General features: G+C 39.0%; 1 non-coding gene across 1 annotated transcript; it reads left to right on the forward strand.

Annotated features, from left to right (window-relative positions):
• The first annotated feature begins 33888 nt into the window (after positions 1 to 33888).
• Positions 33889 to 33995, forward strand: LOC138814786 (U6 spliceosomal RNA). Its single transcript, XR_011368092.1, has one exon. It is a non-coding gene; the product is annotated as a U6 spliceosomal RNA (small nuclear RNA).
• Positions 33996 to 72089: the final 38094 nt, after the last annotated feature.

Genomic DNA, 72089 nt, shown 5'->3' on the forward strand with positions numbered 1-72089 from the left:
CAGGCCTTGAGTTCAATCCAAGAACTGGCAAAGAAATAACTAGGTAGGTAGTTAGGTAGGTAGATAGATGATAGATAGATAGATAGATAGATAGATAGATAGATAGATAGATAGATGGATGGATGGATGGATGGATGGATGGATAGGTAGATAGATAGATAGATCGATAGATAGATAGATAGATAGATAGATAGATAGATAGATAGATAGATAGATAGATAGATAGATAGATAGATAGATAGATAGATAGATAGATAGATAGATAGATAGATAGATAGATAGATAGAAAGACAGATAGACAGATAGACAGATAGATAGAAAGATGATAGATGAATCGGGTCTTGGATGTCAGATGGAATGAAAGGAAGATTTCCCAAGCATTAGGCCTTCTGCAGTGTGCCTGGACACCAGCATGGCCTTCACACAACTACAGAGCAGGAAGACTGTCTCTTTCCCACTTCTCAGTCAGCCAAGGGCCCTAGAGTCAAGATGCTAGGAGGTGCAGGTGCTAGGAGACAGAAAAGAAAGGGCCCTTCCTCACCTTTGACTGGGGATTTGCATTAATTATGTGGATGAAATGAAGGAAGGAGAATGGACAGGTAGAAGGGCCTTCAAATCTGACAGATGTAGACTCAAAAACCCACTCCCTAAGACCAAAAAGCAAGGTTTTTCTACTCTGTTCTTCCCCTCTCCCCCACTAAATTGGCTCTCTATTGTTAACCTAAGGATAGCCTGAGGCTCCCTTTCACCTGCGGGAGGAAGGTTAATTAGTCATTGTTTGAAGAGGCTGAGAAAAGCCTGACCCTTATGTAACTCTGACAAATGTTTCAGGTTTCCCTTCATTGCTGGCCATGCCTGGAATGAAGTGGTTCTGCAGCTCACATTCCTGTTGAGTGTGCACCTTCTGCCTCCTAATCCTGCAGGCCCTGGTAACTCTAGCCTGAATTTCTTTTCCTCAAGGACAGTGAGCTTTGCCTTCACTCATGGTGCAAAAGAGTTGCCTGGATGGTGAGATCAAATCCCAGCACTGATGGAAATACTGGTACCATTTCCAAGATAGTGACTTGTTAGAATACCATACAGTGGAGTTACAATTAAATGGGCAAGATAACGAGTACATTTCTTTTTTTTAATTTTTATTTATTTTTTATTGTGAAAATACTGTACAGAGGGGTTACAATTTCATGGGCAAGATAATGAGTACATTTCTTATCAAGCATTGTAGGCTCTTCCTTTGTTTCCCCTTCCCATCACTTCCCATCCTCCCCTCCCCCTCAACCAAAGATGTAAAGTTCGTTTTCGACATGACAACTTGTACATCTCATTGTTGCAACGGGTCCACCTGTATCCTTATGGAGGGGAAGGGGGAAAACAAGTCCTTTCAATTAAAATAACGAGTACATTTCTTATCAAACATTGATGCCTCCTCGTTGTTTCCCCTTCCCCTCCCTTCCTATACTCCTCCCCTCCCACCACCCTATCCTTCCCCGACCCCCAACCAATGTTCTGAAGTCCGTTTTTCGACATAACAACTTGTACATCTCATTGTTGCAATGGGTCTACCTGTACCCCTAGTTAAACCATTTGTTTTTTTTTCCCTTCCCCTCCACAAATTATACCAACATGAAAAACAAAGTATGGGTTATACTTTGGGGAAGGGACATACAAACAACATAGAAATCATCTTATAAATATGTTAGAAACAATTGCATGAAAGGAAAAAAACAAAAAAAAACATTTGAATACTTATCTTGGGGTTCATTCCCCTAACATCAACTTATCTGACCTTTTCTGCTTGACTCAGACATATACTAGTTATTGCAAATAAGGAAAACCATGGGACCTATGTTTCTTTGGGCCTGGCTTACTTCACTTAATATAATTTTTAAATGGAAGCAGTTATGTTTATTCAGTGACATACTGAACATTAAAAAAAGCAGAGTAGAATTATGTACATCTATTCAGACATCTTTCTCTTACGCCCAAAATGCTTCTCTGAGCACTACATTTTTCATTTTTGTTGTAAAAATCTTGTACAGAGGGCTTACAGTTAAATGACTATGGTCTTCATATCTCAGCATACTGAGACACTAATATTCCAGTTGTGAGCCACTGGCATCTGGCATATTGTTTTTGACAGTCCTGGGGCTTGACGTTAGGGCCTGGGTACTCTCTCTGAACTTCTTCTTCTCAAGGCTAGCACTCTACCACTTGAGCCACTCTGGCTTATTCTGAGTTGTGGCACTGAGGATTCAAACCCTGGCATTCATGCATGCTGAGCCAGCTCTCTACCTCTAAGCCACATTTCTAGCCCACCCTTACAATTTTGTCCCTCAACTTGCCTCTCCCCAAGAAAAGGTTTCTGAGTATAAATCATCTAAAGAAATTTCTATACAAAGGTGCAAAAGGTAAAGAAGACAAAGCTCATACTTGGGAGAGACTCTAAACATGTGAAGACTGTGACATTCAATCATCTATAGACTGGTCTGGCACTCTTTACCAATATATATTTATTTGTATACCACCCTCTGCCTATCCATGTATCACTGTTTTGGCCAAACCTGGGGCTGGTTCTCAGCACCTGGGAAAAGACTGACAGCTTCATTGATTAGAGGCTGCTGTGCTCACACTCATCCATTCATGAATTGGGCTTGCAAAACCCTGAGTTCACATACCAGCACTGCCAAAAATTTAATCTTTGAGTAAGAAGCCAAGTGTGACCCATGTTTTCTTTTTCTGGGAGAGTCCTGGGTGTCAGGCATGATGCAGAACGTAACTACAAATCAGACTGCTGTGATATAGAATGTACACAATGTAATAAATGGTAGAGGGGTCATCAGAGTCAATAAAATAAATGGTAAATAAATGAATAAAAGAGGAAATAAAATGAATAACCACACCCAACATAATATGGACTATCTGTATGGAAGTATAAATCCTATCTTTAAAATGGATATAAGGAGTATGTTTTCCAGGCCTGAGGCTTGAAATCAGGCCTAGGCAACAGGCCTGACTTTCTTGTCTTCAAGCATGGTCAGATTCCCATCCTTCATGGTGCTGCATATTTACCCAGACCTTGAGTTCAAATCCCAGGCCTGGAAGAAAAAATGGCATGAATTGCAAACCAAGGAGCTAAATATTTTTTTTTTAATTGCGGGCTATTGGAGAAGCTATAGTCCCAACCGGCAACATAGGCCTACAGTTCCAATACCAGTCATATCTCTTCTGGATGGTGAGAGATCCTAAGAGATTCGTTCCCATCCACAGGAATAACGATGGAATTTTATCAATGTCACAGTTGAGTGAGATTCTCATGAATGATACTTGTAAACAATTAGACATCATGACTTTAGTTGGTTGATTGCTTTTATTTAATGTCTTATGAAGCATTAAAAGAATATCATTTCTCACAGGGACACAATAATTTCAGGACACTGATTTACTTAATAGTTTATTAAAGATGAAAATAATAACAATTACATGGAATTTGTAGGAATATTGTCTATATAATTGAACAATGGATAGACATCTCTGGCATGCTATAAAGATATATAATTATAAGCATACTACAATCTGCGTGTCAATCTGTTCTTATTTTGTCAACCCCTCGTGTTCGATCTCAGATCTTGGGAACTGCCTATCAACTCAATTTGCCCAGGATGGCATGCTGACAAATGCCCTTTCATGAATTTGGCCCTGTATGCCATGAATTCAGATGCTAGCATGCCCAAATAATGAATCATGGAGTAAGAAAATGATAGTGACACGTTTTCCTTTTCTGTGAAAGTCCTGGGTGTCAAGTATGAGTGGAATACATATGTAGACTTATATACTACGTAATCAATGTAATCAATGTTCTATGTGCTATATTAGACAAATAAACAGTCAATAAATGTTGGATCTTCGTCAGCCCCACGAAAGAGGGATGGGGTCTGAGGAAAGGTAAGTGGGCCGCTCGCCCATTTCCCAGCTTCCCTTAGCCTGGGAGACATTCAAAAACAGCGGGGAGTCAAATCAAGAAAGAACTCATTTATGAGTACATTTCTTATCAAGCATTGTTACCTCCTCCCGTTTGTTTCCCCTTATGATACCTTCCACCTCACCCTCCCAACCCTCCCCCCAACCCCCAGCCAAAGTTGTAAATTTAGATTTTCTACATAATATCATGTACATCTCGTTTCAATGGGTCCACCTGTATCCCTATTTAAACAATTTGTTTTTCCCTTCCTCTCCACAAATTTTACCAACATCAAATACAGTGAAAACAGGGTTGAGATTTTTTTTAATATTGTAGAAGGAGCATCTATACAATGCTGGGAATTGGAATTACACAAAATATACAACATGGCTAGGCACTGGTGGTTCAAGGATAAAATTGTAGCTAGTTAGGCTGAGATCAGAAGATCACAGTTCAAATCCAGCCTGAGTAGTAAAGTTCATTAGATTCTTATCTCTAATTAACAACCAGGGCAAATGGAGTTCCAGTGCAGGTTGTTTTTCGAGCACTGGCCTAGAACACAAAAGCACACCATCCAGGCCCTGAGTTTAAGCCCTGGTATCAACAGAAACTAAAACATAATATACAACATAGAGTTAGATATTTTATAATGAAGCACAATTTAATATACTGTACATTGTTAGAAAGACTAAACTTCTGTGTTAGCTTTATAACCTACCATAATAAGTGATATTGTTTATTTATTAAACAGAAAGGCTTACTCAGATTTACAAGTTTGAAGGTTTCAGTGGATGTGCAGTTGGTTTTATGTGACAAGACAATGTCAAGGTGGGGAGTATGTCAAAGAGAAAAGTTTTTGACCTAGCATAATTAAAATATAAAAGAAGAAAGTAGATGACAGTCTATGTTCTCATAGGTTTCACGCCAAAGAACTTATTCTCTAGAACTAATCAGGTATTCTCCACAATGCAGGAGGAAATATAAAGCCATTTTTCATTAACACATAGGCCTTTCTGGGGCATTCTAAATTCAAATGGCAACATCTTCACCAATGAAAATGACTTGTCCAGGGGTGGAAGCAACTAGATAATTCTGTACATTATAATCACATCTCATCAGACTAAATATTTTATAGAATTCCTATTAAAATATTTTCTTGCAGACGGAGGGGGTCTTTATACTACAAATGTATTTGTCTGTCTGTTAGTATGTGTGTTTGATTAAACTAAAATAACAATATAGCAGATAAAAGTATTAGTATGGCCTTTCGTTTTTCTTCTCATACCATGAAAGTCTGCCACAATTCCCAGTCAATTCCTATCCAAGATTCAACTATTAATGGTGTCCCAAAAGCTTTGCATGCCAACCCAACTATATCCACTTCATTTAAGATAGCCATGGTATAGGAAAATTTAAGTCTTCCAATTACGTTGTCACCAAGGGAACAACATACAATATTCTTTTTAAAATACCTAGATTGTAGAACACTTTAGCAAGAAAATTGAAAGGATATGCTTTATAGGATATAATTTAGATTTTTAGTCACCTAAATGGATGTTCTATATCCACAACTCAGAGCACTATTAAACTACACAATTGCAAAACTCAACTATTACTATCTTCCATGAAGACAGTCCTTGCTGGAAACAAACCATAGGTGGTAAACAAATTAACATATGCTGCTGTCTTAAAGCATGGAAGTAACAGAGCAATTAATGCCGGTGAACAGCTGGTACTAAGGAGTATGTAAAGTGATTACTTTGTACCCTAAGTGGAAAAATCCACAGATGTTTTGGGTTGTGCTTCATCGTTGGCATTTGTGAGATACATTTTGGAAAGCACAATGAATGAACGCATGCTGTTTTGTAAAATTTTGCTGGCTGACACACCAGGGGAGAAAAACTTATTGAAATATTTCAAATGAGAAGTCAGACAATAGGATGAGTAAGATGTGGTATGCAGGTTTAAATACAGTCTGAAGCAAACCAAAAATGGGAAATTTTTCCTTAACCAATGCTTTCTTGGTATATTGTGCTACACACTATAATGATGACATGATCATGTCTTTGGAAAAGTAAGGGAAAAACACTGTCACCTATTGAATTTCTCTGTAAAGTGAATCATAAATAACAAGGATGAAAAAATTTAAATGGGTTCATATTATCCAGAAGTGTTTTAATTTTGATTAAAATTTAAAACAAACTGCTAGAATAATAGTCTATCAAAATTTACAGAGTAACTTTCTGGCATATATTTTCTTTTGTTCCTCTTTGGGGGGGATATGTAAATATTTTTTTTCCAAAAGGCAAGTTGGTCTTAACCATTAACCACAAATTTTTATGCTGTCATAGTATCAGAGAAGTTTTTTTGATTAATTTAAGACAATAGTAGGCTCATTTAATAACAACACAAAATATAATAAAAAGCAATGACATTTTTGCTAAACAATCAGTCATAAAAATTTATGAAATAATAAAGTAAAACTCCATATCAATTTTTTTTTTGGTCGTGGGGCTGGTATTGGGCACAGTCCCTCAGCTATTCAGCTCAAGGCTACCACTGTACCACTTGAGCCACAGTGCCATTTCTGCTTTTTAGGTGGTTTATTAGAGATAAGAGTTTCACAGAATTTTCTGCCCAGGCTGGCTTTCAACCGCTATCCTCAGATCTGATTAGCAAGGATTATATGCATGAGCCACCAAAGTCCAGATTCAAGACAATTTTTAGAAAGCAAGCTTATTGAAACATCTGGATTTTTCCAATAACAATCTTATTTTTTTCAGCATTAGTTTATAACTATAAGTTATTTATAGATGTAACTGGGATTTTTAATTGATTCAAATATAATTTTTACTGTTACTCAGTATCTCACAGAAATACACTATCATTGTCTTTGCACAAAGTCAATTATTACATACTATCTTACACACTATTTTTTATTATTATTACATTGTATATTGCATATAGTGTGGAGTGAAAATAGTTTGGGCCATTTGACATAAATTACTAGGTGCTATTTTCACATTATAAATTCACATCTGTGGTTTTAAACTAAGGAAAAAAGATTTTAGAGTTAAAAACTAATATGAATGTGTAGTGTGTCGCATTCCAAAAATTCTGAGTTCATACAGAAAAAATTATTTTCTTTTCACTAAAGATATTGAAGTAATACCATTGGAAATGGTGAGGCAAAAGAAGGCAGAATTCAACTCACATCAAACAATGTCTCTATTATTTTGCTACCCCCTCCACTAAGACCTGTCCATTCCCAGCTGTCACAAAAATTCAAAGGTCTCTCAGAGAATTCTATTTGGAAAAGTTCTAAATCACTGATTTTTTGTACTTTCTGTTATATGAAACAAAATATAGACACAAAACAATTGAAATAACATATACAAATATTTTGAAGTCACCACAGCTGTAAAACCAACCAAGAAATTGGAACTCCCCCAGAATAAAAACATATTGTGCCCAGTTTTTTGTTTTTAGTACAAAAACCTAAAATACATGTTAATTTGAGTAGAGCTAACTGTCTCTCAGAAATAAGGTTATGTTATTTTGTAATTAAATTCATGTGTATGAACCTAATATAGTAAATCCCTTGAAGGGATCAACTTGTTTAAAACAAATGTGACTGTATATGAAGTTAGATCTGCACATATTTAAAAGAAAAAATTCTACAATATTAAATCACAAAAATCATGACATACTTAAAAAATTCAGAAATGCAATGAGAAGTCCAACAGTATCTATGTTGAGAACTAAATACCACTGATTTAACAAGAACAAAATATGCAAATAATAGCATCTGAGCAGTGTACATGAGTGTACATAATTTAATACTACTCTAAATTATACTGTTTGTAGAAGAATGAATGTGAAGAATGAATGTGGGTTAGCTAAAGGAAAACAACAGCACATTATGTAAGTGATATTAAAAATCTTATGAAAAGAGAAAACAGTATCTTCTGGAAACTATTTTAATAAGTGGTGGTCAAAATCTTTCTAGTACGGAAAAAATTGCATACCTATTTAGTTAGATACAAAAAAAGAACTAAGCTACTCGAGGTGATTTGAAACTTTGGCAAAATAGAAGGATACAACTATAACATTATTAGGGCTGTTGACTCTGGAATGCAATTTATTTCCTCTTTGATCTGACAAATGAATATATGAAAGAAAATAACTTCTCCACCTAAATATCAAGACCTAACCAAACATAAAATCACAAAAGTCATTTTGCAAGCCATATTGCAAATGGGTTAAAGAAAGATCAGACATACTGATTCTGTATTTACTATATTCTTGGTTTTTTTTTGGGGGGGGGTCACTCCTGGGTCCTGAACTCTAGGCCTGGGCCAGAGTGCCACTTCCGGCTTTTTCTTTTTGCTCATGTGGTGCTGAGGAATTGAACCCAGAACCTAAGGCATGCAAGGCAAGCGCTCTACCACTGAGCCACCTTCCCAGCCCCCTCTGTATTTATTTAAAAGTTGATTTTTTCATAAATTATTTCTTTTATCTTGCAACATAGACATAGGTTTTAAATCCTTTTTTTAATTTTTATTTATTTATAAGTGTGAAAATACTGTACAGAGGGGTTACAATTACATGGGCTACATAATGAATGCATTTCTTATAAAGCATTGTAACCTCCTCCTTTGTTTCCCCTTCCCATCCTTTCCCATACTCCCCGGAACCCCCACCCAATACTCCAGACCACCCCCCACCAAAGTTGTAAAGTTCGTTTTTGACATAACAACTTGTACTTCTCATTGTTGCAACGGGTCCACCTGTATCCTTATTTAAATGACTTATTTTTCCCCTTCCCCTCCACAAATTATACAGACATCAAATACAGTGAAAGCAAGGGTTATACTGTGGGGAAGGGACATACAAAGCAACAAAGAAATAATCTAATAAATGCGTTAGAAACAATTTCATGAAAGAAAAAAAAACCTTTGAATACATATCTTAGGGTTCATTTTCCTAAAACCACCTCATCTGAAATTTTCTGCTTGACTCATACATATACTACATATTGCAAATAAGGGAAACCATGGAACCTAAGATTTTGGGGCTTGGCTTACTTCACTTAATATAATTTTTTCCAAGTTTTTCCATTTCCTAAAAAATGGGGCAATGTCATTCTTTCTGATGGAGGCATAGAATTCCATTGTGTATATATACAACATATTCTTGATCCATTCATCTACTGAGGGGAATCTGGGATAGCTCCATATCTTAGCTATAGTAAATAATGCTTTAATAAACATAGATGTCCTGGTAGCTTTAGTGTAGTCTTGTTTGTAAACATTTGGGTAAATGCCCAAAAGTGGGATTGCTGGGTCATAGGGGAGCTCTATGTGGAGTCTTTTGAGGAACCTCCATACTGTTTCCAAAGTGGTTGAACAAGTTTACACTCCCACCACAAATGCAGTAAGGTTCCCTTCTGTCCACATCCCCTACAGCATCTGTTGTTTTGAGCGTTCTTGATTAGAGTATCTTAAGGTTGTTTGGATTTGCATTTCTTTTATGGCTAGGGAGGTTGAGCATTTCTTCATGTGTGTACTGGCCATCCTTCTTTCTTCTTCAGAGAAGTTTCTCTAAAAGTTTTTAGCTCACTTATTTATTGGGCAGTTGTTTCTTTGAGGATTTGTTGTTGGGGGATTTAATATTTTGAGTTCCAAGAATATTTTAGATATGAGACCCTTGTCCATTTTATGGCTAGTTAAGATCTTCTCCCATTCCGTGGGCTTTCTATTGATCTTGCTAGCTATGTCCTTTGCCATGCAGAAGCTCTGCAAATTCATGCAATCACATTTGTCCAAACTTTCTTTGATTTGTAGTGTTTCTGGGTCTCAATTAAGAAAATTTCGGCCTGAGCCAAGGAGACATAGGGTTTCTCCTATTCCAACCTCTAATGTTTTCAGAATGTCTGCTCTGACTCAGAGGTCTTCGATCCATTGGGAGTTGTTTCTGGTGCAGGGTGATATATAAGAATCTAGCTTTACTTTTCTACAAGTAGTTAACCAATTTTGCCAGCACCATTTACTGAAGAGTCTGTCTTTCTTCCATTGTAGTTTTTTAGCTACCTTATTGAAGATTAGATGACTATAGGATTGTAGATTCATTTATGGGTTTTTCAATTCTAGTCCATTGGTCCTGAGGTCTGTTCTTGTGCTGGTACAAAGCTGCTTTGATTACTAAGGCAGTATAGTAAAGTTTGAAATTTGGTATTAATATTCCTCCTGCAGTGTCCTTCGTTTGAGGAGCATTTTTGATATTTGAGGTCTTTTATTTTTCCATATGAAATTTTGGATTGCCTCTTCTATTTCCTTGAAGATTGAGATTGGAATTTTGATGGGTATCGCATTGAATTTGTAGATAGCCTTGGGAAGTATTGCCATTTTCACAATGTTGATCTTTCCAATCCAGGAGCATGGGAGTTTTTTCCATTTTCTAATTTCTGTTTTGATATTCTTTTTCAAGTTTTTAAAGTTTTCATCATAAAGGTCCTTCACATCTTTGGTTAAGTTAATTCCTAGGTATTTTATTTTTTGTGGAGCTTTCCTAATTTCAGCCACAATTTTTTCATTATTGGCATACAGAAAAGCCATTGATTTTGAGGGGTTAATTTTATACCCTGCTACTTTGCCAAAGATTTGAATCAGCTTGACTAATTTGGGAGTGGAGTTTGTGGGATTCTTTAAATACAAGATCATGTCATCTGCAAAGAGGGAGGGTTTTATTTCTTCTTTCCCTATTTGGATCCTCTTTCTGTTTGCATCTTGTCTTATTACTGTAGCTAGGCATTCTAATATTAGATTGAAGCGAAGTGGAAAGAGAAGACATCCTTGTCTTGTTCCTGAGTTAAGAGGAAATGGCTTTAGTTTTTCACCATTAAGTATAATGCTGGCTGTAGGTTTGACATATACAGCCTTTATTGTATTGAGGAATATTCCCTGGATTTCTAATTTTTCCAAAACCTTCATCATAAAGGGGTGTTGGATCATGTCAAATGCTTTTTCTGCATCTATTAAGATGACCATGTGGTTCTTATCCTTGCTCCTGTGGATATGATGAATTATATTAATTGATTTGCGTATATTAAACTAGGTTTTCATCCCTGAAATGAATCCTGTTTGATCATGGTGTATGATTTTTTTGGACGATGTTTTGAAGTCAATTGGCCAAAATTTTGTTGAGAAGTTTTGCATCAATGTTCATCAAAGAAATGCGTCTATAGTACTCTTTCTTGGATGAGTCACTGCCTGGTTTTAGGATGAGGGTTATGATGGCTTCACAGAATGTACCCTGTAGTGAACTTTCTTTTTCAATTTCATTGACAAGTTTGAGTATTGGTGGCAGCTAAGCTTTGAGGGTCTTGTAGAATTCTACTGTAAAACCATCTGGTCCTGGACTTTTCTTCGATGGGAGGTGTCTTAATCCTGTTTCTATTTCAATGTTTGATATGGGCCTGTTAAGATGGTTTAACTCATCTTGGTTTAGTTTTGGCATTTCAATATTTTCTAGGAAAAGGTCCATTTCTGCCAAGTTCTCAAACTTATTAGCATAAAGTTTGAGAAGTATTCCTATATAATGTTCTGAATCTTGGTTGTTTCTGTGGTGATGTTTCCATTCTCATCTCTGAGTTTATTTATTTGGGTGTGATCTCTTCTTTTTCTGATAAGATTTGCTAAGGGCCTGTCAATTTTGTTAATTTTTTAGAAGAACCAACTCTTTGTTTGTTGATTCTTTCTAAATTTTTTTTTTTTGGATTCTAATTCATTTAATTCTGATTTAATGTTAATAATTTCTTTCTGTCTACTGGATTGGGGTTTATCTTGCTGGTCTTTTTCAAGGAGGTTTAGATATATCATTAAATTGTTGGTTTCAGTTATCTCCAATTTGTTGATGTAGGAACTCAGAGCTATATATTTGCCCCTACGTATTGCCTTTTCTGGTTCCCAGAGGAGCTGGTAATTTGTATGCTAATTTTGTTGAATAGCATGAACATTGTAATTTCCTTTCTAATTTATTCCATTACCCACTTGTGATTCAGCAGTGTGTTGTTCAGCCTCCATGTGTTACCAGACTTTCTTTGGTGGCTTGTGGTGTTGAGTTCTAATTTTATTCCCTTGTGGCCAGAGAGAATGCAAAGTATAAGTTCATTGTGTCTGAATTTGGACAAGTTTGCTTTGTGGACCAGTTTAGAAAATGTTCCATGTGCTCCTGAGAAAAAAGTGTATTCTGATGTTGCTGGGTGAAATATTCGGTAGATGTCTTTTAAAACTAGTTGATCTATGTAGTTGTTTAGAACTGCAGTTTTCCTTTTGAGATTTTGCCCTGTTGATCTATATATTGGGGAGTGGTGTGTTAAAATCCCCAACACTAAATGTCTTTGGATCTATGTGGGATTTGAGCGAAAGTAGTGCTTCTTGGATAAAATTGGGTGCTCCGTATTTTGGCAAATAGATATTTATAATTGTACTATCCTCCTGAAAGAGAAATACCTTAATTATTATGTAGCGACCTTTATCTCTTCTCATAAATTTTAATTTGAAGTCTATTTTATCAGATATTAGGATTGCCACTCCAGCCTGTTCAGGGGGCCATTTTCTTGGTAGATTTTGTCCCAGCCTTTAACATTCAAAATGTGTTTGTTTTTACAGGCAAGATGTTACTCCTGAAGGCAGCAGATAGAAGGATCTTGCTTTTTAATCCAACTAGAAAGTCTGTGTCGCTTAATTGGAGAATTAAGTCCGTTAATGATTAGAGATAGGACTGAGAGGTATTTGGGATTGCTTGCAATGTTATCCACCTTCTTTAGGGCTGCAGCTACTGGGTTCTTCCTATGTTTCTTGGATTCTCAGACTGAGTGCGATTTCTTGGCCTTTATTGTGGTCTTGTTGGTTTTCTATGTGTAAGACATCTTTAAGAATCTTTTGTAGGGCTGGTTTGGTGGAAATGAACTGTTTCAATTTTTATTTGCTATGGAAGGTTTTTATTTGGCCTTCAGTTATGAAGGAGAGTTTAGCTGGGTACAGTATTCTTGGTTGATAGTTGTTTGTCTTTAGGTCATGGCATACATCATTCCAGGCTCTTCTTGCTTTGGTTGTCTCTTCTGAGAAATCTGAGGTGATTCTAATTGGTTTCCTTTTATAGGCGATTAATCTTTTCTCCTTGACAGCTTTAAGGATCTTTTCCTTGATCTGAATTGATCCTGTGTGGATGATAATGTGACGGTGGGATGTCCTATTCTGGTCTGGTCTGTTTGGAGTTCTAAAAGCTTCTTGTATCTGAATAGGCCTATCTTTTTGCATGTTTGGGAAGTTCTCTGCTAGGATCCTGTTAAACAAATACCACCATTATCCTTAGATTAGGCCTTCTGATGGTGTCTTCCAAGTGTTGGATAGATCTATCATATTTCTTGGAATTCTCCTGGATGGTTGTATGTTCTTTCTCTATAATATCTAGGCTGTTTTCAATCCCCGAGATTCTGCCTTCTGCATGGTCAATCCTGCTGTCAAGACTTTCTATTTTGTTTTTTATCTTTTTTTCCTTCTAATCGTTCAGCTTTGATGGCTTCAAATTCTTTGCTGAAGCTTTAGTTTAGATATTGTATGAACTTCTTTACTTCCTTAATTTGGTATGCACTGTTTATTCTCAAATCACTTAAATGATTGCTTATGGTTTCCTTGGACTCCCGTTCCTATTGTTGAGTTCCATTCAGCATTCTCTTTGTGGTTTCTCTGACTTCCTTCAGCTCTTGGTTAATGGATTCCTTTAATGCCTTTAGTGATCTTTGTGTATTCTCATCCTGCTCTCTCAGTTCCTATATTAATCTTTGCTTAGCTTCCTCACATTCACACCATTCCTGTAGTTCTCTTTGAGTGTTCTCAGCATGCTCATGCCATTCCTGCCTTTCTCTTTGAGTATTCTCTAGCTGCTCATGCAAATCCTGTATCAGTTTTTGAGTAGCTTCCACACACTCATGATATTCCTGTATTAACCTTTGGTTTGCCTCCTCTCTCTCCTATCACGCTCATACAGAGTCCTTTGTATATTTTTAATCTTTTCATTTATCATGTTTTCCAGCCGTGTTTTTAGAGGTATTTGGGAACTCTCTTCTGGATTATTCAGTATCTGTTCTGTCCCCTAATTATCATGAGTGGGAATGGAGATACCCGGACTTGCCATTTTTCTTTTGTTTTTCTGGCTTACTCTGCCCATTTGGGATGAAAATATCACCAGTTTTGTGCTAGAACACTTTCTTAAGGCAAACATCAACCAACGTCCATATTATCACAATCAATCGTCTGCAGATACAATCTAGTTCAACAAATACACCTGATCAACATAAAACAATTATATATTAATGGGCTATGAACCACAAAGAAGAATTTGGCAAACCAGAAATTGTTAGGTTTAGGGAGAGATGTGGGTAAAAATAGGGATAGAGAGATGTTGGAAGGCACAAGCAGAGTTAACGAAGTCCTAATCTCAAAGCAGAAAATATGTTGGCTAGGATTCAAGTAGCGAGAAAGAGAAAAAGAAGAAAGAGAAAGGTGGAAAAAAGAGGCCAGAAAAAATAGAAAAGTAAAAATTAAAAAGTTTTATGCAGCAGTGAAAAATAAATGTACAGAGAAGAACGTGGATATAATGAGAGAAGGAGAGGGATATAAAGGAGATGTGAAAAACTTAAAAATAAAAATACTTAAAATATTATATAGGTATAAAGACGTAATACTGCCACTAAGGAATTTAAGTCTAAGAAGTTTTTAATTGATTAATAAATTTCTGGATTAAGTGTGTACACTATGGGGGATAAGGTTTAATAATCAACTACAGGTATATCTCCGGATGTGCAGAACAACAATTAAGTTACACAAAGAAGAACGAAAGAGAAGAAAAGGTGAAAAAATAAGAAAGAAAGAAAAAAAGATCAGAAGTTCAGTAGAGTTAAACAAAAAACTAAAAAAGGAAAAATGCACACAACTATACCCTTAAAATGAAAATTATAAGAGGAAAAAAAAGTTATTAGAAAACAATTTTTTTTCAAAAAAGGGTAAAAATTAAAAATTGAAAAAAATTTTACAAATTTTTTTTTTTATAAAAGGTACAAAAAAAGAAGAAAATAGTTCTTTGATTTTTTTGGAGGAGTGAGAAAAATCCTGTAGCTCTCTTGTGTCCATAACTAGCCTCTTGTTGGATTCTCTGGTCTTGTTGTGGTGTTTGATTTTCCTGTGGCTTGGTTTGTTTCTTAAGTCAGTTTGTTTTAACAGGCAGAAAAGTGCTCTGCTTTACCAAGGATTTTGTGATCCTCTTCCCAGGTTAGTTCAATGGGAGGGAGATCTGCTTTGAGGATCACAAAAGAGGGAGATGTCTTTTTCCTCAAGTGTGTAGATGCTGTGATGAGACTAGGTTCTGAGTAGAGTTGAGACCTTTCAGCAAACAGTAGCTTTTCCCGGGGGCTAGCTTGTGAGAAATTCACAGAGCCCAGTCTGGAACCAATGTCAGTGTTTATGTTTACTGAATTTCAATTGATTGTCAAGGCTGCTAAAGGGAGGGGCAAACTCTGGCTCTGATTACCCAGTGAAGAAAGCTATTTCTGGGCCTGGCACCTGAGCTGTGTGACTTTTCCCTGAGTGGAGCTGAGTCTGGCAGGGCAGATCAGGTTCTTGTGACCTGCTAAATGACTCTAGTTTTCTTCCAAGCCCTGAGTTGGAGCTAGCAGCTCCACTGAGCTTTGTCAGTATCCAAGATGGAGATCTCCAGTAGTGGGGGGGGGGAGGGGTGGCCTTACCTCCTCTGCTCCCTGAGAAGGAATGAAGAAGTTAGGCTTAGCCGGGCGCTGGTGGCTCACGCCTGTAATCCTAGCTACTCAGGAGGCTGAGATCTGAGGATCACGGTTCAAAGCCAGCCCGGGCAGGAGAGACTGTGAGACTCCTATCTCCAATAAACCACCAGAAAACCGGAAGTGGCGCTGTAGCTCAAGTGGTAGAGCACTTGCCTTGAGCTGAAGAGCTGAGGGACAGCACCCAGGCCCAGAGTTCAAGCCCCACGACCGACAAAAAAAAAAAAAAAAAAAAAAAAGAAGTTAGGCTTCTACTCACCCCGGGTCTTGGTTCCTGGGTCGTCACTGGTCTGCAAACTGCAGGATGAAGATGTCTTCTCTTTGTCGGTTCTTGCTGGTGTTGAGTCGAATCCACTCGCCTGTTGCCTCTGTCCCCTTTGTTCTGGATGCTCTATGTTGCCGACGCAGTGGCAGCTGCTGGCAAGTGTTCAGCTCTGTCTCCTTGCCTGGATTTTCCCTCTGTGGCCTAACTCTCTGTCCTGTGATGACAAACTTTGTGTGATTCTCTGGCTTAGGACTGTTCACTGGAACTCTAAAACTGCTTTCTATGCAAGAGCTTGTTTAGCCTCCAGTTTCTCCTCTGCAATCTTCCGGTTTTTAATCCTTTTGAAATTACTGTCTGCATAACGTTCTATGAGATGAACTTTTCTTTACCTTATCATAGGAATAAACTTACTCTAATTCCAACTTGGACTGTAGGTAGTTTATTCCCTCCCCTAGAAAACCATCTGTCCAGTCTTTTTATATGTCAACAAATGCTCATTTACTTGCAAAAGTCTGCCAGTGAGTCAAACCTAACTCACCCAAGTGAGGTGAATTCCTCTCCCATGCTTCCCTTACATTAAAAATGGTAAACATGTTCATGTTTAGCCATGAACATACTTTTTAATGGAAAGTGAGGCTCTTATTTTCCATAATTTGAATTAAGCAGAGGAATCAGGTTAAGAAGTGAAAGAGCCTTTGAAAGAGACTTGACCTTGAAAATTTTCCTGGGTATAAATTTTTGGAGAAATATCCCCATTCAAAGAGGTAGGACACATTTTTTATATTGTCCTGGTACTTGGGTTTGAATTCCTGGCCTTGAGTTATATCTGGGATTTAATTCTCAATGTTTGGACTATACCACCTGATCCCCACATTTACTTCTTCCTTTTACCACAAATGGAGAAAAGAATCTCTTAGGTTTGTCTAGTTGGAATACCTTTGAATTGCAATTGTCAAATTGGAACCTACCTAATAGGTAGTTGTAAGCCACTGGTGCTCTGCTAGAACTCACTTCTTAAAAATAAATCATCATAAAAAAGAGGAAAAAAAAATTTTCAATTATTTGTGTGTTGTCTGATTAACCAAATCACTTGCTACTGGAAGATAGAAATCATGAAGTTAAAGATGAATATGGAGGATGGAAACACAAAGAAAGAAGAAGGAAAGGAGGGTAAATGAGGGGAGGGAAGGGAGGATGTGAGAGGACGGGGGTGCTGAGTAGAATTGTCTATAGGGTGTTATTGGACAATCAGTGCCTTTGCATTTATGTAGCCAAAACTTTATACTTTTGGTAGTAATAAGTTGAAATATAAAATACCACTTTACAGGTAATAACCTGTTAGTGTGCTTCCTTCTGCACCAAGGGTGACACCGTGAAGTACTGTTACAAAGAAGGCAAGAATAAGCAGTTTAAATGACTCTGAGAAACTATAATCTACATGTCAGGAATGCTTCCTTGTATGGTAAAGTCAAGCATCACTCTTGTTCCCTAATCTAGTCTTCCTCTCAACAAGAATAGCACAAATGGAAGAGGAAAGATATATCTGAGTAATGATCATCTCTCTGTGTTCCCTTTTCCCTTGGCCTCTCAAACAATAAATTCAAAGGAGACTTAACCTGAACTAGTGGGGGAAATGGGAGGAAAAAGTTCAGTCTAGCTTTATGTGAAAGTTTTAAAATGATTGTGGTAGTGTTTCAAATACTGAAGTAAAATGTTTGTAATTAGTAATAAAAAGTAACTCTAAATGTATTGAAAATTTAGAAGACTAAAAGGCTCATTCCATACTGGAATGTACATAATTAAACTGACTCATGTTTCTATCATCAGAAATTGAAGACTGCTCCTAAACTTACAATACTAGGTAAATTACCCTCGATATTCACTTAAAGTGTTTGAATATGATGCAGAAAACATTAGTCTTGTAACTGTAACCCCTCTGTACAATAAAAAAAATGGATAAATAAAAAAAATAGATTGCTGAAGTGATAAGTGATAGAAATACATGATGGATAGCATAATGCTGAGAGAATGGAAATTATTTTCCTTCCATCTTCTGTGTGTAGAGAAGAAAAAAGCTTTAATTGATGACCCTGGGGGACCAATTCTGAATTTACGACAGAAGGTCAATAGTAATGGAGACCTATCTCAGCGATTCAGAGATTTGAAAAGTGTAGAAATAGACTTGTTTATGTAGGTCAAACATGGAAGAGAGAATGTTGAAAACCCAAAGCCAAATGCCAAAATGGCAGATAAATTGAACAAAATACCATGAAGTTGAAATAAGTCTTAAAAGGGAGAGCTGGGCTTACGGGGAGTAGGGCAGAACAATGAGAAGGGAAATGGTGGACTAATACACTCATAACACTCAATGTGCATATGTGAGAATTTAAGTCGGAAACTTGAAGGGATAGGTGGGGTTGGGGTAAGAGAAGGATGAAATGTGGAAAGTTTGACAATAATCCAGATGTATTGTACATTGAAATGCACATACACTTTATTCAACTGAAATGCACATACACGTTATTCAACACTGACATTATGAAGCGAAACTCCTTTGCACAACTTGCTAAAGATGAAAACCATTTTGAAGTTTTATTATTAAGTGACCAGAAGCATAAACCTTTAGAGATAATAAGAGGATAGCATTGACATATTGTTGAGGCTTGTGCTCCTTTCAATATACAAAAATTGATGTGTTAAATCTGCTGCAAATGTAAATTTTATTTTGCCAATTTGTTTTGCAAATTGCTTAAAATATAAAGTAGCAAATTCCACTATCCCGACATTTCCAATAAAAAAAATTCGTATAGGCTTTTAGGTTTCTCAGTTGTTTCTAAATAACTTAATGTAATGTATTGGGGCCAATTTCTTTCTACATTTAAGTTTAAATTTTAAAACCCTAAATTCTTTTAAAATGCTCTCACTTGGACATATGTATGGATAGATAACTGATGTGGGCAGAATCAAAATTACTCAGAAGGTTGTAAATGGATGCTTACCTAATTTCTCTCTTCTGGATCATAGAATACAGACTGTCCTTGTTAGAAAAATGGAGGAGAATGGAAAAGGAAGAGCCCGGACTTGATCATCAACAGGTGAGGACCGTTTATTGATGAACAGCTAGGGGCACAGCCCTTCCAGCAGGTTTGGAGGTTTTGTGAGGGAGCTGGGACAGGATCTGGGTTTTTATAGGAGGTCTAAGCAAGGAGGTAGAGGCTAATGAAAAGCCCCAAGGTCAAGGAATGTGGGGGCCTTTCAGTTGGGGTAACAATGGGATGTTTACAGCTGGGATTAGGTGGATTGCCCTGCCTACACTACAAAGGAGTTCACATATACCTGGGATTTTGCCTGGAGTATGTATGGACCTGTGACAGTAGGTTGGGAGTCACTGCTTCATATTCCATCTTTAGATACATAAAATGATAGGGCCAAGGGAGGAGATGCAAGTTCTTCTTATAGAATCTTTGGATACATAAAAAGAATTGGGCTGAGAGAGGAGTATCATGGAGTTATGAGAACAAAGCAGATTCCATCATTTTGAACTCTGGAGTATAAAAGGTGGAGGGGCATAGTGGTCTTTTCTGGCTACTTCCAGCTGGCATGGGGGTGTCAAGGAGTTACTGGGGCTGCAGTCTTCAGGTCCAGATCTGTGCTGTGTCCAGGGCCCTGTACGCAAAGCTTCTGGTTGCCTGCAGTAATAAGATGGCCTTGACTTGGTCCCAGGTCTTTTTTTTTTTTTTTTGGTCGTGGGGCTTGAACTCTGGGCCTGGGCGCTGTCCCTCAGCTCTTCAGCTCAAGGCGAGCGCTCTACCACTTGAGCTACAGCGCCACTTCCTGCTTTTTTCTTTTTGCTTATGTGGTGCTGAGGAATCAAAACCAGGGCCTCATGCATGCAAGGCAAGCCCTCTTCATCGGGAACCCTAGAGTGGACACTTAGACATTGTCCATGAGTTGGTAGCTCAAGGCAGATATTCACGCATTTACTGTGAATGTCTGGACACTCCTGCACAGTGCTTATATGTGAAACATATTGCAACAGTACAAACACACACACATCATCATCATCATCAGATTTCTTCTTAAGTATTTTTTGTGTATGGTCTTAAGAAGAAATTTACATTACTACTTGAATTTCTGACAGAACAATATAATCACTATACATCTTGCGTCTATACTCTCAATATTAAATTGCTATCTAAGTATGTGCAATAGATAAGTATAGGAAAAAGTAGGAGCCACACTGATGGCTCATGTCTTTATTCATAGCTAATCAGAAAGACGAAATCTGATGATTGTGGTTTGAAACCAGAGCAAGAAAAAAAGTCCATTAGATTCTGGTTTGAAAATAACCAGCAAAAGCTAGAAATGGAGCTGTGGTAGAAGCAATAAATTGCTAGCGTTGAGAAACTAAAACAAAAAAATAACAAATTCTGGGAAAGAGCTAGGCCCTGAGTTCAAGCTCTAGTATTAGTATTTAACTAATGAAGGAATGAATTAGTTAAAGAATTACCTAAAATAAAATTAAATGGTCACATGTGGAGGGGCAGATAAAATGAAACTACCATGGTGAATGGATTATGTATTATTTTGTAATAAGGCAAATTATCATTTGTCCTAATCACTAATATTTTATTTGAACTTTTTTGTACAATAAACCCTGAATTTGGCATGTGTGTATATGTGTGTGTACATGTGCACAAATGTGTGTTTGTGTGTGTGTGTGTGTGTGTGTGTGTGTGTGTGCTGTTGCAATGTTGCTTGCCAATATGAACAGTGTGAGGCTGAAAAGAACTGTGTTGCAATGTTTTTTTATTTATCAGTTTTCTGTCCTGTCATTTCAGTGGAACCACCCTTCTGTACATTTTATTTGTTAATAACATCATCATAATCAAAGCATTTACATCATAAGTTAGATAAAAGAGATCATTTTCAGTTCTTAATATATGTTAGGTAAAAAGATACACATATAATTAGGTAGTAAGTTATTGCTGTAAGATGACTGTCAGTACAAAATATGTATTTGACTTCTTAAATTGGTTATATTTTTAAGAAATATTCATGGAGTGATTTTGACCGACTTGACCAAATAGGTATTACTGTCTGGTTATTTCTGTGAAACTCAAGGTGGATAAACTCTTTCCGGATTTTTGTTGAAAATAACTTCCTTTGTAAGATCGTATCTATTCACACTAAGATAATAATCCCCATATTTTTAAGGTTTGAATATCGCATCATATTGACTGAAAATCAGTATTGTGGCTATGCTTGTTAGATATATATTAAAAAAAAAACATGTGTCTTCTCCAGATTGTGTATGCATTTGAAGTTGTTTTGTACATACAAAGGTTTCTTCATTAATAGTTCTTTTGTGGGAGTAACGATCACAACTTTAACAAATAAGGCTTTTTGAATATCTTTTCCAATATAAATAACATCCCAGAGCGAGTCTTGCAATATCTGAAAACCATTTAAATATTTTAGTAATATTTTAGTTCATTGACTATACAGCTAAAGACATTTCTGAAATAAATATTGTTAAGATCTGAAAATGTAAGTGGGTATATAGGCTTTTTTATGAATCATTTTATGAAAAGCCAGTTTTTATGAAACTAAAACAAATAGAATAAAAGAATATAAGTGAATTGGGTAACCTAATTATTAGTATAATTTTGTTTTCTATTAGCACAGTCCTTTGAATGTAGATGATGCAGTTAAATTATTTTTGTGTCACTGTGCTTAAATTATTTTTAGAATCTTTGTAGTTATAAAGTGAGTTTGTAGTATAAATGTCTTTTAATATGATTAGGATTAATCTTGTGTTTTGTGTTCTATTCCCATGAAATTAAGTTATTTTCAAGTGTTAATAGTTTATAATTGAATCTTCAGTATCATAAGAAATTTGGATGAGACGGGCACTGGTGGCTCACGCCTGTAATCCTAGCTACTCAGGAGGCTGAAATCTGAGGATCGTGGTTCAAAGCCAGCCCAGGCAGGAGAGACCTTGAGACTCCTATCTCCAATAAACCAGCAGAAAACCGGAAGTGGCGCTGTAGCTCAAGTGGTAGAGCCCTCGCCTTGAGCTGAAGAGCTGAGGGACAGTGCCCAGGCCCAGAGTTCAAGCCCCATGACCGACCAAAAAAAAAAAAAAAGAAAGAAAGAAATTTTCAAAAAAATTGGTAGTATTGATGTCTTTATTTGGCGAGAAGGGGTTCAGTAGTGGGGCCTGAACTCTGGGCGCTGTCCCTCAGCTCTTCAGCTCAAGGCTAGCACTCTTCCACTTGAGCCACAGCGTCACTTCCAGCTTTTTTCTTTATACTTGTGTGGTGCTAAGGAATCGAACCCAGGGCTTCATGGATCCAAGGCAAGCACTCTACCACTAAGCCACCTTCCCAGCCCTTCATGTCTTTTTAAACCAATAGTATTCACAAGTTGGAGAGTTTTTAATTCATACTTAGGTCTTGGTGTCTATGATTTTTTATACTCTCATTCCTAACATTATTGATAGGTCTAAGTGCATTTTTGAGTATAGGAAAGGCAGGAGTCCAGTGTACTGTGGTGGAAGTGGCATGGTCCAGGCAAGATCTGGGCTAAACTGCATCTCTCAGATGAATGATCAAATCTGTTTAGTTGCTTACAAAATTATACACAGACTGCTTAAAGTCGACTTTAGATGAAAATAGAGAATGACATGCTAGTTTTAATGTTAAATCACAGCCAAAAATTACATACTAACATTACTCATAAGCTGTCTTTTAAGGCATACTCATACCATCTCCTACATACTCTAACTTTCTGAGGACAGAAACAGATACGTGGAACAAACAATTTAAGTCAATTCTTACCTCGTTACTGGTGACAAAGTCAATGTTTAAAAAAGCAAGCTTATTGAAACTTCTAGCTTTTTCCAGTAAACAATCTTATTTTTTCAGGATTAGTTTAGAACTGTGAGTTATTTTTAGATGTAACTGAATTTTTTAATAGAATCAAATATAATTCTTACTATTATGAAGTATTTCACAAAAATCCACTGTAATGGACTTTCCCCAAGGTCAATTATTACATACTATCCCACACACTATTATTATTACATTGTACATTGCATATAGTGTGAAGTGAAAGTAGTTTGGACCATTTCATAGAAATTCTAGATGCTCTTTTAGCATTATAAATTCACATCTGCGGTTTTAAACTAAGGAAAAAATATTTTAGAGTTAAAATCAAATATGAATATGTAGTGTGTCTCAATTAAACCAAAAATTCTGAGTTCATACAGACAAAATTATTTTCTTTCCACTAAAGAATTTGAAGTAATGCCATTGGAAATAGTGAGGCAAGAAGTGGCAGACTTCAAATCACGTCAAAAAAGTCTCTGTTATTCTGCTAACCCCTCCACTAAGAAGACCTCCCTGTTCCCAGTTGCCACAAAACTTCAAGCTTCTCTCTAAGAATTCAATTTGGAAAAATCCTAAATCACTGATTCTTTTTGCATTTTCTGTTATATGAAACAAAATATAGACACAAAACAATTGAAATAAAATGCACACATATGTTGAAGTCATCACAGTTGGAAAAACAACCAACAAATTGAAACTTGCCCAGAAACAAAAATATGTTGTACCGTTTATTTTTTAAACTACAAAACTTTCAAATTCTTGTTAATTTGAGTAGAGCTATAAGGATATCTGTCTCTCAAAAATAAGGTTGTGTTAATTTGTAATTAAATTTATCTGTATAAACCTAATATAGCAAATCCCTTGAATGGATCAAATTGTTTAAAACGAATCTAACTGTATATGAAGTAAGATCTGCACATATTTAAATTAAAAATGTTACAGTATCAAATCAAAAAGATCATGATATACTTAAAAATTCAAAAATGAATTTAGTAAATCCAAAATATTCATAATGAGAACTAAATAATACGGACTTAACAACAACAAAATATGCAAAGAATAGAATCTGAGAAGTGCACATGAGTGTACATAATTCATAAGTACTCTAAATTACACTGCTTATAGAAGACTGAATGTGGGTTATCTAAAGGAAAACATCAGCACATTATATAAATGAATTTAAAAATCTCATGAAAAAAGAGAATAGAAGAAGTTTCTGGAAAATATTATTTAAATAAAGAGTGGTCAAAATCTAGTACTGACAAAATTGCATACCTATTTATTTAGATACAAAAAAGACCCAACCTACTCGAGGTGATTTGAAATTTTGGCAAAGTAGTAGAATACAACTGTATTATAGATGCTGACTCTGGCATGGAATTCATTTCCTTTGATCTGACAAATAAATAAATCAAAGAACATAAGTTCTCCAAATAAATATCAAGATCTAACTAAACATATAACCATAAAAGTCATCATGTAAGCCATATTGCAACTGGGATAAAAGAAAAATAAGTCATACTGATTCCGTATTTATTGTAAATGTTTATTTTTTCATAAATTAATTCCTTTATCTTGCATTTTAAAAACATTGTGTTAAACAATGTATATATTTATAACTAATTTTGGATGACTCCTTAAATTTGGTTGTGAGCATAATATCTTACTTCAATTCCTCACCCATGAAATGATGTAGTTTATAAAACATGTGAATAACCACTGTTTATAATACACAAAATCTCATAAGCATGATTTCAGGAAGCATAGGTTAACATTTGGATATCGTGGTCTCATGACTTATGAGGCCTCTCTGCATGAGTATAGTTGTACCTAGATTCCTCAGCCTAAATTTAGTCACTGTTAATAAATATTTATATCTTTATCTGTCACCCATCAGAGATTAAAACTGTGTATAAATTCCAAGGAAAAGCATAAGGTAAGAATTTAGATTTTCTGGATATAAAATAAACAAAAATGCAGCATAGAGTAACTCATTGGTCTAAAGTCACCCTATTTCTATAAAACATGTTAAGCATTTTCTTACATGAAATGACTTCACACTGACACGTATAATTACAAGAAGAAAAACGATCAATATTCACAGTGGCACAAAAATCCCGTAGGTGCCTACAAGACTGCACTTTTCTCTAGACACTGCATGTGATGTGAGCGGTTTGCAACCCAAGTGACTGTAGAAGATATTGGACACTGAAAAAAACTGACAATTGCATAAACCCAGTCCTCTATGACAGATTTAGCAAGACCTATCTTGGAGATTCTTGTTAAGGACATGATGAAAATTTTATAGTTTGGTTGTGATTACACATGTCACTCAGCCATTACCTATATTTAACATAGTTCTTTTTGCTCTAACATATTTTCTTGGCTCAGAAAACTGTTTTTTGTTTGTGAAAACTTGGCTGTTCAAAACATAGACATGGGTTTTTAATCCTTTTGAAATTACTGTCTGCATAGTGTTCTGTGAGATGAGCTTCTCTTTACCATATCATAGGAATAAACTTACTCTGATTCAAACTTGGACAGCAGCTAGCTCATTCTCTCTCCTAGAAAACCATTTATATAGACGTCCTTACATGTATACCGTCCCTAATTTACTTGCAAAAGTATGTCAGTGAGTCAAACCTAACTCAACCAAGTGAGGTGAATTTCGCTCTCATGCTTCCTTTATATTAAAACTTGTAAGAATTGTTTTTTTTAATTGTATTTTATTTTATTTGGGAACATACTGTACAGAGGGGCTACAATTACATGGGCAGGATAATGCATACTTTTCTTACCAAGCATTGCAGCCTCCTCCTTTGTTTACCCTTCACATCCCTTCCCCGCCTCCCCCCTCCCCCCACCCAATTTTACCCCCCTCCCCCCCCCACACCGACATTGTAAAGCTGGTTTTGACATGACATTTTGTACTTCTCATTGTTGCAACAGGTCCACCTGAATCCTTAAACGAAGCAGTGGGCATACTTTCTAATGTGAAGTGTGACTCCTATTTTCGATAATGTGAGTCAAGCAGTTGAATCAGTTTAATATGTGAAAGAGACTTTCAAATAGTCTTGGACCTTGAAAATTGTCCTGCGTATGAATTTTTGGAGAAATATTCCTTTTCAAGGACAAAGGATTCATTTTTTTTAATATTGTGCTGATACTGGGCTTTGAACTCCTGGCCTTGAGTTCTATCTGGGCTTGAGTTCTCAATGTTTGCTCTACACCACCTGGGCCACAACTTCACTTCTTCCTTTTACCACAAGTTGAGAAAAGAATCTCTTAGGTTTGTCTACTTGGAAGAGCTTTGAATTGCAATTGTCAAATTTGAACCTACCCAGTATCTAGGTGTAAGCCACTGGTGCTCTGCTAGAACTCACTTTTTTTTCAGGTTAGGGGTAGGTTTATTCAGTAGACCTGCTGGGACCAGGCAAGATTGGAACTCCACCTGGCTGGGAAAGACCTGGGAATGAGAAAGAGTTGCGAAAGAAAGAGGAAATAGCTAGAAAAGAGCAGAGAGAGCAGAAAGAGAGAGAGCGAGCAGAGAGAGCTAGAAAAGAGAAGTGAGAGAGCTAGGTAGCAGAGAGAGCTAGAATCGAGCAGTGAGAGAGAGCAGAGAGAGAGCAGAGAGAGCTAGAATAATGCAGTGAGAGAGCAGAGAGTGCTAGTAAAGAATAGAGTGAGTGCTAGGTAGCAGAGAGATCTAGAATAGAACAGAGAGACCTAGAACTCACTTCTTAAGAATAAATAATCACAAAAAGAGGAGAAAGAAATATTTGTTCAAGTATTTATGTGTCGTGTGATAAACCAAATCACTTGCTAATGGAAAAGAAAAAGAGAGAAGACAGAGATGAATATGGAGGAGAGAGACACAAAGAAAGAAGAAGGGAAGGCTGGGTAAATGAGGGGAGGGGAATGGAAGGGAGGATACGAGAGGAGGGGGTAGCTGACTGGAATTGTCTATTCCTCACTAAGTTATTGTTGAACAATCAGTACCTTTGCATTTATGTAGACAAAGCTTTCTATATTTGGTAGCAGTAAGCTGAGATATAAAATAACAATTTACAGGTAACAACCTGTTAGTGTGCTTCCTCCTGCACCAAGGTAGCCATAGTTAGGTTACTGTTACAGAGAAGGCAAGAGTAAGCAGTTTAAGTGATTCTGAGAAACAATAATTGACATGCCAGGAATGCTTCCTTGTATGGTGAAGTCAAGCATCACTCTGCTCCAGTCTTTTTCTGAGCAAGAATAGAAGAAACAGAAAAGGAAGGAGATACATGAGTAATGATCATCTCTCTGTTTATCCTCTTCCCTTGGCTTCTCAAACAATAAAGCCAAAGTAGACAATCTGAACTAGTGGGGAAAATGGGGGGAAAGTACAGTCTAACTTATTGTGAAACTTTTAAAATAATTGGAGCAGCATTTCAAATCCTGAAATAATACTTTTAAAATTATTAATAAAAAGTAACTCGAAATTTATTAAAAATTTATGACTACAGGCTCAATAAATAGTGTTATCTGCATAGTTAAAACTCACTCCTACTTCTATCATCAAAAATTGAAGATCGTCCAATACTAGGTAAATTACCCTTGATATTCACTTAAATTTTTGAATATAATGCAGAAAATATTACTTTAAATTTAGACTGCTAAAGTAATAAGTGATGGAAATTCATGATGGAAAAATAATGCAAAGAGCATGGAAATTATTTCCCTTCCATCTTAAGAGTGTAGAGAAAAAAAGAGCATTATTGGATGGCCCTGAAGGTCAAATTCTAAATTTAGGAGAGAAGGTGAATAGTAAAGGAGACTTATCTTGGCCATTCAGACAGAAGAAATGTGGAGAGAAATATACACATTTAGGTAAGTCTAACATGGAACAGTGGATATGGCAAACCCATAGCCAAATGTCAAAGGTAGAGATATTTAACAAAATACCATGAAGTTCAAACAAGTCTTAAAAGGGGATCTGGGCTTGAAAGGAGTAGGGCAGAATAATGGAGAGGGAAATGGTGGACTAATACAGTCAATGTACATATAGCACTCAATGCACATATGTGAGAATATAAGTAGGATATTTGAAGGGATAGGTGGGGTTGGGGTAAGGGAAGGAAGAAAAATGGAAAGTTTGACAATGATCCAGATGCACTACACATTGAAATGCACATACACTTTATTCAACACTGACATGATGAAGCAAAACCCCTTTGCACAACTAGGTAAAAATACATTTTTTGAAGTTTTATTATTAAGAGAACAGAAGCATAAACCTTTAAAGATAAATAAGAGGATAGCATTAACATATTGTTGAGGCTTGTGTTCGTTTCAATATACAAATTTTAATAAGTGTCAAGACTTCTGCAAATGTAAATTTTATTTTGCCAATTCTTCCTGCAAATTGCTTAAACTGTAGAGTACCAAATTCCAACATCCCTTCATTCAATTAAAAAATTCTTATAGACCTTTAGGTTTCTCAGTTGTTGCTAAATATCGTAATGTAATGCATTGGAACTAATTTCATTCCATATTTAAATTTTAAATTTAAATGACTAAATTATTTTAAAATCATCTCACTCAGGCACAAGTATGAATAAATAACTGATGTGGGCAGAATCAGAATTATTCAGAAGGTTGTAAATGGATACTTAGTTTTCTCTCTGCTGGATCATAGAATACAGACTGTCCAAAATGGTAAAAAAGTTAGCCTTCCACGTTTTCTGCATATAAACACTCCATCAACATTTCGTTATTAGAGGATTATTCAAGAGGAGCTATATGTTGATTAGTAATGACTGAGCATGTGAGAAAGTTGAGGGAAAACCATCTACACTTCACTGAGGTTCTGACTTGTGCTTCAATAAGTGTTCTGAAAACTCTCCTTGAGAAAACTAGCAGCTGCACTTCTAAAAATTCCCTGGGTTTGAGTACATATCTTAGGGTTCTTTCCCCTAACATCACCTTATCTGACATTTTCTGCTTGACTCAGACATATACTAGATATTGAAAATTCTTTCTAGCACATTTATAAGATAATTTCTTTGTTGCTTTGGATATCCTTCCCCCACAGTATAACCCCTGCTTTCACTGTATTTGATGTCGGCATAATTTGTGGATTGGAAGGGGAAAAACAAATCGTTTAAATAGGGATACAGGTGGACCCATTGCAACAACGAGATTTACAAGTCGTTATGTTGAAAAATGAACTTTACAACTTTGATGCAGGGATGGGGGTAGCCAGGAGGATTGGGTAGGGGGGCGGAAGGAGGATGGGAAGGGATGGGAAGGGGAAACAAAAGAGGAGGCTACCATGCTGGATAAGAAATGTATTCATTATCTTGACCATGTACTTGTAACCCCTCTGTACAGTATTTTCACAATAATAAAAAAATGTCCCTGGGTTGTTATACTTTCTGATAATGTCTCAATTCAAGTACTTCTACTTGGAATTCCATACTATTCCATGATGCTGTATTAGCTCCTTGTTATAATTTGCAGACCGGTCTTGGTGATGAAATTTGTGCTTTTCAGAATTGCTGTCCCAATTCCACCCACAAACTGCAGACAAAATTTATTTCAAAAAATTGTATCTGTTGATAGTGCATATACTATTATTTTTCATTACAAACATAGAATGCAGTAAACGTTTTCATAGCAATTACAATGCACTAGCTTGTGGGCAGATTCTAATGTAAATAATTTACTGTGTTCATGTAGAGAATTTGAGTATCCAAAGTTTTAATATACCTCTGGTCCTAAAACCAATACCTTACTGATATTGAGTGACAAATACAACTTCTTATAAGTACAGAAATTTTCCATCTCTCTCTCTCTCTCTCTCTCTCTCTCTCTCTCTCTCTCTCTCTCTCTCTCTCTCTCTCTCTCTATCTATCTATCTATCTATCTACCTACCCACCTACCTATCTATCTATCTATCTATCTATCTATCTATCTATCTATCTATCTATCTATCTATCTATCTATCTATCTATCTATCTATCTATCTATCTATCTATCTATCTATCTATCTATCTATCTGTGTGTGTATGCATAAAATATAATGTACTGAGGAGTTACAGTTACATAAGTAAGGTAATGAGTACATTTCTTTCTTTTTATTGTGAAAATACTGTATAGAGGAGTTACAATGACATGAGCAAGACAATGAGTACATTTTTATCAAGCATTGTTGCCCCCTCCTTTGTTTCCCCTTCCTATCACTTCCCACACTCTCCCGCGCCCCCCCACCTGATCCTCCCCCCAACCAAAATTGTAAAGTTCGTTTTTTGACATAAAGACTTGTATATCTCATTGTTGCACTGGGTCCAACTGTATCCTTATTTAAACGATTTGTTTTTTTTCCTTTCCCCTCCACAAATTATACCAACATCAAGTACAATGAAAGCAGGGTTTATACCATAGGGGAGGGACATACAAAGCAACCAAGAAATCATCTTATAAATATGTTAGAAACAACCCCGTGAAAGAAAAAAAAAACATTTATATACTTATCTTGGGGTTCATTTCCCTAATATCAACTTATCTGACCTTTTCTGTTTGACTCAGACATATACTTGTTATTGCAAACTAGATCATCCTATAGCTACCAGCACAACTATATTTATTGCAGCATTATTTACCATAGCTAAGATATAAGCACATTTTTATTGAGCACTGTTACCCCCTCCTTTAATTTTCCGCTACCATCTCTTTATTTCACACCTCCCCAACACCCCCATTCACACCCCCACTGATAGAGTGTCTTGTACATCTCATTGTTACAATGGATCAACGTGTATTCTTTCCTTATATCTTAATTGAAGTATTGCTGGCTTGATTTATGCTGATTCTACTTGTGTAGACACACCTAAAATCACTCACCAATCCAAGAGCACATAAATGAAACATTATTCTTTGTCAGCTCGTATAATTTTATTCTACACATTTATTGACAGGTTACAAATTATTCTCAAACTTTAATACATTAAAAATACTTTCTTTTTTTCTTTATTTTCTTGACCAGGAAATTAGTAAGACTTCAGTCAGCATTTCTCACCTAGGACTTTTCACGTGGGTTGGTTAAATATATATGTAGAATCCAGTCTTCTGAGGAATCACTCTTTTGCTTAGGAATTGATGCTGCCTGTTGGAAAAGAGCTCAAGGAAGCATGCCATTTAAAGCCTTATAACTTCATTTTTTACCAGGGTATTCTCCTGGTGCTATGGTTGTTGAGAGTGTCTACAAGAGCAAGCATTCCGTGAGGAGCAGGGAGACACCATATGACTTATATTTACTGAGATTTCTGAGTGACTTGCTATCACTTGAACTGCATTTTATCAGTCAAATTTCTCAAAAACCACCCGATTTAAGAGACAAGAGGAGTGGTAAAAAACTCTTAGAGACAAATACATCTTCAACATATATTGTTCCAAGCATTCCATGTAAGGCATATTCAACAACTAGTGAAACTTGTGTTGGCTGTACCTATGTGTCTTTCTCCATGTGTGCATGTATACATGTGTATATGTATGTGTGTGTATAGTAACATACATGTGTACATATATAAGAGCATATACACATATATGCATATATAAATAAATATACACATATAACTATATGTGTGTATATATCAGTTGTTCAGTGAATTACTCTATAGTTACCAGCACATTGTCATTCTCACAAAGTGTACAAGATAAATTGCTCTGAGGATCTGTGCTCTATGATGTGCATCCGTTTTACTCACTTCCCCCATTCCTTTGTTTTTCATCCCTGTGAACAATTTCTGTCTACTTTCCATAGGATAGCTTTGTTTTCATTACAGGAAGGTACTAACTGAAAATAAAAGAAAAAGATTGTTTGTAAAAAAAAAAAGTACTTTTAGGTTACAGGTTAAAAGTATCTTATTTCTCCCAATGATTCCTATGAGATAAAATTTATATAAATAATAGTAAAAGTGAGATCTGGTGTTTTGCCATTTAGAATCGCAAAGAATAATATCACGTCACTTTTATAACTCTTAAAGAATGCAAAAGTAACTGATGGTCACTATTATGTTGCTACAAAACCAGTGGATCCTTAAGGATAATAGTAGACCAGCAGAAATTCTAAGTAGCAGAAATGGAGCATGAAAAAGAAAGAGGAAATGAGAGACAGTGAAAGAGAGAGGGAAATATCATAATATTTAAAGTGCATAACAGATAAACAAGAGCAGTATGAGAATATTCATATTTGATGTATTATAACCCATCAAAGTGAAATGTGTTATTTTGATAAAAATAAAAATGACGCAGAATAAATTATACATGGAAAAACAACCTTCACAGAAGCAAATTCTCAGATATTTCATGACTTTGTAATGGATAAAGTGGCTGAAGTTAGTATAAATTTAGAAGTACGACAATTCACAAAAACATAAAAAGATATTCATATATTTCATTATATAACCCAAAGCAGAAAGCAAATATTGTTTAGATGATTTTTTTTTTGTTCCGGTCGTGGGGCCTGAACTCTGGGCCTGGGCGCTGCCCCTCAGCTCTTCAGCTCAAGGCTAGCACTCTATCTCTTGAGCCACAGCGCCACTTATGGGTTTTTTCTTTTTGCTTATGTGGTGCTGAGGAATTGAACCCAGGGCCCCTGTTTAGATGATTTTTTTAAAACACAGTTTCTTAGGTGTGGGGAAGGTGGCTCAGTTTTAGAGGGCTTGGCTTGCATGCATGAGGCCCTGGATTTGATTCCTCAGCACAACATAAGAAGAAAAAGATGGAAGAGGTGCTGTGCCTCAAGTGGTAGCGCTAGCCTTGAGCTGAGGGACAGAACCCAGGCTCCATGACCAACAAATTCAACGAAACAAAACAAAACAAAACACAGTCCCTCACTTTTGTGGCCTCAACTCTGTAATACCGCTGTGTTAGCCTACGGCTAAGATTTTAGGTGTTTACATTTATCAACACTCCTGATTAAGACTCTATTTTTTTTCATTTTTAAGTAAATATTATGTTCTTAATTTTCCACTTTGTAAATTCACATGCACATATAAAAAATGGTATGGACATCCCAGTAACCTTCTCAATGATGACCTCCTAATGATTACTTACAAAAGTTGTACTATATTACAACAAGTAATAAATTGCTACAAATAAAGGAAACCAATAATTAAATATTAAGATTAAAAACATAATAAAACAATCCAATTGCCAGTGTTTTCAGTCTTTGAAGTGTACTGCATATTAGATTTTACTATTTTCTCATATTCCTGTAAATTTAACTCTGGCGAAGTTTATGATATTCAAAAAGAGTTTTATAGAATATGAGTAGTCATTAAAATTAGCCACTAAGATTACCATTTATGGCTCATCTCATCATTTATTTATGGCTTATATCATCATTTGTTCCTCGCTAACAAATAAAGTTTTCAAAGAAACTGTGTAGTTAAAATCTTAACTCTTCACTCTGCTTCTTTACACAAAGACTTTGCAACTTCTCATTAATAAAGTTTCTATAAACTCTGAAATGTACATACCTAGTAGTATATGTCTGATACCATAAATCTTAAATACTTTATAGAAAAGTTTATACCTGCCAAACAGTCCTAATTTTGGCATACATAAGCAAATTCCCCAAATTAAACATATTTAAAACATAAAAACTTTTAACAAACCTTAACACTTGCTGCAGTGTTCATTATGACTAGTGCCTTGAATAGAATAATTGAATTCCTCCTCCTACAAATCTCTTGAACAACAAATATCTGGAATTATTTTGTTTTTGACATATCAATCTAGACTTTATACTTAAATGTGTGTTTATGTAAGAAATATTTGGTTCTAAATTTTCATGGCAATTGTTTTGAACTTACTTTTCGTTGAATTGTCTAGTTTAATAAAATCAACTACCCTTTTTATATAAAAATGTTCTGTGCTCAATTCAGCATCACATACACTAACATTGGAATGATACAGAGAAGATTATCATGGCCCCTGCACAGGGATAACCTGCAAATTCCTGGATCGTTCCATATTTTTATGGAGGACATGTGCCCACCCTGGAATCATACGGTATTGTTGTTGGGAATGTAAACTTTTCAACCACTTGGGAAAGCAGTCTGGAGGTTGCTCAAAAGACTCCACATAAAGATCCCTTATGACCCAGAAATCCTATTTTTGGGGATTTACCCAAATGAGCACAAACAAGAACATATTAATACTACCAGCACAACTATGTTTATTGCCGCATTATTTACCATAGCTAAGATATGGAACCAACCCAGATGCCCCTCAGTAGATGAATGGATCAAGAAAATGTGGTATATATACACAATGGAATTCTATGCCTCCATCAGTAAGAATGACATCGCCCAATTTGTTAGGAAATGGAAAGACTTGGAAAAAAATTATTAAGTGAAGTAAGCCAAGTCCAAAGAAACATAGGTCCCATGGTTTCCCTTACTTTCAATAACGAATATATGTCTGGGATAAGCAGAAAAGGTCAAAAGCTACGTGCATACGACCAGATAAGATGATGGTAAGGGAAATGAACACCAAGATAAGGACACAAGTGTTTGTTATTTTTGTTTGTTTGTTTGTTTCTTGCTATTGTGTCTAACGTACTTATAATGTGCTATGTGATTTTTTGGTTTCTGTATATGCTCCTACTCCACGCTATAACCTCTGTTTTCATTGTATTTGAAGTTGATTCCCCTACATCTTGTATGTAAGTTTCTCTAATTTGGGGAGGGGAAGGGGAAAAATGCTCAAATAAGGTTACAGTTTTACCCATTGTAACAATGAGATGCACAAGACACTATGTTGAAAAATAAACGTTAAAATTTAAGTGGGGAGAAAGGGGGAGGGGAACATAATTCTGGATGTGGGAGGGAAGGGCTGGTAGGGGAAATATAAAGGAGGACATAACAATGCTTAATAGGAAATGTACTAATTACCTTGCTCATGTAACTATAACCCCAATATTCAATATAATATTGAATTGAGAGAGTAAGAGAATGGAGCAAATATGAATAAATGTGTATGTGCGTGTGCCCCCACACACATATGCATGTGTGTTGACGTGATCAGAGTTTGAAATCAGGGTTTCAAGGTCTTGCTAGGCCTTTCCTCTCTAGATTGTTGAGCTACAATATGAGCTACATCTCCATTGCTGGCTCTTTGCTAGTTCATTAAAAATTTTGAAAAATAATTTCATGATTTTTTTGCCCTGATTGGCTTCCAACTGTTATCTACAGATCTCAGGCTCCTGAGTAAATATCATGAGTAGATAGAATTACAGGTGTGACCAACCAATACATGGCTTTCAGAATAATTTTTAAAAATGAAGAAAATTTACTTCATGGGGACCTATTTTATCATCTCCTACTTTGAAAGCCTTTAGGAGTGATTATATGTGAATTTATTTCATTTTTGGTTTCTTAAAAAGACAGTAAGGGATGATATTTAAAAGATTCAGTACTTTTTAAAAAGGATAATGGAACTGTGGGGCAGAAGAAATTTGCCTCTATTTGGACCTCAATTTATCGGCTCAGCTCTGTGCATGATAACCCAATGTCACCAACACAGTCTGTATTGAAGACAAAAGGTGACAGAAAACAATCACCATGGGCAATATTAGGTATGCTATTATTTCTTGGACAATTTGACTACTGAATTGAGAGAGTAAGAAAATGTACAGATTTTATCTAACTTTTTTGTATTGCTGAAAGACCTTTGGAAACTTTGACTCATTTCCTTCCTCACCGTGTGTCTTTGGGCCATGCACTTACTGTCTTTCATTACAATTTTTCCCAACACTAAAATGGCAATAACTTTAGTTTTATAACAAATGTTATCTTAAGAATTAAGAGACATAAAACTAGTGAAATACTTAAAATAAACTTCTATGAATGAGCTGTGAGTTGAGCCAAGAGTTTTTTCAAATACTAAATAGAATACAATAAGTATTAGAGAAACCATTACATGCAGTGAGCAACCAGAAGTAATGTTATCTATTGACCATGCTCTACTTCCAAGGAAGCCAGGTGGATAACTTCTCATGCCGTAAATCAAACTGGTTATCTTATGTTTTGGTAGTGTAAAAATATCAGGGAGAGAATCATCAAGGAATGTTGTAGACTGAGCTGAAGACCATATGAAGATGTGCAAAACTGAGAAAACATAAAAGTATCTGCATAGTATATTGTGTTTTATATCATTTAAGTTACATTGCAAAGTTAAAGAAGACCTAAAAGAATTAGCCGGGCGCTGGTGGCTCACACCTGTAATCCTAGCTACTCAGGAGGCTGAGATCTGAGGATCGCGGTTCAAAGCCAGCCTGGGCAGGAGAGACCGTGAGACTCCTATCTCCAATAAACAACCAGAAAACCGGAAGTGGCACTGTAGCACCCAGGCCCAGAGTTCAAGCCCCACGACCGACATAAAAAAAAAAAAAAGAATGAATTGTCTTTTTGATATTCTGTCATATGTCCTCAGAAGGATGAACGTTTTCCTCATTCTTGTAGAGGCATCATAAGATGAGAGGAACTGTATTTTTTGTTTGCTTCTTTCCATTTATTCTTCATTTTGAAATCTGAACTACATGAGACAGAAAGAAACCAAGGGAAATTATTGACACAGGTTTAGAAAGAACAATCAACGTAAAATAAATAAAACACATATAGCCTTGTAAAAGGTCTAACTAAATTGAGTTATAAAGTCTCAAGAATAAACAGAAAATAATTTAAGCAGTATCATGTTATTGACATTGAAAAATGTTAGGAATTTATTTTTTTCCTTTCTACTACCTTGAATTAATAATTGATTTTGTATAGAGAGATTAAAGATGAGATTAACAAGAAAATTGATTAAAAATGGACAAAAGTTCTGAATAGACATATTTTCAAAAAAGCCCTGAATATCACCAGTCGATTTAGAAAGCTGTGTTTAATAAAACTTCTATGCTGGCTTAATGCTTTGTGAACAGAAGTCATTAGAGAAATGCAATTCAAATTTACTATGATACTACTTCATAACTATTATAACTCTTATCAAAAAAATGAAGGAACCAGATGTGGTGGTAAAGGCGCGTAATTACAAGCGTTTAGGAGTTTGGAGTAAAAGGATTTGAGTCTAAGGCCAGTCTTGGATACTGCAGACATTAAAAACCTTCCCTTAAAAAAACTCAAAATGTTGTCTGGTGAGAGTGTGGAGAAAAGGAAATTTTCTACACTCGTGGTCAAAATACAGGTTAGTAATCTCCTTGTAGAAAGTAGTATGCCGTTTTCTAAAGAAAAGTTGAAATATCATCTGACCCACCAATCATGCAATTATTTCTCTCTGGGTAACTCATAAACATATCTGTAGTTCATTGTTATTCACAACAACAGACAAGATATAAATCGAAGTTCACTGTTCAAATACAGATTAATAAAGCAACTGTGTGCATGCATAAATATATTTTTCTGATTCATCCTTAAAATAGCAAGAGACTTCTCCCATTAGCAACAACTTATAATGACCTCAACGATGTATTCTATATGAGGAAAAATGTTGTCTTCTGATTTTTGTACACACACACAAACAAACACACACACACACACAAACCAACCTCAAACATTAAGAGAGAATTTTTTTAAAGTAAAGCGGAGTGGAATTTCTGGGGCATTAATTCACAATGTAGAAGATAGTAGATATACAGAATGATGAGGAATACAGTTGTAAGGTACGACATGAGAATACAGGGGACAACATTGGTCTTACATAGGAATGAAGCTAAGTAAGTAGGAGTTGTTCTTCCTAAAGGGTTTGCTCTTTTAGATGTTCTTCCTTCAGTAATAGATAAGAAGAACATTTAAAAATATATATATCTGCCTATTTGCAGAAATAATAACAAACAGTATAACAATAATGTTGGATGCTCAACATAGAATAAAATGTCAAATTAAAATACACGAGATTATCCTTGATGTTAAATAATTATTTCAAATAAGAAAAACCATGGGACCAATGTTTCTTTAAGTCTGGCTTATTTCATTTAATGTGATTTTTCCCAAGAACTTGCATTTCCTTGCAAATGAGGTGGTATCAGTTTTCTGATGAAAGCATAGTATTCCATGTGTGCGTGTGTGCATCTCATTTTCTTGATCCATTTATCTACTGAGGGTCATCTGGGTTGATCCCATATCTTACCTATGGTAAATAATACTGTGATAAACATAATTGTTCTGGTAGCTTTAGTGTGGCCTTGTTTGTGGTCACCTGGTTAAATGCCCATAAATGGGATTACTGGGTAATAGGGGTGCATTATTGTGTATATCAAGGATAAGTTTAGCAGAATAGCTCTATAGCTATGTACATATGAGCATATAAGGTGATTCTATGTGAAATGAACTCCAAGACATGTTCTTTGTTGTTATTGTTCTTAATGTACTATGCGATTCTTTTTCATCCTTTTGTGTTTTCCCCAACTATGGTTTATCCCCTGTAGTCACTGTATTTGATTTTAATACCCTGGGTATTGTAAATATGTTGATCTGAACTAGCGAAGGGAAAGGGAAAAATGGTGAGACAAAGGACAAATGCAGAACCTATGCAACAGTGAAATACACAAGACAACATGTTGGACATAATCTTGGACGGGCCGTTTGGAGAGAAGAGGGAGAAAAATGGGTGAAGGGGTAACAAGCTAGAAAAGAAATGAACCAATTACCTTACTTCTTTAACTATAACCCTTCTGTACATTAAATTGACACTAAAATTTCAATAAAAATAAAATAAATTACATGAGAGCAGCAATATAAGATATAGGACTGGGGAAAATACTGTAATATACAAAGATTAGAACAGCTGTGGTGAGTAGTAATTTTACTTTAATATAGCAAGTAATAAACTAGCATACTGATTTTCAGTCTCATGTCAGTCATTAAAAAGGGAAAACAAAATGCACAATCATCAAACCAATAGAGATAAAAATAAAAAACTAAACAATTAAGACACAACTTGGACCAAAAATAATAAATGACACAATTAGAAAACAACAAGCTGGTAAGTTTAACAATATTACCCATAATTCTATTAAATGTTCTTTTCATCACAATTTGTTAGAACTATGGTTAAAATAACAGTTTAGTACTACATCATTTTAATAATAGATTACTTATTATTGATTTCTTAATGTTGAATATTTAATATATAATTTTACTTTTAGCAGCTACAGAAAAGAAGAAAGTGAAACTGAATTCAATAATATATTTCCTGCATAATGTATCATTACTGCTTTAATTCTGGGAATTATTGTAATAATTCAAAGTGCATTCTACACTTAGCACTCATCTTAACATCAAATAATAAATTATTGCACATGACTCGGTATTAGGTGGAAAGGTTCAGCACTGTGGGAAAATTTACACCACACAGTACATGAGGGTATGATTCCTCTCATCTAGTTTAAACTATGGAAATTTGAATTCTACATGCATGTTAAATTCATGTGCAGGTGACATCCATAAAATTACATACAATTATGTACACGAGGAGTATTTCAGATGACACATAAAAGTCATATTCATTAGTTAAATTTTTATTATTCTGTAACAAATAAATATTTATAAAGAGACTGCATTTCTGAGTAGATGGTGTATGTGTGCCAGATTTCACGTATTGAGGCTTACTTTATATTTCTAACATTGTTTCTACAATTGAATTTAATTTTCCAATAATGGGTTAAATATATTATATTGGATATATGAAAGTAAACTGGATGTTTATTCCATTAATCTTTGCCACTTGTCTAATCCCAATATAAATTATCCTTGTGTTGGAAGTAATGAAAATAACAATGGATATAAGCAAGATAAATCATTCTGTAGTAGACAATTATTTTCACCTTTATTTTGATAGTTGGTTCTCTTTTACACAACAGAATATTCTTGGGGAAATGTGCTCCAGGCTGACCACAACTAGAATATTATGTTTTGATCTATCATAAGATAAGGAAGGAAGGGGAACCTCCAAGGGATGTGATCAGTTTTATGATGTAGACTTGGAAATGAACATTTTTCACAGTCAACCCTGAAAAGCCAATTTGATAGACCATTTCTGTAAGTTGTTATAGAGGATTATTTATGGCTTTGCAAGGATGCCACATTGACTGATTTTGAGAAAATTACAACAGGAATTTAGTGAGCTGTTCTTTGTGTCTTTAGGGAAAAAACCCATTGAATATAGGTCAAGGGATCACTGGGGCCCAAAGAAGCTACTACTTTGAATAGTATTCCTAGACCTCTAAAACAAACAAACAAAACAAACAAAAAACTCCAGTAAGCACAGCCAGTCAGGGCTGCTATCACAGATGACATGAAGTCAGCAAGAAACAAAAGCTGAGGGTCATTTAGCTAATAACTAATATAATTTTTTATGAGGCAGACTGCAATGAGACTCCAGAGAGAGGGTCAGAAAGACTGATGAGAGAGACTGAAATTGGTCATACGAAGATTGGAAAGTAGAATTTCTTCTAGAACTAATAAATCTTACAAAGCCTGTGTATGAAAGAACAAGACAGTAGACCAAATTCCAGAAATGCACAATTTCTTAAATGTCAGCTTAGTGAATTATCAATCGAAATCTTTGAAATCTTAAATATTTGACCACATGTGGAAGAAGGACAACTGCTGAAGAGAAAGAAAATGTCATCACTCTGTTAAGAGGTCCAATATCACATTAGGAAGTAATCAAGCAAAGATTTGTAATAAAAAGAGAAAACAATTCTTCCAAATGAGGATTTCATTTGTTTTGATGTAACAGTTCTTGATTTAGTTACTAGCAATTTACATACAATTGATCTAGTCCCACAACTGAGTTGATATTGACTGCAGTATTCCTACATGAAGGAAAAGAGAAAATTTACAAATGTCTGATGAAATGAGTTGAGGTTGAAGTATCTTAATAGTGATATCTGAGGTTTTCTTTTCTAAAAATTCCCCATTTTTAGCCTGGTGCCAGTGGATCACAGCAGCAATCCTAGCTACTCAGGAAGCTGATATCTGAGAACTGTGGTTCAAAGACAGCCTGAGCAGGAAAGTCCTTGAGATTCGTATCTCCATTTAACAATCAGAAAATCAGAAGGTCAGGGATAACACCCAGGACCTGAATCCAAGCCCTAGGACTCACACAACAATATTAAAATAAATGAAGAGTGCACACCTTTTATCTGACTACCAAGAAAGATGGATTCAGTCTTCTCACTGGTACTTGTAGCCAAAGGTAAGGGGTTTCCCTTGATGTTCCCCAAAACTTCTCTTTCTTTCCTGTATTTGTCCAGGCTTCAATTGCAGGACATAATTCGGATCATCCCCCTGGATGTGACCTTAGGTACCCTCCCCCCCACCTTCCTTGGGGTGAGTATCCTCCCAGCTGGGAGGATGAGGAACCAGAGAGATAGGGGTATCTCCGACACACACCCACACCCACACACCCCCACCCCACCCACATACGACTAGGCCGACTAAAACTAGACTTTTCCAAAGATACTTCATCTCCTTGGATTAACTGACCTAGGAGAGGATCTTGATCCCCTCTAATTAATTATTTCAACTAGGGATTGCTAGTTGACAGGAGAGAAATGGGCACAAAAAATAAAATAAAAGCCTTTGGTGCCCATCACCCGGGGCTCAGGCTCACACCCGTCATTGTGGCTACTCGGGAGGATGAGATCTGAGGATCACGGTTTGAAGCCAGCCATAAGCTGGAAAGCCTGTGAGAATCTACTCTCCATGGAACCACCAAAAAGCCTGAAGTAGAGCTGTGGCTCAAGTGGTAGAACACCAGCCTTGAGCACGTAACCTCAGAGAGACAGCTCCCAGATCCTGAGTTCAAGCCCACACAAAGAAATGGCCCCATCTTGCTGCCCACAGACTGCCCAGGCCTCGAGCGCCCTCTCTCGGAGTGTGATACAACACCTGTCCCTGGGTGGTGTATCAGGGCCTTCAGAAATCCAGTGATGGAAGCCAAGCCTTCTCCTTCATGTGCTCTCAAAAAACACTGGACGGAAGGCAGAGCGTGATATGGCCAGAAGCCTGCAGAGCAGAGAGGCTCCAGTTCTGCCATGGTGATCAGAACGGGCTTCTTAGAGGCAGCATTTGAAAAGGAGGTCTTGCTTAACAAGAAGGATCTGACATGAAGCACAGAGAGCAAAGGTGCAACAGATGATGGACAACATAGCAGAGCGTGTTCATTTCCAGCCTGGGCTGTTGGTGAGAAACTCAGTACAGATGTGCAAGACTGTCTGGAGACAGGCCCAATGGGTCACAAAAGAACAGCTATGCAGGGCTGAGATTGTGTCTTAGAGGTAGAGGGCTTGCCTACCATGCAGGAAACACCGGGTTCAATTCCTAGGTCCTGCATACACAGAAAATGCCAGAAGTGGCACCATGGTTCAGCTGGCAGAGCGCTTGTCTGGGGACAGCACCCAGGCCCCAAGGTCAAGCCCAAGGGCTGTCAACATAAAAAAGTTCTCCAAGGGACCTTGGTGACCAGTGCATGGCTATGCCCTGTAGCTCTTATTAGCTCCATCCATGCTTTGTGTCTCCTTCTTTGACAGAAGGGAGCTGGACACTCCTTCTGCCCTGAACACCCCTGGACCCCATTATCAGCAACCCTCCCAATGTCTTCCACTGGGACATGGAGCACCTGGCCCCAGAAATCCTCAGGTACTGGTTGGGTGAGGAGGGGGATACAGGGCAGGACCCAAAACTCCTAGTGTTTCTGATATGCCCTGGATGACCACGCCATTTATAGGAGGCAAATGGGAGCTTAGAAAGGGCTAGTAATGTGGAGGGGGCCCTTTAATGTCCGTGGCTCCACCCAGATTCTGAGCCTCTCTTTGCTGTACCTGAGGGAGTTAGAGGGGTTTCTAGGTGGTAGTGTCTAGAGGACTAGCTGGAAATTCTGAAGGACCAGAAACCTCAAGCCGTGTGCAGGTGGCTGATGTCTGTCATCCCACGCCTGTCATCCTGGCCACTTGGGAGTCTGAGATCCAGAGGATCTTGTTTCCCATACCAGGCAGGAAAGTCCAAGGAGAGCCTCATCTCCAATCTGCAACCGGAAATGGCACTGTGGTTCAGGTGGTGGAGCACTGGCCTTAAGGAAAATTAGAATTCAGGAACAGTTTCCAAGCCCTGAGTTCAAGCCCCTCAACCAAAAAGAAAGAAAGAAAGAAAGAAAGAAAGAAAGAAAGAAAGAAAGAAAGAAAGAAAGAAAGAAAGAAAGAAAGAAAGAAAGAAAGAAAGAAAGCAATGAAGGAAGAAAGAATGGAAGAAAGGAAGGAAGAAAGAATGGAAGAAAGGAAGGAAGGAAGAGGAAAGAAAGAAAGACATCTCTTCCTTGCTTGCAAGAGATGGTGAAGTAATGGAGGTGCTGTGGTTGTGAGACCAGGTGCTGGCATCAGTGTACAGACATTTCTAAGAACTACCCAGGTTTTTCCCAGTGTGAAACCATAGCAGGGTGGGTGATGCCTTACCAAGAACCCAGAGGTTGTGGCCTGTGTCAGGCAGGGAGTGGGTGAATGGGAGCAGGGGTGGGATGGTAGTGTCAATTATATGCTCTCCATCTATGGAAGAATGGTTTTGAATGCTGGTGTCAAAGTCTGAAGTGAAGGGTTGCATGTGGTTTGTGGCCTGATGAGTTGGGTTTCCCCTGGGTCTAACAGGTGGCTGAAGCCTGGAATTGCTTGTGGCTCACAATGTGTCACCCTAGATACTCAGGAGGCTGAGATCTGAGTATCGCGGTTCAAAGCCAGCTTGGGCAGGAAAACCCCATGACTGACAACCAAAATAAGGTAGCTGAGTTTTCTGCATAACACTGTGTACATTTCGGAAATGCCAAGCTGTGTTATGAGCCATTCAAGATGTGTGAAATGCCCTGAGTTTTGTCTACACTTGGTCTGAGTACAGTAGTGACATCTTCTTGGGGGTGGGATGTTCAGGGTGTTCAGAGACTGCTGAGGCCTTGGGCTACTTGTATGTGTGTGTGTATTTTTCTCTCGTCTTTCTCTGTCAACTTCCTGGGCACCTGTTTGGCTCTTTCTGACCTCGGATGGTGCCCCTCCTCCATGCCGAACTTGCCTTTTAGCCCCCTATCAGGATCTACAATGAGTCCTAAATTGCCAGAGGCCTGCATTCCAGCTTTACTTTGGGACCCAAGTCCAGCCTGTCCAAATTTTTGGGCACCTCAAGGGGATTCTGTGTCATCAGGACCAGTTGCCATAGGGTCTCCCCTGCCTGGGGGGAGTGTGGCTTAGTCATATGATGTCCTGTCATTTTCCTCAGCTGGGCCTCTGGCTGCATGTCTCTCCCTGAAGGCTGGGAGTGGAGTGGGGGAATGGGGGTTTCTGTTGGCTCTGGCCAACTCGAGCTTGATAGCTGACTGAAGGCAGCCCAAGCAAGTAGGATCCAGGGCTTCATGGGAGGTGAAGCCAAGTTGGCTTGGAAGTAACTGTCAGTGTCTAGGAAATGTCAACATACCTTGTCGCAGGAAAGTCTATCTTCCCGCCCCAGCTTGGTTTCTGAGGTCCTTCTAGATATTTCTGGATGCCCATAATACAGAGGGACACAATTTAGATTCTAGGTCCAGAGAACTGGAGCATGAGAGACTGGAATGGCCAATACCTCAATGTTCTAGGGCATTAGCCTTGACCTGGCTATGCCCCTCTTGTTTTACATTCATTTATTAATCCAGTGCTGGCCACACACCGGACACTTGTGGCAGTGCTATGAAAGTGGCAGGAGTGGAAGTGAGATCCAAGGTGACTAAAATCTGGATTTCTGTCCTGATTGTGGGTTAGGTGGAGGCAAACGGTGTCTGTAAAAAATCTTAGAGCTGGAACTCAGGGCCTAGGCACTGTCCCTGAGCTTCCTTTGCTTAAAGTTAACAATCTAACACTTGAACCACAGCTCACCTTTCATCTTTTTTTAGTTGTTTACTGTAGAGAAGATTCTCACAGACTTTCCTGCCTGGGCTGGCTTCAAGCTGCCATCCTAAGAGTTCAGCCTCTTAAGTAGCTAAGATTGCTGGTATGAGCCATTGGGACCTGCTAAGGATGTTGTTTTGTGTGCTTTTTTGTGCGTGTGTGTGTGTGTGTGTGTATGTGTGTGTGTGTGTGTGTGTGTGTGTGTATGTGTGTGTGTGTGTGAGTTTACTGGGGCTTGAACTCAGAGCCTAAGTGGTATCCTATAGCTTTTTTGCATAAGGTTGGTGTTCTACCACTTGAACTACAGTACACATCAGCTCCCAGCAGCCCCTGACTGTGTCTGGGCCACGACAGTAAGTTCCATGGAACCTGCCCTCCATCCGTGCACAGGGCCAAAGGACCAAGGGAAAGGACACTATGGATGCTTTTTTGTAGTCGCCCCACGATTGAAGACCTTCATTGGACCCCGAGCATTGGTGAGGAAAGCAGAGCTGTGAGCCCTGGGACTCCAGGGATAGAGAATGCTTCAAGCAACAGCCAGCCAGCTTTGGATTCCTGAGCCCACAAGTCTTTCATGAGCCCAACTCAACACCTGCCCCAGGTGGGCCTGAGAGATTCGCACTCTTGTGATACCTGTGTGAGCAGGCTTTACCTGCGTGCCACCTTCTGCCTCTCCTGTGCCAGAACCATGGTCTGACACGTTGATTTACTGCTCAGATCCACACTGCACCCATGACAGATTCCATTCTGATGAGTCGGACGATGACCTCCATGCCCTAAGGCTGGACACTTCTCTGATAATGTGGCTCATTCTGTAGGCAAAGGAATCAAAATGGGCTGCTCTCAAGACTTGTAGGATACCTAGACATTGGGAGAAACTCAGGGGCCCACTGGAAAATACTCTACCTAGAGCCAGGCCAGATGTTGATCATGGGGCTTGAACTCTGGGCCTGGGCGCTGTCCCCAGCTCTTCAGCTTACCACTTGAGCCACAGGGCCACTTCCAGAATTCTGGAGGTACCATGGATATCAGAGTCCTGGACTTTCCTGCCTGGGCTGGCTTTGAACCGCCATCCTCACATCTCTGCCTCCTGAGAAGCTAGGACAGGTCTGAGCCATTGGCACCCAGCTGATCTGGCCTTTCACCACAGTGGACTAGGAGCTCCTGAAAGCTTTTCTTTATTTTTTCTGTGCCAGTACTGGCCTTGAACTCAGGGTCTGGGCTCCAGTATCTTAACTTTTTCACTCAAGGCTGTCACTCTACCACTTGAGCCATAACATCATTTCTGGCTTTCGGTAGTTCACTGGCAAGAAGAGTCTCACTAAGTTTCCTCCTCTGAGCTGGCTTTGACCCACGATCTCTGAACTCAGTCTCCTGAGTAGCTATGATTTATAGGGGTTGAGCCACTGGTAGCATTGGGCTAGAAGCTTTTCTTCAGCAAGAGTTCTTCCCTACGTTTGCCCTGACTCCTCAATGCAAAGGAGGTCTGAGGGTCAGGAGCTGTGAAAAATAGGCTTCCAGCCAGAGGAAATGGCTGGGGTCCATGGTGAAAAGTCAAGCTAATATTCCCCCTGGGCCCCATTTTGGGACCCTGCCCTCTTCCCTACCTGTGACTCAAGTACTAACATTGACCCAGCCTTAAATGTCCTGCCAGATTTGTCTCAAGCCACAGAACCTTCATTCCACCCACACCACCAGCTCTAAACCACACCTCAAGAACTTTGCTCATGTTGTACCTTTGCCTGAGGCTCTCTGTCCTCTTCCACACCTTAGAACTCCTGTGGAATTTTGGCACTGGTTATATCACTTCCGTGAGCAAGTCTTTCCTTCCTTTTTCCTTCGCTAACTGGCAAATGCTCTATCTTGCTGTGTGTGTGGGGGGTGGGGGGGGGGCGCGTGTGCGCACGTGCCAGTCCTGGGGTTTGAATTCATGGCCTGGACACTATCCCTGAGCTTTTTTACTCAAGGCAAGCATTCTATTGTACTTCTGGCTTTTTGGTTGTTTAATTGTAGAAAAGTGTCTCATATAGACTTTCCTGCTTGTAATTGTGATCCTCAGAACTCAGCCTTCTGAGTAGCTGAAATTACTGGGCTGAGCCTCAAGCACCTGCCCTATAACTCTTACCTATAACCTCGGCCATCCTGAGTCCCAGAAGAATATGTTTCACCAGGCTCCCCCTTTTTTTGCCAGTGTTGGGGCTTGAACTCAGGGTCTGAGCATGTTCCTTTGCTTCTTTTGCTCAAGGCTAGCCACTGTGCCACTTTTGTCTTTTTCTGTTTCTGTGGTACTTAGGAATCTAACCCAGGGCTTCGTACATACTAGATAACCACTCGACCGCTAAGCCACATTCGAGGCCCAAGGGTGACTTGTAACAGGAGTTATGAGGGTGGGATTTATTGGCTTACCCTTTTGGCATAGAAATTGCTGACTATTTCATAACTTTGCCGAGATTTGAGACCAGTCTATGACTCAGCAATGAGGAATGAGGAATTAGTGAGAGCCACTATGCCCCTGAGGCCTAGGCTCACATCCTAGAGAGGAATAGAAAATATGGATCCTGAACCTTCGACCACTCCTGGAGGCAGTGGCTGGCTGGTAGGTGTCCCAATGGGACACCTTAGGTAGAACATAATGCATCCATTGCACACTCCAGCCCAGGCAAAACCTTCAGGGCTTCAGTTATTAGATGGCAAGAGGGATGCTTTGTTCAAACTGCCAGCACTGACTTAGTAGTCTCTGAGGGCTTGTCCCAGGTTGCCTAGGTTGGGGCGGTTGGGCCTGGGCAACCTGATGAATGCCCATCATCCATACATCATCCATACATACACAGAGACATAGAGTTACTGCTGCCTTTTTTGGAGGGGGTGTGCAGGTGTGGGGTTTAACTATGAGCCTAGGCCTTGTCCCTTCGCTCCTTTTGCTCAGGGGTAGCACTCTGCAGCTTGAGTCCCAGCCCCACTCATGTTTTTTTTTTTCCTATGATCTCTTAGAAATAAGAGTGTTGCTGACTTTCGTGCCCTGGCTGAATTCAAATTGGCATTCTCTACATCTCAGCCTCCTGAGGAGCTAGGATTATAGGCAGGAGCTGCTGACACCTGGGTTTCTTTTCTTCTTGTTGTTCTTTTTTTAATCATGACAATCTGAAATCTTCAAGGTGTCATTCCAGTGGTTTGCATTCGAAGGAATGTATCCAGTCCTGGAGTTCGAATGCTAGGACTGCTACCCACAAACGGAGGGAAACCCTGACAAATTCGTTCCTATTTTTGTGAATGCCAATGGAATGTTATAAAAGTAATAATTAACTTTGCAGTTAACTCATAATTCTATTTTAGAATGCCACACAAATATTATTGGATTTATGTCTTCCATTCTAACACCATAGTATGATTCCCCTAATGGAAGGATATTGACTAATTTTTAATTAATTCTTTTATAAGTATTCTACCATGATACTTCATTAAATAGCAGAAGAATGTAATAAGTAATTATTGAATATTTAACTAATAATAACTAATAACTAATAATTCAATATACTCGCATTCCCTCTCTTTCTGTATATTTTATATATATATATAATATAAATACATACATATATACATATCTATCAATACTGGGCACTACTGTGGCTTGATCAAAGGTCTGCAGAATTTCCTCGCAGCTCAGTTTGCTGGAGGCTGCTTTGCTATGACTGAGATTTCATTTATGCATCCGGCATTCTAGGCTGTGAGTTAAAATCTCTGAAAGGCCAAAAATTTATTCTTGAAGTAGGAAGCCAATTTTGACACATTTTTTTCCTTTTCTGTGAAAGTCCTGGAGCTCAGTACGATATATAATCCATATGCAAATACAATCTAGGTGATATGATGTAATAACTGAGGTGTTATATGTATAATAATACTAAATAAGTAAGGGTAATGAACGTTATATTCAGTAAACTCATGCATGCAAATAGATCTGATATATAAATATTATTTTTTCCATTGCTGAGGCTTTAATTCATACCCTGGGAACTGGTCTGAATTTCTTGCTTTTAAGGATGGTGAGCTTCCCTTTCACTCACAATGTCACAGAGTTACCCAGACCCTGAGTTCAAATCCCAGGCACTTGAGAAAAATGATGCAAATTACAAGACAGGCCCTTATTTATTTATTTACTTTTTTTTTTTTTTGGCCAAGCACAGGGCTTGAACTTAGGTCTTGGAACCTCTGAAAAGCCTACCCTGGGATCCTAGGACCCAAGTTCAAATCTCAGGGCTGGCAAAAAATATAATGAAAAGGATAAAACTGAAGAGTTCAAGAAGATGTTTTTTCTTTTTTTTTCCTTTGAATTGTGACCATCCTAGGTCTAAATGACAAGGCACAGAAAGTGCACATGACCTTGCATTGCTGATGTTTGGTGGGCTATTAGGAAAGCCATAGCCAAAAGTGGCAACTTAGGCCTGGAGGCCGAATCCCCAGACTGCAACTAATGAATGGTGGGAGGGTCTAAGAAACGCATTCTGATGATACATCCATAGAAATGTAATGATATAAAAGTAACATTAAATTATTAGTGTATGATTTTCCTATTATAAAATTATACTTTGTTGACTAATTTTCAATTAATACATTATTATTTATTCAGTCATGATACTTAAAAAAGGAAGGAATAATTTAGTTACTAATAATTGGTAGTAATATTGTATATGCAATTTCATAAAATACAGACATCTCTCTTATTTTATACATATACATATACATCTATCTATCTATCTATCTATCTATCTATCTATCTATCTATCTATCTATCTATCTACACATTTATCTGTTTATATACTTGTCACTCCTGGAGCTCAGTGGTACAGTGCTCCCCTAGTACGTACAAAACCCTGGGTTCGATTCCTCACTACCACATGCACAGAAAAATCTAGAAGTTGAGCATTCGCTCATGCAATTGAGCACTAGCTTTGAGCATAAAAGCTTATGTCTAGACTCATACTCAAGACCCAAAAGTGGCACCAAAAATTAATAAATAACGTTCTGAATGCAACAATATAAGGATAGGACCTGCAAGTACCTCATCACCGAACAAGCTGGGAATCTGATGCTGACAGCTGCCATCTAACCTGACATAGCCAGAGCTAAACCGCTGCAACCCAGCTCCATGGAACCAGATGCTACTTGCTCACTCACCCCTGTCATTCAAGATACTCGGGGGCTGAGGTCTGACACTGGTGGGTTTAAAACCCAGCCCTGGCAGTAAGTCTGCAAAACTCTGAGCTGTGGCTCAAAGAGGTAGAGCTCTAGCCTTGAGCTAAAGATCTTAGGACAGTAAGCCGAACGTTTTAGTGCAATCCCCGTGGCTAACTCTCCTCCCACAAAAAAAAAAACAAAAAACATTCCTCTAAACAATTAGATGTGAACTTTGTGCAGTTTGTGTCGTGTTTCTGAAAGAATGGTGATACTGATGAAAACACCCTAAGTCTAATGACAGCTTGTGGGATACAGCTATTTGATGAGTCCTTCATGAGGTGATGTATGCTGAGTCCTTCAAGAGGTGCATTCTTTCATCTTGTCCTTGTATGAGCTCCACAACTAAGATGATTGTGCAGATAAGAAATTTGAGGCTTAGATATGTCCCCATGTCAGGGCTAAAATTATGTATGTACTGAACTCTAATGAGTTGTCTCCTGCAGATAATTGTTTTGGTTTATTTTTCTAGGTCATAAATTTTGAACTCAGGGCCTAGGCACTGACCCTTCCCTGTTAGGCTTATGCCTAGTGCCCTATCACATGTAGCCAAGGAACCTAGGCATCTGTAGCTGAGGTCTTTCATCCTGTATACTCAGGAAGCTGAGATCTGACCATCTTCGTTCAGAACTATCCCAGACACAAAAGGTCCCATGAGACTATTATCTCCTACTCACCACTTAGCAACTTGATGTGGAAGTAGGGCGCCGCTGACTTGCACCTGTCATCCTAGCTACTCAGGAACCTGAGAGCTGAGAATCATGGTCCAAAGCCAGCATGGGCAGGAAATTCCTTGAGATGGTTATCTCCAATGAACCACCAGGGCACTGTAGCTCAACTGGTAGAGCTTGCACTGAAGAGCTCAGAGACAGCACCCAGGCTCAGACTTCAACTCCTCCAACTTACAAGAAAAGAAAGCAAGAAACCTGAAGGAAATGCTGGGAATGGGTTGTAGGGGAAGAGTGCTTTGGATATATGAAACCCTGGGTTTGAATCATCAGTATCACATCACTAGGAAAAAAGCCTGAAGTGGCTCTCTGGCTCAAGTGGTAGAGTGCTATCCTTGTACAGGAGAAACTCAGGTACAGTGCTCAGGTCCTCAGTTGAAGCTCCAGGACTGGTGTATGTGTGTATGCGCACGTGCAAACACACACACACACACACACACACACACACACACACACACACACACACACACACACACACACACACAGACCAGAAGTGAACTGTGACACCAAATGGTAAAGCAAAGAGCTTCTGCTCTGAGTTCATGGTCAGCACCCTGGCCCTGTTATCAATTGCAAAACCTAGCTACCCATGTCCCATCTACGAGAGCTCAAAGGTTTCAAAACCTGATGAGCTTCACAAGCCCCAGATGACAGAAAGCACTTTAATATTACACATATGCTTACATTTAGCAAGCATATGTTTCCTCCTGGAAACCTAGGAAGGTACCGTTGCCAATAATGAATCATTTCTTTAGGTTCAGCTTCCAGTTGTCTGCCAGAAGGACTCTTAAATTGATTGTTGCAGTTTGTTAGACATAGTCTAACAAAGACTGGATAAGTACAGGGAACTTGGCCTGCCCTGAGAGTCAGCACAAATGAAGGTTTCTTGTCATAAAAGAACAGTGGAGAGAGAAAGAGCTTGGGGTACAAAGTGGCCTTTTTCTCCTGGACTTCAAAGCCCACCCACACTCATCCTCACTAATTTCCCCAGATGAATTGTTTGATACACAGCTGTACAGAAGTGAAGCATTTTGTCTGGCTGTTCCAACAATGAGGCAGATTTCCTCCAGCAGCCTGGGGTGTGGAGAAATGCTCAAGCTACACTGGGATCAGTGAGGGTAGCCCCGGAACATACACCGTCTTGAAAGCATTCTCTGTGTAATGAAATAATTGTATTCAAAGCAAATTTCCTAGCTAGCTGGTTGCCTTTCAACATAGCAACTCTAGATGTTCACCGATAGAACTACATACCTGCATACCTACATACACAGACACATGGAGTTACTGGCTCTTTCTTGTGTGGCAGGTCCTGCGTCTTGAACTGAGAGCCTAGACATTTTCCCTGAGCTCTTTATGCTCAAGTAAGCATTTTATTGTGTCTTAAACCATGATTACCCTAGGCTGGGGTGCAGCTTTTACACCCACAGATGAGGCAGGGATCCCAGGACCCGAGTTCAACTCCCAGCACTGGCAAAAAAAAATCAAACCTACACAAATAGAGGAGGGAATAAAACAGGAAGTTTTACACAACCGTTTTACCTTTGTTTCTTTGTACTTGACCATCTTGGGTCTCAATTACTCCACTTGAAAATTGAATGTGACCTTGCATGGCTGAAGGCTGGCGGGCTGTCAGTGAAGCCTGAGCCCAACCCACACATCTAGGCCCTGAGTTGCATCCTCGGACTGGCAGCTACTCACTGCTGAAGATCCTAGGAAACTCATTTCTATGTATAGGAACCCTAATAGAATGTTTGAAATGTACTAATGGAATTACTAATTAGCTAGTCATTCTAGTATAAGATTGTATGCAATAACTTCAAGTCACTGATTAATTTAACATTTTATTTTATATTATATTTCATTTGGGTGTCCCATCGTGGGGCCTGAACTCTAGGCATGGGCGCTGTCCCTCAGCTCTTCAGCTCAAGGCTAGCTCTCTACCACTTGAGCAATAGCGCCACTTCCTGCTTTTTTCTTTTTGCTTATGTGGTGCTGAGGAATCAAAACCAGGGCCTCATGCATGCAAGGCAAGCGCTCTACCACTGAGCCATCTTCCGAACCCTAATTTAATACTTTATTAAGTCTTCTACTATGATTAATTAATGGAGGTATAATTTTAGACCAAGTAATTGGTAGTAATAGAATATATAAAAATAAGATATAGACATCACTTTATATAGAGTTATATACTAGAATCTACATAAATGTCTATCTGTCTCTGTATACATTTATAGCTGCATATACATATGTAAATACACACACACACTGCATCTCCACATCTATGTGTTTATATATTGGCCCCTCCTATGGTTTGACCTCAGGTCTCAAATTTGCCCAACAACTCCACTTGCATTAGACTGGTGTGCTAACATTGACCCATTCATGAAGTGGGCCTTCTAGCCCCGGAGTTCAAATCACAGAACTGCCAAAAACTTAATCCTGTTGGAAGAAGCCAATTGTCCCACTTGTTTTCCTAATCAATGAAAGTCCTGGTTCTCAGGAATGATGTATAATACACTGGCAAACCTATGTCCTATGTAATAGGATGTAAAAAATGTTATATGTATAATCATTCTCACTAAAATACATAATAAATAAATAAAATCTAAATGAATAACTACACAAACTGCAATATGCAATAAACATGTGTATGTAAATATCATTCATGTATTTAAAATGTATAAGAGTGCTAGGACTTGAGTTCAGGCCCTGGGAACAGGCTTGACTTTCTTGTCTTCCAGCACAGCGAGCTTCCCCTTCCTCCACAGTGCTGCAGATTTACCCAGACTCTGAGTTTAAATCCCAGGTCTGGCAGAAAAAAGTGACATGAATTCCAAGCCAAGAAGCCTCAAAATTTTTTAAATATTTGTAATGTATGTATGTATGAATGCATGTATGTATGTATGTATGTATGTATGTATGTATGTATGTATGTATGTATGTATGTATGTATGTATTTTTATTTTGTCAAGCACAGGCTTGAACTCAGGTCGTGGCAACTCTTCCTCAGCTTTGATCACTCTAAGCTTGGGTGCAGACAATGGACTCACAGCTGAACTTGGGTTCCTGGGCCCCAAAGATTGACAGGAAAAAATAAAATGACCTGACACAGGGAAAAAAAATCAACTTGAACATGGCTGCTGGTTTTACATTTGTTTTCTTTGCAAGGTGACCTTCCTGGGTCTGAATGATACGGCTGAAAAGTGTTGCTAACCTGGCATTGCTGAAGGCTTGTGGGCTACCAGGGAAGACATAGGCCAACATCACAACATAGGCCCTGGGTTGGAAAACTGGTCCTGACCCTTACAATGACAGGAGATCCTAAGAGTCTTGTTCCTATTCATAGGAATACCAATGAAAGGTTATGAATGTAAAGGTTGAATTAGTTGTTCCTGAATGACACTACTATAAAATTAGAGTGATTTTAGGAGGCCAATAGATTTTAATGAATATTTTTTGACATATTAAAATAATACTATTAATTACATGGACACAATAATTCTAGGACTGTGGTTGATTTAACTAATAATTCATTAAGGATGAAAACAATACTAATTACAGGGAGGCATAAGAAATACCCAAGAATTGGTAGGAATGTAGCATATATAACTGAATATTGTTTAGACAACTCTGGCACTCCATAAAGATTTATATTTATTTGTGTACTTCCATCTGCATGTCAATCTGTTCTTATTTTGTCAAACCCTGGGGCACGTCTCGGGTGCTGGGAACTGCGTGTGGACTCATTATGCACAAGCCTGGCATGCTGACCACTCACCCATTCATGAATTGGGCCTTATAAGTTGTGAGTTCAGATGCCCGCACTCACAAAAATTGAATCGTGGAGTAAGAAGCCCATGGTGACACATGTTTTCCTTTTTTGTTAATGTCCTAGGTTTCAGGTGTGGAGTTTCATACATAGGCAAATCTATATCCTCTGTAATCAGTGTAATAAATATTCCATGTGTAATAACAGTCAACAAAATTGTAAATAGATGAATAAAACAAGAAATTAAATGAATAACTACAATAAGCACAATATGGAGTCAACATATGAGGCTTGAACTCAGGGCCTGGGAACTGCCTAGGAGCTAATTGGCTAGAGGCTGCTGTGCTGGCAGTCACCCATTCATGAACTTCTAGGCCCTGAGTTTAGATCCAAGCACTGCCAAAAAAATAATCTTGTAGTGAGATGCCGAGCATGACACATTTTCTTTTTCTTTGAAAGTGCTCAGTGTCAGTTAGGCTGTATAATTCGTATGCAAATCTATATGCTATGTAATAGGATGTTATAAATGTAATAAATGTCATAGGTAGAATAATTGTCACTACAATAAATGATAAAGGGTTGAAATAGTGAATCATTCTAGGATAAAATTAGATGCAATAATTATAGGATGTGTATTAAGTTTTATTACTGTTTTACTAAACATTAACAGAATAAAAAGTAAATGGAGACATAATTAAATACCTAATAATTGGTAGTGACACCTGATGATAATTTAATTATATATAAACATCTGTCTCATTCTATAAAATATGTAAATATATGTATGTATATATGTACATAAATGATAAACAATAACAGGATATTGAGTAATTATTAATTAATGCTTTATTAATTGTTCAACTGGGATACATCATTAAATGGAGACCTAATTTAATATCTAATAATAGGCAGTAATATCTTTGATTTAATAATATAGAGTTATCTCTCTTTTGTGTATATAATATTTATATACAGCAATCTCTATCTATTTATACCTAGTTCAGGCCTGAGGCTCGGTGGTTGAGTGCTCTCCTAGTAAGCACCAAGCCCTGGTTTCGATTCCTCAGTGCCACATAAACAGAAAACCCTGAAGTTCTGTTGTCTTCCAATCAATTGAGGCTAGCCTGGAGCACAAACACTTAGGGACAGTATCTAAGCCCTTACTCAAGGCCCAGGACTGCCGCCAAAAAATAGGTAGACTGTTCTAACTGCAACTAGAGAAGGGCAGGACTTCAAATACATCATGACAGAGCAAGTTAGGAGTCTGGTGCTGACAGCAGCCACCTAACCTGACTTAGCCAGATGTAAACTGCTGCAACCCAGCTCCACGGAACTAGACGCTGCTGGTTTACCCCCATCTTCCTGGCTGCTTGGGGACTTTGAAACCCAGCCCTGGCAGGAAATCTGTGAGACTCTTGGTAGAAGTGGTAGAGCTCTAGCCTTGAGCAAATGTTATTAGAACAGTATCACCCTGCATTGAGTTCAAGCCCGATGGGTAACCCCCCACCCCCCAAAACCCCCCCACTAAACCATTAGATGTTTTTATGTTTTTTTTTGGTTCTGGTTGTGTGCCTGAACTCTGGGCCTGGGCACTGTCCCTCAGCTCTTCAGCTCAAGGCTAGCGCTCTACCATTTGAGCCACAGCACCAACTCAGGCATTTTTCCTTTTTGCTTATGTGGTGCTGGAGAATCAAACCCAGGGCCTCATGCATGCAAGGCAAGCGCTCTACCACTGAGCCACCTTCTCAGCCGCATAGATGTGAACTTGTGTGATATGTGAAACATTCCTCAAACGATGGTGATATTGATGAAAGCACCCTAATTCTAATGACAACTTGTGGAATAGAGCTATGTGCTGAGTCCTTCATAGGGTGCTCTGTGCTAAGTCCTGCACAGGGTGTTATGTGCTGAGTCCTTCACAGGGTCCAGTGTGCTGAGTCTTTCACATGATGCTGTGTGTTGAGTCTTTCAAAGAGTGCCATGTGCTGTTTCCTTCACAGGGTTCGTTCTTTCAACTGGTTCTTGTAAGAACTCCACAACTGAGATGATTATGCAGACAAGAATGTTCAGGCTCAGATATGTCCTCATGGCAGGGACAAAATTATGTATTACTGAAGAATAGGTGAGTTGTCTTCTGCAGACATTTGTTTGTTTTGATTTTTCTCAGACATGAACCTTGAAATCGCGGACTAGGCACTGACCCTTACCTCTTGAGCTTTTGGCTAGCACTCCAACATGTGGAGCCAAGGACCCCCTTGCAGCAAAATAACATGGCCTAGGGGTTTATAGCTGAGGTCTGTCATCCTGCCTTCTCAGGAAGCTGAGATCGGAGGATCTGGTTTCCAAACTATCACAGACACAAAAGTTCCCATGAGATTATTATCTCCAATTCACCACTAAGAATCCTGAAGTGGAACCTGGGTGCTTGTGACTCATGCCTATCATCCTAACTATTCAGGAGGATGAGATCTGAAGGTCATGGTTCGAAGCTAGCCTGGGCAGGAAAGTCCTTGTGACATTTAGCTCCAATGAACCATGAGAAAACCTGAAGTGGCACTGTGGCTAAAATGGTAGGGCACAAGACTTGAGCTAAAGAACTCAGGGACATCACCCAGTCCCAGACTTCAACTCCTACAACCGACAACAACAACAACAAAAAGACAGAAACAAGCTAACAAACCTGAAGTAAATGGCTGGGAATGTGCCTTAGGGGTAGATTGCTTTATATATATGAAACCGTGGGCTTGATTACTCAGTACAACATTACCAGAAAAAAGCCTGAATTGGCTCTGTGGCTCAAGTGGGAGAGGGCTATATTTTTACAAGAGAAACTAGATACAGTACTCAGGACCTGAGTTCAAGCTCCAGAAGTAGAGTATGCACACACACACACACACACACACACACACACACACACACACACACACACACACACACACACACACACACACACACAAACACACACACACACCAGAAAACAGAAGTGAAGCTGTGACACAAAATGTTCAAGCAATTGAGTTCTACACTGATCTCATGGCCAGCACCCAGGCCCTGTGTTCAACATGAAACCCTAGCCACCCAGGATCCAACTAGGAGAGGTCAAAGGTGTCAAAATCTCATGAGCTTCACCAGCCCCATATGACAGGAAGTATTGTGATATCCCACATGTGTTTGGATTCCCCAAGCTTCAAGAAACCTAGGGGAGGCTTCATAGGCCCATCATCGTTAGGTTCAGCACCCTACTTGTCTGCCAGAAGGACTCCTGAATTACATTTATCACTGTATATGAACAGCAGAACATAGTCTCACATAGGCAGAATAAGTGCAGGGAACTTGGCCTGCCATGGGAGGTGGCACAAATGAAGGATTCCTGTCAAAAGAGAGCACTGGGGAGAGAGATAGCTTGGGATACAAAGAGGCCTTTCTCTCCTCGCCTTCAGAGCCTGCCCACACTCATCCTCACCAATTGGCCCAGATGGAGTTGCTGGTTACACAGCTGTGTAGGAGTTAGGCTTTTTTTCTGCCTGTGCAGACAATGAGCGAGACTTCTTTCAGCAGGCCTGGGGTACAGAGAAACTCTCAGGCTACACTGGGCCCACTTGGGGGAGCCTCAGAACATGCAATATCATGAAAGCCATCTCTGTGCTATGAAATCATTGTATTGAGAACAAATTTCCTAGCTTGGTGCCATTCATAATAGTTACTCTGGAGCTTCACCTATAGGAATACATCCATACATACACAAAGACATGGAGGTAAAGGCTCTTTTGGGGGGAGGGGGAGGTTCTGTGGTTGAACTATAAGCCTAGGGATTGTCTCTGAGATCCTTTTTCTCAAGGGTAGTGCATTACCCTTGAATCACAGTCCCACTTCTGGGTTTTTCTGTTATCTTTTAGAAAAAGCATGTCAAGGACTCTCTTAACTGTGATGGATTCCTCCTGTGGAGCTGGAATTATAGTCAGCAGACACTGGCACCTGCCGTTCTTTTCTTCTTCATTTTTTTAATCTGGACAATCTAACTTCTTCACAGGGTCATTGCAAAAGTTTGATTTTATAATTAAACCACCCAATGTTCTTGATAGCTGCTTTCTCTGAGAAGAATTTTCTCTCCTCATGTATCACTCTGGTCACAGTTTAGAAGCCAAAAGTGAGAAATGACTGTCATAGGATTTGGGAGCTAAGGTCTACAGTTCATGCCAGCTCTGTCACTTAGCTTTGAGCTGCTGTGAATTTACTGTCTCAGGATGAGAGGACTGAGAGCTGGAGTGATCCTTGTACTGTCTGCATTGCTCCTTTTGCCTATAAAATGATCTAATAGTTATGAGTGTTAAGTGTCTCCAACCTAGAACACACTAGAAGCATCCTCATGTTTCTGTTTCCCTAGTACCTCCAAGATTTAGACTAAGGTTTTGCATGGAGGGGCTTCTCAGTGAATCCCTGAGGAAAGACCCTTGAAGCCTCCTCAGGAGATCGCCATCCAAAGCCAGCCTGAGCAGGAAAGTCTGTGATACTCTTATCTCCAATAAACCACCAGAAAACCAGAAGTGGAACAGTGGCGCTGACGGTAGACCTCCAGCTTTGAGAGAGCTGAGCAGGAGATTCAGGACAGAACAGTCAAGCGTTGGTGGCCCTTATATGCAATTAATGACCAGAGGCTGGAAGTGGAGCTGTGGCAGTGGTAGAGCCTTAGCCTTGAGCAAAAGAGCCGAGGAATGCATGAGACCCTGAGTTTAAGCCCTGGGATGGCCACACAAATTCAAAAGAGAAGGCCAAGTTATGTATCAGTGCCCTATCTACTTATCTGTTTATATTACCTCCCTGAGTGCAAACAGACCATATACATTGCTTCTGCTTTTATTTACTGATTTATTTTTCAGATATGCTTGTTGCACATACCACATCATTCTCTTCCTTTCTGACCCATGGCTTTTCTCTTCCAGGGTTCCAGGACTGTGTTCTTATATGATGCACACTTAAGCTCTCAGCAGCCTTTATTTATATTTTATAATGAGGCCAAGGCAGGAACAATCACAAATCAGACAGGGCAAGAGAAGATCACGGTTTGTAGAAGTAACCGGTATTCAGAAAATTAAACTTGGGGACATAAGATGGTAGCATACCTACATAAAAACTACCATTAAGAAAAAGATGAGTAGTCTGGGAATGTGAATTAGCAAATAAGTGTTTGCCTAGCATGCAAGAAGCCCTGAGTTCGATTCCTCAGTAGCACATACACAGAAAAATCCAGAATTGATGCTGTGGCTCAAGTAGTAGAGTGCTAGAGACAGTGCTCAGGCCTTGAGTTCAACCTAAGAACTGGCAAAGAGATAGCTTGCTCACTAGGTAGGTAGGTAGGTATGTAGGTACGTAGGTAGGTAGATAGATACATGATAAATAGATAGATACATACATACATAGATACATAGATATATAGATACATAGATACATAGATAGATGATAGATGAATCTTGAGGAATCAGGAGGAAAGAAGGGAACAATTCACAGTGATGAAGCTTTCTGCAGTGTGCCAAACCACCAGCATCGCCTTCACACAATCACAGAGCAGAAAGACTGTCTCTGTCCCACTTCTCAGGCAGCTGAAGGCTCCAGAGCCAAGAGGCCAGGGCCAGGTTCTAACTCAGGTGCTTGCAGATAGTAGAGAAAGGGCCCTGCCTCTTCTTGGAGTGGGAATTTGCATTAATGATGTGGAGAATGAAGGAAGGAGAATGGACTGGCAGATGTAGAAAGGCCTTCAAATCTGACAGATGGAGAGTCAAAAACCCACTCCCTAAGACCGGAGAGTAGTGTTTTTCTATTCTGTTCCTCCCCTCCCCCCGCCATTAACTGGCTCTCTATTATTAACCTAAAGATAGCCTGATTCTCCATTCGCCTGAGGGAGGAAGGTTAATTTGTCATTGTTTGAAGAGGCTGAGGAAAGCCTGACCCTGGTGTAACTCTAACAAATATTTCAGTTTTCCCCTATTGCTGACTGTACATGGAATGAATGAAGTGGTTCTGCAGCTCACTTCCCTGTTGAGTGTGTACATTCTGCCTCCTAATTCTGCAAGCCAAGGTCTTTTGGAACTGTTTTCTCTCCTTCAAATTCATTGTTACACTGGAGTTCTTTAGGCTAACAGGGCTAAGGCTTGGATCCTGAGAACTTCATTTGAACCCAGGATGGTTCAACAATGTTTCTTTCCTGTTTCTATAACTTGAGAACTATAAGAACATTTAGAATGCAAGTAACCTCTCATCACCAAGTGAAACACAGGAAGCTCGTCAACATCTGACCTTTCAGAAGTGGAAGTCAGAGTGTCATAGACTGTTCTGCCCTGGATGGCTTCACCCTGTGATCCTGAGACCTCAGCCTCCTGAGCTAGTGTGATAGGCTTGAGCTTCTGGTGCTCTGCTAGTTTCACAACTGTAATGACCTTGACAATAGAAGTCAAGTGCTTATCACAAAGGGTTTGGGGAGCATATTAAGCCTTTCAACATTGGACCTTTCAGAACACTGTACGACACAAGGTTATAATGCTAGAGTTTGAGAGGCTGGGCATGTGGATCTACTAAGCTTGAACTTGGAGCTCTGACTCCAGTTCTGGTGTACATCAGTGTTCATTTTCCAGAAAATGTTCTCAAAATTAGCAAATAGGAAAAATACTTTGATTATCTCTCACTCTTTTTGCAGTTGTGCGTCTGATACTGAAGCCTGGGCATTGTCCCTGAGCCCTTCAGCTTAAGGTGAACACTCTACCACTTGAGCCACAGTGCCACATGGGTCTTTTGGTGGTTCATTGGAGATAAGTGTCTAACAGGCTTTCCTTACCTAGGCTGTCTTGGAACTGTGGTCTTCAGATCTCTGCCTCCTGAAAAGCTAGGGTTCCATGTGTTTTGCCAGTCCTGGGGCTTGATCTTAGGCCCTGGGTACTGTCTCTGAGCTTCTTTTTCTCAAGGCTAGTGCTCTGCCACATGAGCCACTCCACAGCTGCTGAAACTTTCTGAGTATGTGCCACTGAAGATTCAAACCCTGGCATTCATGCATGCTGAGCAAGCTCTCTAACACTAAGTCACATTCCCAGACCCACCCTTAAAATTTTATCCTGCAACTTGCCTATCCTCAAGAAAAGGCTTCTGAGTATAAATCATCTAAAGAAATCCCTATAGGAAGTTGTTCAAAGATAAATAAGACAAAGCTCAAACTGGTGACAGAATCTAAACATGTGATGAATGTGACAAATGTATCCATTTAATTAAGTATCATGTTTCAACACTTAATAAAGTATTAATTAAAAATGAGTCAATGACTTAATTTATTGTGTATATTTTTTTGGGAGTCTGGTCGTGGGGACTGAAATCTGGGCCTGGGCGCTGTCCCTCAGCTCAACTCAATGTTAGCTCTCTACCACTTGACCCACAGCCCCACTTCTGGCTTTTTTCTTTTTGCTTATGTGGTGCTGAGGAATCAAACCCAGAGCCTCATGCATGCAAAGCAAGCGCTCTACCACTGAGCCACCTTCCCAGCCCTTATTGTGTATAATTTTATAATAGATGTACAACCATAATAAATATTATATGTATAATAATACTAAATACAATAAACTATAAAATGAATAAAATAAAATAAATACAAAATCAATAATAATAATCAATGTATAATAAACATGCATATATACATATATGTCATATATTACACATGTATAGAAATATTTTTTACATTACAGGGCCTTAATTCAGGCCCTGGGTACTCTAGATTGAATTTCTTTTCCTCAAGGACAGTGAGCTTCCCCTTCACCATTGGTGTAAAAAAAGAGTTACCAGGACAGTGAGCTGAAATACCATCAATGTCAGAAATACTGGCCCCAGTTCCAAGACAGTGACTTAATATTTTTTAATGGAAGCAGTTATGTTTATTCAGTTCCATACTGAACATTTTTTAAAAAAGCAATGTAGAATTTTGTATAGCTATCAAGGTAAGGTAGGATCCGAGCACTTTAAAAGGAGGTATATTTGGAATTTTGTTGAGGGCTATGGTAAACCCCCTTTTTTAATATGGTGAAAACCTGGGTCAGAAGGCCCTCCATGCATCCCAGGTTCTTGGTGCCCCAGAATTATATCATCCATGTAGGCATAGGCAAGAGAGGTTTCTGAACCCAGCACAGGCCCTAAAAGTGTGGCCAAGTACTGTTAGCAAAAGTCTGGGCTATTGGCCATTCCCTGTGGCAGCACCATCCATTCAAACCTCCGATCAGGCTGGGAGAAATTATGAGAAGGGTTGGAGAAGGCAAATGTGGGGCACACAGGCAGCAAATATGGCCCTGAGAGGAAGTTCAGTGTGCAGAGCTGGATTTGTTTATGTTCAGTGAGTAAACAGCTCGTGGAAGCTTAGGTACATGATAAGGTGTGATGTTTACCTTGACTGGTTGGTTCCATTTCCTCCCCTCCCACACAGTCTTTTGCTTTAAAAGAGCTTGCTCTGTCTTAATACATAGGTTCCTGCTTGACTTGACTTCCCTGTGTCTGATTATCTCCTGTGCTAAGGGAGGCTGGGGAATGGGCAAGGGGCCACACTTCCATTTCCTCGGACCCCGTCCATCTTTTGTGGGATGGATGAAGACCAAATATTGGTCGCCCAACGTGGGGCACGAAAGGAAAAGATACTGGCAGAGGCTAAGTGGCCTCTCAGGGTAAGTGAGGAGGAGGCAACATTAGGCCTAGAGGGAGTAAAGGAGGACTTGGGAAGTGAGAAGGAAAAGGAATGGTTCAAATTCAACTGAGAAAGCACTGAAACATGCACAGTGGAAGTCAAAATGAAGGTGAAAGTTACCCCCTCTGACTCAGGTGCCCCTGACGGTTCTAGACTCCCTCCCTATTCCCCCTATTGGGGAGGAGGTATAGCACCCTACATGACCTGGGAGAAGGCACTGCAAGACCCTACCAACCTTCCATGGAGGGGCCGAGGGATTGGGAAGTAACCTATTGGAGGCCAATCCTGGAAATTAAGGACCACCTGGGAGCCAGGACCCCAGGCCACAGGATTTACTTCCCCAATTGTATCCAGACGATCTGACACCAGGAGCTAACAGGCCCTTGGAATTGTATCCATGGGAAGCAAAGCATCGTAAAGAGCTCCACAAGGTGGTGGCAGAGGATGGCCCAAATTTTCTTTGGGCCCAGACCTTATTATAGGACATTGCTCATCACCTGTGTGTCCCTAAGTTCAGGCTGGAAGAGACCAAAGCCGTCCTCACCACTTCTCAGTTTATTAAATGGTGTGCTTTCTTTACAGAGAAATGAAGAGTGTGAGTAGAAAATAATTGGCTGGCTCAACCCACGATACCTATTACTTAAGCCATGTTAACAGGGACAGGAAAAGGGTACTTCACTGGCATCCAACAGCCCACAATACCTGGCCTGTACCATGACCAGGTGAGGCAGGCAGAACTTGCAGCTTGGTACAAATTGGATGAAGGGCCAACTGAGTCCCCCATATCAGGAGTGAGACAAAAACCGGGTCAGCCTCTTCCTGATTTTATAGACCGATTCCAACAGAGTGTTCACCGCAAGTAGCCATCAGTGAACCTCTGAGATCAGTTTGTAAAGCTACAGATTTGGGAAGGGATGAATGCAGACCACAGTATGGCATGTGTGGGATTGAGAGAGAGTTCCCTGAGCAGATGGGTGGTGGCCTGGCAGGATGTGAGAATGAAACAGCACCAGCCCCAATCACTATCTTAGCTTTACAGGCTCAGACATCTGCAATGACTGAGGCTATTACCCTGGCTCTGGCAGCCCAAGGGCAATGAACCCCAAGGCCATCAGGGAAAGGGACTTGTTTTAAATGCAGGCAGGAGGGGCACTTTAAGAGGGACTGTTTACAACAATCCCCAGCCCACAGGCCCGGGGGGGGTTCCAAATCGCCCCTTACACCCTGCCCCAGGTGCAGGAAGGGGTGCCATTGGAAAAAGGATTGTTGATCCAAGTTTGATTTAGATGGGAAGCCTTTAAACTAGGGGAAGGGTATCCTCCAGCCCCGTTCACTCAAGGAGGAAACCCCTCTGCTGTGAGGCCCAGGCAACCTCATGGCAGGAATACCCTGGCCCATTGGACAGTCCCCTGGTGGAAGGACTCTGCCATAAAATGGGTATTCTCATAGCCCGGAAAGAGGTTTCACTGCTTAATTGACACGGGGGCAGATCGAACCATACTCAGGGAGGATGAAGTGCCCTTGGACTGGAAGCTTGCACCCTGGCCCCCTATATTGGGCGTAGGGGCAACTCACAGTCCAAAGAGATGGTTGCCCTTATGAAATGGACTAGCCAAGATGGAGAATAGGTAAAGGTAAGTCCTTTAATGTCAAAAAATCTCACTGCCAATTTACTAAGGCAAGAAATGCTAAGACAAATGGATGCCATCCTCACTACAGACCATCTAGCAGACTATGATGATATCCTGGAAGGGGAAGAAGCACAAAGGCTTAAACAGGATATACTGGGAATTAAGGAAAAGTATTTTTTTTTGGGGTCCGGTCGTGAGGCCTGAACTCTGGGCCTGGGAGATGTTCATCAGCTCTTCATCTCAAGGCTAGTGCTCTACCACTTGAACCACAGCACCAATTCCAGCTTTTTTCTTTTTGCTTATGTGGTGCTGAGGAATCGAACCCAGGGGCTCGGGCATGCAACCAAGTGCTCTACCACTGCGCCACCTTCCCAGCCCCAGAACAGGATTTTTTTAACTTTCAAAATTACAGAGAAGAACATAAGGGACCTGCTTGGGTGAACCCTCAATCCTAAAGGAAACTGCCCCCCAGTACCTCCCATTAGATGGAAACCGGGAAGCCCTATCTGGGTGGAGCAATGGCCATTGACCAAAACTAAACTTGTAGCCCTCCACCTTTTGGTGAAGGAACAGTTAAACCTTGGGAACATATGTCCTTCTATGTATCCTTGGAACACACTCGTATTTGTCATTCAAAAAGCCAGGGGCAGCGGGGGGCGGATGGAAAGGGATGGGTAGGGGAAACAAATGAGGATGCTACAATGCTTGATAAGAAATGTACTCATTATCTTGCCCACGAAATTGTACCTCCTCTGTACAGTATTTTCACAATAAAAATTTAAAAAAGAAATATGCAAGCCAATAAGGATCTGAAGTTTTATTTCCCCCCCCCAAAAAAAGAAGCCTCCAGTGCTTGGTATATACTCCAAGATCTACCCAAAGTAAATGAAAGGATGGAGCTAGTAGGAACGCCACTAAGAGGCATGCCCTGGACTCCTGCTATACCTTCAGTATATACCTTGGTTTTGATTGAAATTAAAGATTGTTTTTCTTTATCTATTCCCCAGCACCCAGATGACTGCAAGAAGTTTGCTTTCTCCATCCCTTCTCTTAATTTTTCCCAGCCTGATCAGAGGTTTGAGTGGATGGTGCTGCCATAGGGAATGGCCAATAGCCCAGACTTTTGCTAACAGTACTTGGCCACACTTTTAGGGCCTGTGCTGGGTTCAGATACCTCTCTTGCCTATGCTTACATGGTTGATATAATTCTGGGGCACAAAGACCCAGGTTACCTGGAGGTCCTTCTGGCCCAGGTTTTCACCATATTAATAAAGGGGGTTTCACCATAGCCCTCAATAAAATTCCAAAGGTACCTCCTTTTAAAGTGCTCTGATCCTACCTTACCTTGACTCAGGCCAGCCCCCTTAAGCCTTTGCTGAATATTCCAGCCTCTCTAATCTTAACCCAACTTCAGAGTCTTTTAGGGGAAATCAATTGGCTGTTGCCCTGGGTTCCTGTCCCTAAAGATAGTCTTGTGCTCTTATTTGCCCTACTAAAAGACAGGATGCCACAAAAACTTATTATAAGTACAGATAGCCATTGGGCAATATTTTTGCAGTTCCAAAAAGCCCTGGATGAAGTTTCCCTGAAGTGATATTCTATTTTTGAGCCCATTTCCCTCTGTTTGTTTCCATGTGTTAAATTGATTTCTGCAGTTTTATCTCAAAGGGGGAGAGCCATTAGAGTGGGTTCACACTAGCTTGGGAGGCACACCTCGGGTGTACTCTCAGGCAGACCAATTTGCCCATGCTATCATCAAGGGAAGGACTCAAGCCCAAAGGCATTATGGCCTCGACCCTCACTCAATTGTTTTTCCTTTTCAGATGGCAAACGTTGAGTGGCTCAATCGAGCCAATGCTCATCTTGCTCTCTCCCTGGAAGGGTTTCTAGGCCAAATTCACTGCCGTTATGGGCCATCTAAATGGACTGTCATGTTATGGCGACTTCCCCTCAAAATGCCTTTTCTATTTTCTCCTACACTTATTCCTGGGGCCCTTCATGTTTTTACTGACAGAGCTAAATCAGGCGCTATGTATGCAGCCTTTGAGGAGCAACAAAAGACACCAAATCAAGAAAGATTTCAACCTTGTCAATGGTCAGCACAATATAAAGAAATGCTGGCCATAATTATGGCCCTTCAGGACATTCAATAACCTTTTAATCTGCATTCTGATAGTCTATATATGCTCCCTCATATTCCCCAGGCACATAATAAGCTGGATGGAAACCCTATTTTTCCCCTTATGGACACCCTTAAGGGCCTATTAGATGGAAGGGGAGCCCCTATTCATATTCAACATTTGAGAGGGCATTCAAAACTTCCTGAGATTTTATCTATGGGTAATAATTGGGTGAACCAGTTAGCTACTGGCCCACAAGCTTCAACGTTACAAGAGGCCACCCACTGACCTCATTTAGCCCACATTAATTGGAGAGGTCTTCAACATATATTTCCTCAGAATCCTGTAAAGGACCTCAAAAGAATAGTACATACCTGTAAAACATGCCAGCCTTTCTTAAATGTACCCTGCTACAACCACCAGGGGTAAATTGCAGAGTCCTTAAACATATTGTCCTCTGGCAAATGGATGTTACCCATTTCCTCGCCTTTGGTAAGTTTAAAAATATCTTTGTCTCTATAGATACCTACTCATGAGCATGCTGGACAATAGCACATAGAGGAGAAAGAGCTAAACATTCACAAGCACATTTTCTTCAATGCATTGCCACCTTTGGTCTACCAGCACAAGTTAAAAACTAATAATGGACCTTATTTTGTTTGTAATGCAATGTCAGAGTTTTTTGACATATGGCACATTAATCATAATACAAAAATTCACTATAATTCCCAAGGCCAAACAATTATAAAAAAGAAATCACCAATGTCTTAAGAAATAATTATTAAAAAAGGGGGAGTGGACCCACATATACAGTTAACATTTCAAATTTTTCAAAAGGGGCAACTGAATACAGATTTCAGAAGCACTTGGGACAACTAAACCCTAAGCCCCAAGTGAAAGTCAGGTGGAAGGACCATAGGCAGGGGCTTTGGATGCATTTTTCCCACAGCGAGCGAGTTACCACTTGGATCCTTGCCAGGAACCTTAAGTTTTTACCCATTTCCTTTATACAGGAGGATAGCCAATGTTAAACTAACAAACAAGAAAAGAAAATCGCTTTGGTGTCCGAGGCTTGTGGTAACAGGAGGGAAACTTAAAAAGAGAACTACTAACCATCCCCAAGGGCAAACAGCCCTTGAGAAGCTCTTTTGTCCTATAACAATTGCAGATTTTGATACTCCAGCTGATGGCTGTCCTGACGTTCCCTGTCCGAGCATTGACTACAGAATCCACATCAAACCCAACAGGTGACCTGGACAATGATCAGCGCTGACAATGCAGAAATCATCAACAGACCACAAGAGAAGCTTTACCTTTTTTATTTTATTTTATTTTATTTTATTTTATTTTATTTGTGAAGATACTGTACAGAGGGGTTGCAATTACATGGGCAGGATAATGCGTACATTTCTTACCAAGCATTGCAGCCTCCTCCTTTTGTTTACCCTTCACATACCTTCCCAGCCTCCCCCCTCACCCCCAATCACAATCCTTCTCCTTCCCCCCTTCCCCACCCCCCAGCACGCACCGACGTTGTAAAGCTCGTTTTGGACATGACAACTTATACTTCTTATTGTTGCAACAGGTCCACCTGTATCTTTAAACAATAGGTTTTTCCCCATCTCCTCCTCAAGTTATACTGACATCAAATGTAGTGAAAGCAAGGGTTATACTGTGGGGGAGGGACATACAAAGCAACAAAGAGATAATCTTATAAATGCATTAGAAACACATGCATGAAAGTAAAAAACATTAAAATACATATCTAACGGTTCATTTTCCTGACATCACATTATCTGACCTTTTCTGCTTGAATCATAGATATACTAGATATTGCAAATAAGGGAAACCATGGGACCTATGTTTCTTTGGGCCTGGCTTACTTCACTTAATATAATTTTTTCCAAGTTTTTCCACTTCCTGACAAATGGGGCAATGTCTCATTCTTTCTGATGGCGGCATAAAATTCCATTGTGTATATATACCACATTTTCTTGATCCATTCATCTACTGAGGGGCATCTGGATTGGTTCCATATCTTAGCTATGGTAAATAATGCTGCAATAAACATTGTTGTGCTGGTAGCTTTAGTGTGGTCTTGTTTGTAAACATTTGGGTAAATGCCCAAAAGTGGGATTGCTGGGTCATAGTGGAGTTCTATGTGAAGACTTTTGAGGAACCTCCATACTGCTTTCCAAAGTGGTTAAACAAGTTTACATTCCCACCAACAATGAAGTAAGGTTTCTTTCTGTCCACATCCCCTCCAGCATCTGCTGTTGTTAGAGTTCTTGATTTTTGCCGTTCTAACTGGGTGAGGTGATATCTCAATGTTGTTTTGATTTGCATTTCTTTTATGGCTAGGGATGTTGAACATTTCTTCATGTGTTTATTGGCCATCCTTCTTTCATCTTCAGAGAAGTTTCTCTTTAAGTCTTTCGCCCACTTATTTATTGGGCAGTTGTTTCTTTGAAGATTTGTTTTTGGGGGGTTTAATTTTTTGGGCTCCAAGTATACTTTAGATATGAGACCCTTGTCCGTTGTATGGCTAGTTAAGATCTTTCCCAATCCGTGGGCTTTCTATTGATCTTGCTAGCTATGTCCTTTGCCCTGCAGAAACTCTCCAATTTTATGCAATCCCATTTGTCCAACCTTTATTTGATTTGTTGTGTTTCCGGGTCTCTATTGAAAAAATTTCGGCCTGAGCCAAGGAGACCTAGGGTATCTCCTATTCCATCCTGTAATGATTTCAGAGTGTCTGCTTTGAGTTCAAGGTCTTTGATCCATTTGGAGTTGATTCTGGTGCAGGGTGATAGATAAGGATCTAGCTTTAGTTTTCTACATGTAGTTAACCAATTTTGCCAGCACCATTTACTGAAGAGGCTGTCTTTCTTCCATTCTATTGTTTTAGCTTCCTTATCGAAGATTAGATGGCTATAGGTCTGTAGGTTCATTTCTGGGTTTTCAATTCTATTCCATTGGTCCTGAGGTCTGTTCTTATGCCAATACCAAGCTGTTTTTATTCCTATGGCTTTACAGTAGAGTTTGAAATTTGGTATTGATATTCCTCCAGCAGTGTTCTTTCCTTTGAGGAGTGTTTTTGCTATTCGGGGTCTTTTATTGTTCCATATGAATTTTTGGATTGCCTCTTCTATTTCCTTGAAGAATGAGGTTGGAATTTCGATAGGTATTGCGTTGAATTTGTAGATAGCCTTGGGAAATATTGCCATTTTCACGATGTTAATCTTTCCAATCCAGGAGCATGGGAGGATTTGCCAATTTTTTAATTCTCTGTTGATTTCCTTTTTCAAGATTTTAAAGTTTTCATCATAGAGGTCCTTCACTTCTTTAGTTAAGTTAATTCCTAGGTATTTTAATTTTTGTGGGGCTATTACAAATGAAGTTGCTTTCCTAATTTCTGCCACACTTTTCTCATTGTTGGCATACAGAAAAGCCATTGATTTTTGGGGGTTAATTTTATAACCTGCTACTTTGCCAAAGTTTTGAATCAGCTTGAGTAATTTGGGAGTGGAGTCTATGGGATTCTTTAAATACAAGGTCATGTCATCTGCAAAGAGGAAGAGTTTTATTTCTTCTTTCCCTATTTGGATCCCCTTTATGTTTGCATTTTGTCTTATTGCTGTAGCTAGGCATTCTAATACTAGATTGAAGAGAAGTGGAGAGAGTGGGCATCCTTGTCTTCTTCCTGAGTTAAGAGGAAATGGCTTTAGGTTTTCACCATTGAGTATAATGTTGGCTGTAGGTTTGTCATATACAGCCTTTATTGTATTGAGGAATGTTCCATGGATTCCTAATTTTTCCAAAACCTTCATCATGAAGGGGTGTTGGATCTTGTCGAATGCTTTTTCTGCATATATTGAGATAACCATGTGGTTCTTATTCTTGCTCCTGTTGATGTGATGAATAATATTAATTGATTTACGTATATTGAACCAGCTTTGCATCCCTGAAATGAATCCTGTTTGATCATGGTGTATGATTTTTTGGATGAGTTGTTTAATTCGATTGGCCAAAATTTTGTTGAGAAGTTTTGCATCAATATTCATCAAAGAAATGGGTCTATAGTTATCTTTCTTTGATGAGTCCCTGCTTGGTTTTGGGATGAGGTTTATGATGGCTTCATAGAATGTGTTCGGTAGTGAGCTTTCTCTTTCAATTTCATTGAAGAGTTGGAGGAGAATTGGTGTGAGCTCTGCTTTGAAGGCCTTGTAAAATTCCGCTGTAAAGCCATCTGGTCCTGGACTTTTCTTAGCTGGGAGGTCTCTTATTGCTGTTTCTATTTCAGTGCTTGATATGGGCCTGTTAAGACAGTTTAACTCATCTTGTTTTAGTTTTGGCATGTCAATATTTGCTAGGAAAAGGTCCATTTCTGTCAAGTTCTCAAACTTATTAGCATAAAGTTTTGAGAAGTATTCCCTTATAATGTTCTGAATCTTGGTTGTTTCCGTGGTGATGTTTCCATTCTCATCTCTGAGTTTATCAATTTCGATATGTTCTCTTCTTTTTCTGATAAGATTTGCTAAGGGTCTGTCTATTTTGTTAATTTTTTTGAAGAACCAACGCGTTGTTTTGTTGATTCTTTCTATAGTTTTTTTGGAGTCTAATTCATTTAATTCTGATTTAATTTTGATTATTTCTTTCCGTCTACTGGATTGGGGTTTATCTTGCTGCTGTTTTTCAAGGAGGTTTAGATGTGTCATTAGATTGTTAGTTTCCGATCTCTCCAATTTGTTGATGTAGGCGCTCAGAGCTATAAACTTGCCTCTGAGTACTGCCTTTGCTGTGTCACAGAGGAGCTGGTAATTTGTGTGTTCAATTTTGTTGAATAGCATGAACATTTTAATTTCCTTTCTAATCTCTTCCATGATCCACTCATGATTCAGCAGTGTGTTGTTCAGCCTCCGTGTGATGCCGGATTTTCCTTGGTGGCTTTTGGACTTGAGTTCTAATTTTATTCCCTTGTGGTCA

Source organism: Dipodomys merriami, unplaced genomic scaffold, assembly GCF_024711535.1.
Source record: "Dipodomys merriami isolate MVZ:Mamm:240054 unplaced genomic scaffold, mDipMer1.0.p SCAF_610, whole genome shotgun sequence".
In the NCBI taxonomy this organism is placed as follows: domain Eukaryota; kingdom Metazoa; phylum Chordata; class Mammalia; order Rodentia; family Heteromyidae; genus Dipodomys; species Dipodomys merriami.